Source organism: Nuphar pumila, chromosome 12, assembly GCF_984573655.1.
Source record: "Nuphar pumila chromosome 12, dmNupPumi1.hap1.1, whole genome shotgun sequence".
NCBI classification, from domain to species: domain Eukaryota; kingdom Viridiplantae; phylum Streptophyta; class Magnoliopsida; order Nymphaeales; family Nymphaeaceae; genus Nuphar; species Nuphar pumila.
Window position 1 is genome coordinate 94,779,588 of NC_143260.1, and position 72,089 is coordinate 94,851,676.

The 72,089-nt window shown below is 35.5% G+C and overlaps 2 protein-coding genes and 1 pseudogene across 2 annotated transcripts in view; all 3 read right to left on the reverse strand.

Moving 5' to 3' along the window:
* Nucleotides 1-21,720: 21,720 nt before the first annotated feature.
* GA2 (Terpenoid cyclases/Protein prenyltransferases superfamily protein) lies at nucleotides 21,721-36,236 on the reverse strand. Its single transcript, XM_089981916.1, has 15 exons — nucleotides 36,219-36,236; nucleotides 35,827-35,910; nucleotides 34,792-34,914; nucleotides 31,626-31,932; nucleotides 31,365-31,548; nucleotides 28,701-28,918; nucleotides 28,480-28,600; nucleotides 28,172-28,269; nucleotides 27,863-28,083; nucleotides 27,615-27,727; nucleotides 27,379-27,477; nucleotides 27,088-27,303; nucleotides 26,825-26,993; nucleotides 26,497-26,742; nucleotides 21,721-22,041 (listed from the first exon to the last, which is right to left on the reverse strand). The coding sequence occupies exons 1-15, from the start codon at nucleotides 36,234-36,236 to the stop codon at nucleotides 21,721-21,723; spliced, it is 2,538 nt and encodes an 845-aa protein (XP_089838042.1).
* Nucleotides 36,237-53,539: 17,303 nt separating this feature from the next.
* LOC149821219 (pentatricopeptide repeat-containing protein At1g79490, mitochondrial pseudogene) lies at nucleotides 53,540-59,521 on the reverse strand (annotated as a pseudogene).
* Nucleotides 59,522-64,526: 5,005 nt separating this feature from the next.
* Nucleotides 64,527-72,089, reverse strand: part of LOC149821220 (protein NEOXANTHIN-DEFICIENT 1) — a 19,767-nt gene continuing 12,204 nt past the window's right edge. Inside the window, exon 10 of the mRNA XM_089982378.1 lies at nucleotides 64,527-65,047. Coding sequence (XP_089838504.1) covers nucleotides 64,783-65,047 — 265 coding nt within the window. The 3' untranslated portion in view covers nucleotides 64,527-64,782. The remainder of the gene's footprint in view (nucleotides 65,048-72,089) is intronic.

Consider the following 72,089-nt stretch of genomic DNA (forward strand, 5'->3'; position numbering starts at 1 on the left):
ATATTACTGATGATGATGGAATAATACAAAAGTTGAATTCGGCAGGATTAGTTACTTTTAAGTTGGTTAATTTCTTCCTTGTCCAAACCTGTCCATGCTCAAGTTGTTGGTTTGAAAACTTCATTTGAGGTCTGGACCACATTGAAAATATTTATGGTGCTCATTCTAGATAAAAAATTATACAACTGAATGAACAACTTCAAAGTTTAAAGAAGGAAAATTCGTCGATGAATGATTATTTTCAAAGGGCTCGTATGCTTTCTCATCAGTTGTCTATGGCTGGAAAACCCTTGAAAGATGATGATCTTGTCATGCACATTTTTAGAGGATTGCCAAGTGCATATAGGGCCTTCAAAGCCTCAATATCTACTAGAGTTGAATCTATATCTCTAGCCAAACTTCATGGATTACTTCTCATTCAAGAATCTCAATTGAAAGACCAAGAAGATAATGCTGAACATATTTTACTGGCTGCTAACTTCTTTCAAACTCAGTCGCATGAAAACAAAGATAAAATTTCAATAATCAGTTCTCTAATCAAGGAAGGGGAAGAGGTGGAAATCGTGGATAAGGATATGGAAGAGGAGACAATCAGGTTATATGTCAGTATTGTAACAAACCAGGTCATGTGGCTAAGAACTATTTCAGATTATAAAAAGAAACAACAATTCTAATGTAGGAGGATCTAATCAACTGCAAGCCTATCATGCTTCGCCACATCTTATGGAAGATGTCAACTGGTTCTCGAACTCAGGGGCAACACATCATGTGATAAATAACCTAAGCACCTTGAGTATCCACTCGACGTATGATGGGAACAATTATGTCAGGATCAGCAATGGGACATGTTTGCATATAAATAGTATTGGTTCTTCTTTCTATAGTACTTCTGGTAGAAATCATGTTCTTGATAAAGCCTTATATGTGCCACAAATGATCCATAAACTTTTTCTTTGAATAAGTTTTGTCAAGACAATGAGGTGTATTTTGAGTTTCACTCGAATCGTTGTTTGGTTAAGGACAAACACACATGGACAAGGGATAAGTAAGGATGAGTTGTATCAGATGACTCTTCCTCAAAATAAACAATAGGAAAATAGCAATAAAGTGGCCATGATCAGCAAAAGAGTGATGGAGGAGCAATGACATCAACGATTAGGACACGCAGCCATAAGCATAGTTAAAAAAGTTGTTAGACGTTTTGGTTTGACAGTTACTCATATTAACTCTAGTTTAATTTTTTGTGATGCTTGTCAATATGGAAATAATCATTCCTTGCCTTTTACTAATTCCATGAATATTTCATCTAAACTACTTGAAATTATCTGCACGGACTTTTGGGGACCAACCCCAATAATTAGTGATGATAAATATAGATACTATGTTCATTTCATGGATCATTTTTTCAAGTACATTTGAATTTATCTTCTCGCATATAAATCTAATATTTTACAAGCTTTCAAATTATTCAAGTTGAATGTTGAAAATCTTTTTCAAAGAAAAATCAAAGTTTTACAATCAGACGGTGGAGGAGAATATCGGGCCTTAAAGGACTTTCTTGCTCAAAATGGGATTTCACATCACATGTCATGTCTACATGTTCATGAACAAAATGGATCTGTAGAGCGACGACATAAAAGTATTATTGAGATGAGCTTATCACTTATGAAACAAGCATGGATGCCCACACAATACTTGCCATATGTGATTTGTACAGTTGTACATCTTTTAAACTATATTCCCTCTCAAGTATTAAATTACTCTTCGCCATATGAATTCTTGTTCAAACAAGAGCATGATTATAACAAGCTTAGGGTGTTTGGATATACCGCCTATCCTAATTTTAAAAATTATCGAGTGCACAAGTTGGACTATAAATCTAATGAACACATTTTCCTGGGTTATAGTAACAAATATAAAGGCTACAAACGCCTGGATATTGAGGGCAAAAAGATCATCATAACTCCTCATGTTGTTTTCAATGAACAATATTTTTCTTTTCTTGATAAAATGAGGGTGGATCTAACCAAACAAAAAGAATCAAGGCCGGTTGTTGTCAAAGTCCCTACTGGGAAGATATCTCAGTCTATGCTTGAGTCATCTCAAAATTCTGAGACCACAGCAATGACCAATGAAGTTATGCCTGAGTTATCAAGAGATCCTATGACTTCATCTAGGATCAATGAAGGTACTGTTGAACCTGATCCAAGTATGACTAAAACCCGTGAGGATGTAAATTAGTCTTAGTCAAACTCTTTGCCACCTCTTCGTAGTCATCATATGATGACTAGATCATAAAATGAGACCAAAAGACCCAAAATTCTTATGTCTTCAAAACATCCTATTCATTCTGCTCTTGTTGCTGAAACCCACCAAGAAGATGAACCACAAGCCTTTGGTCAAGCGATTAAGCTTCCTTGTTGGCAAGAAGACATGAAAAATAAAATAGAAGCTCTTTATAAAAACAAGACATGGACCCTTGTTCCTTCCAACGAGGCTTCCCATGTCGTTGGATGCAGGTGGGTTTTCAAAATCAAGAGAAAATTCGATGGGACAGTTGAAAGGTATAAAACTCGCCTGATTGCAAAAGGTTATACTCAAATAGAAGATGTGGACTACTTTGATACTTTCAGTCCAGTTGTCAAACCAATCACAATTCAGACAATTCTTGCTATTGTTGTTTCAAATAAGTGGATGGTTCGTCAACTTGATGTTAATAATGCTTTCCTGAATAGAACCTTAGAAGAGTAGGTCTATATGGAGCAACCACCCGGTTTTCAAGATCCCACCAAGCCAGATCATGTTTGTCACCTTAACAAAGCTCTGTACAGACTCAAACAAGTTTATAGAGCATGGTATCAAAAATTGAGCAGAGCTTTGCTCCAAATGGGTTTTGTGACTTTTACTACTAATACTTCACTTTTTGTTCTGAAGAAAAAACTAACTCATTTATATATGATGGTTTATGTAGATGATATACTAGTGACAAAAACTTCACAGAGTCAAGTTTCAAGCCTTATTCAAAGACTTCAGGGTGATTTCTCCTTAAAAGATTTGGGTGACTTGAGTTTCTTTCTTGAAATCAATGTTATTCCCACTCCTCATGGGATCATTTTTTTGCAACAATAGTATGCTTATGATATCTTGCGAAGGATCAATATGCTTGGGATCAAGCCCATGCCAACCCCTCTTTCTGCCTCTATTGTGTTTGTTAAAGAAGGAGACCCCTTTCATGATGTTACTCTATATAGGCAAACAGTTGGAGCTCTTCAGTATTTGACCATCACTCATCCAAATCTATCGTTTGTTGTGAATAAAGCCTGTCAATATATGCAAACACCTACCATCACATATTGGAGTGTTGTTAAACACATACTTTAGTATGTTAAGAATACTATTCATTATGGGTTGTTATTCAGGAAGTTAGAAATTTTTAACTTAATGCTTACCGCGATGCTGATTGGGGTGGCTGCCCTGACGATCGTAAATCCACCGATGGATATACTGTCTTTTTTTACCCAAATCTCATCTCATGGAGCTTAAAGAAACAGATGATTGTTACTCGGTCTTCTACTGAAGCCGAATACCGATCTATGGCAAACACTGCTGCTGAATTGTCATGGATCCAATACTTACTTATCGATCTTGGAATCACTCCGCTAAGTACTCCTATACTTTGGTGTGATAATGTTAGTGCCATATAGATGTCAGCTCATCCTGTTCTCTATCAAAAGAGCAAACATGTTGAGATAGATATTCATTTTGTTAGAGATCATATTGCCTTGAGGCAACTCCTTGTGAAACATCTTCCTAGTTCTCACCAGCTTGCAGATCCGTTCTTCAAGGCTTTACTAGTCCAAAAGTTTCTTCAGTCACGTGGCAAACTCAATGTTCTTCCCAGACCTTTGAGTTTGAGGAGGGATGTTAGAGAGTTACCTGAATTAGTGCATAATAAATATAAAGGAGATTGTGATAAAGATAAGGAAGATCAGTTCCCAAATGAGGAGATTGTTGCTATCAATAAGGAAAGTTGGCATAATAAGGGAAAACAAATTGATAAAAATATATTTTATTGTAATCTCCATGTATCAAGGAGGCATAATTATCTCTCCTTGATATCAGCTATAACTTGATTATATATGTTGATTGGAACCTCCCCATGTAAGTATTGAATGGGTGGTGATCGTGGGCGTAGGAGTTTTTCTTTAAACCACGTTAAAGTATTTTCTTCCTAGTTAATCTTTTCTTTATCAGTAATTGGAATTCATAAGCCATGAAAGTATAAGAGAAATTGTGAGCTCTTCAGAGGGGCATTTCACTTTTTGGGACTATCTTTGTCTATAAATAGGCCATATATAGCCATTTGGTAATTATGCAAATTAAATGAGATTTTTTTCCTTTGACCTCTCTAATTCTAGAGTAGATTGCCCCTAGCCTTTGGCTGGTGATTGGCTCAATTAAGGATTCCCTCCCTTATTCATTCTTCCCTCTCTCACTCACACCACTCCCTCTCTTAGCTGACCCCCTAGCTAGCTCAGTTTCCTATCTTCCTTCCAATTCTCCCTTTCATTTATTTTATTTATGTGCTCCTTATTGTGACAAGGTTCATAGTATTTTATTATAATTGGTCATATTATGCAACACTTGCAGAACTAAAATTTTGGCATGGAATCAGAGATATGTTTGCATCAAGAACACATCTATAAACTTAAATGTTACCTTATGCATGATATATTCCATTCTTTGCATAAAAATTATAGTGTTGAAGGTTTACCATTAAATTTATTGGTTGTTATTAAAATATCCTCACAAAAAAAGCATTGATACCTATTCAAACTTCTTTTCTTGCTTATAATGATCTTTAATTCATGCATATTTTAAGAACTTCCTTAGTTTAACATTGAAAAAGATTTATTTATTCAACATGTGCTTTAATGTGCAATTTAATGTAAGGTCTTATTTATGACAGTGCCTTAATCCGACTAAGCTCTAAGGAGTTAGTTTGTGCGTAAACACTAGCATTTAATAACCCCTTAGAGTAATGTTTGAGAAAAGAATGACCAAGGATAAGTTCGTAAGGCATTGCTCTACTAAACTAAGTTTTAAGGAGTCAGCTTGTGTACAAGCGCTAGCATTTAATAGATTTATGGAATTTAGTTTCAAAAAGAGACTACTTGAGTTAAGACATCAAAACACATCGAAATATTTTTTTGGCATTTGGTTACAAATCTTAGGGGTTCACAAATATTTTAACGTGCTGTGGGTCTGGATCCTAGTCCCTTGGATTTAAGTCCACATTCACTTTCATAATTCAGTTCTACTAAAAAAATATAAATTTGGATAATATCATACGATTCATTGACCGTAATTTCAAACCATCCATTTAAGCAAATACACTATCTAATTTCAAATTAAAATGCAATAGTCTTAATACATCAAAATTAAAATAAACTATTTTATGACTTAAGTAAAAATCTAAGTCAAGTTTTTTCTAAACCCTAAACAAAGTGTGGTTCTTGGCACCGCCATCACTCACAAGCAACTACTCATCGCATGAATGATTTATACAGATTCATTAAATTTGGTAGGTATAATAACATTGTATGTTGCACATAACTAAGCATATATAAACCCTTATTTATTCAGGATGCATGTATTTCATTGAGATAAGCACGATACACCAAAGTGTATAATCAAGATATATGGCTATCAATTTCATGCTTCTAAGTTCAAACATAAGCACAATACAATAATTTTAACTAAAACTAATCAACAATCTTACCAATGACATTCTTACCATTTCATATTGTTATTTCATATCATGCAGCCTTATACAAATATGCAATATATACAAATATGCAATATTGAATGTTTGCATACTTAGGTCATGTTTTTAGTTTAAAATATGATCAAATATAAGGTCTTTGTTTTTCTTTCTTAAGAGCTCTATCAAGTACACATGGAATACCCTAAGACAAAAGAAACCACAACGAACATTTATTATGCTGTCATTTTATTTCTTGTGTGTCTAAACTACTCGGTGAACCAAGTGGGCATCCACGATTAGGATAAATTCCACCCGGCATTGAACAATTAGGATGCACCTTGAACTTCTATAGAATGTACGGATCTACCACCTAAAACACATTGGTAGTCCGGTCTCCTATACCCCAAAAGATTGAAGATCAGGTGAGATGTCACACTCTCACAAAAATATCAAAAAGATGTCATAAAGAGGGTTGTACCACCTACCCTCTCTAATGTAAGCTTGAAAATCAATGGGTCCTTGAGTCTTATTCATTACTAGGGGTTAAATTTGTTTCATTACATGTGCCTTATTATGTGACTGAAGGATACATAGCCCAAGTACCCCTCCAGTACATATTGTTCAGTTTAACCTAACTGACGTCAACTCATTCATGATTTTTTTGGCATCTTCAGCCCAAGTGAGCATTTACCTATGAAGGTGATAACCATTTTATGTGTGAATATATTTTTTATCATAACTTGGTGTACTTATTGCACCTTATGGGTTCACATCAACTCCTTGCTTGTTCTAGAGTGAAACAACGCACATGCATGCATTTTCATGTCTTACAATATAATATAATCACATGCCACACGCATATATGTAAATCTGCACCACATTGGTTCCTTTGAACTCAAGCGCATTCATAAACATTGTACATGCATATTTTTCCATGCTTTACAGTACAATAAAATTATATATCATACGCACATATGTGCAATATTGAACTTTATTAGTTCTTTTGTACCCAAACTCATTTATAAGCATTGTACATGTATGTTTTTCGTGCCTTACAACCATATAATTATACATATATGCAATACTGCATCACATTAGTTTCTTTGAACCCAAATTCATTTATTAGCATCACATATGCATGCATGCATTTCATGCCTCTTTACATGACATCATGTTGCATTTCAACATATCATGTGGCATGTAAATATCATGCTTAACATCATCGTCATGATAACATATAACAACATGCTTGACATATATTTAGCACAAACATGTTATTTGAACGCATCCACTATGTACATAAACATATCAATATAAGCATCAAATCTGATTTTCTGAAAACCTCAATATGGCATAAATCACATAGCATTAAAATTGTTTTTCAGTGCATATAAGCAAGACACTGTTCATATATATCAAATCAGATTTTCGGTGCACATAATCATTGCATAACATACATAAAAATCTAATTTTTTATGCCCATAAACATGACACAATTCTCACATATCAAATCTGATTTTCTATACATATAAGCATTGTACAATCACATACAACAAATCAGATTTTTTGCATACTTCAGCATTGCACAACCACATGCATAAAACCTGCTTTTCGGTGCATATAGACATAACACCATTCATATATATCAAATCTTATTTTTTATGCATATAAGCATTGCACAATCATATATAACAACTCAGATTTTTTATTCACATAAGTATTGTGCAATCATATACATGAAAATTTAATTTTTGGTGCACATAAGCATTACATAATCAAATATAACAAATCAGATTTTTTATGCACATAAGCATTGCACAACCACGTACATAAAAATCTGATTTTTGATGCACACAAACATTTCACAATCACATACATAACATTTAAATTTTTGTGCTCATAACCATAGTACTAATATACTCACCAAATTTGGAATTTTTGTGTATATATACACAATACAAATATAAAAAATTTTGTGCATATGAGCACCATATAAATTCAAATTTTTTGTGCATACAAACAACATTTTAAATATGAAATTTATGTGCACATGAATATCAATTCAAATATAAATTTTTTGTGCATATGAGCACCCACTTAAATCTGAAATTTATGTGCACATGGGTATCAATTCAAATCTGAAAATTTTGTGCATATGAGCACAAACTCAAATATAGAATTTATGTGCACATGATCGCCAATTTAAATATAAAAATTTTGTGCATATGAATACTAACTAAAATATGAAATTTATATGCACATAAGCACCAATTCAAATCTAAAATTTAATCACTCACATACATTCTATCAAATCTAAAATTTTTATGCATATACTTAAATATGAAATTTAATCACACACCTTCACTCTATCAAATCTGAAATTTCTATGCATATGAGAACATACTTAAATATAAAATTTGATTATTCACATGTGGTCTATCAAATCTAAATTTTTGTGTAAACATGTATGTTATCAAATCTAAAAAATTTGTGTATACAAGAACACTCTTAAATATAATTTTTTTGTGTATAAATGCACATCATCAAATATGAAATTAAATACCATGTTAATTTCAGATTTGCATGAATTATAATTCTAAACACAGTTAATTTAATATTTGCATGGGATACTTTTTTAATGCTCAAATAATTTAAAATTTGCATAACAATATGGTTCTAGCACATGTATAGATTCAATTATACATATAAAAACATCTCTAATGCATGTATTAATTCAGATTTGTATATAAACACATTTCTAATGCATTATAAATTCAAATTTGCATAAAAATATATTTGTAATGCATATATAAATTCAAATTTGCATAGAAATATATTTATAATGCATGTATAAATTCAATTATGCATATAAACACATCTCTAATGCGTGTATAAATTTAGGTTTTCATAGAAATATATTTCTAATGCATGTATAAATTTAGATTTGCATAGAAATATATTTCTAAGGCATGTACTGTTACAACAATGAAGCCATACATGATACTTCAAGTACAAGGTTTTGATGATGAGCAAGTAGAATCAACTGCATTTCAGCTAAGGCTATGAAGAAATTGAAGAATTCGGTGAAGAATCCTTGAAGACTAGTGTGCAAATGTTTAATTCATTAAAAGTCTTAGATTCTTGTAAGAGCCTTACTTAGAGTGCATATTTAGGTTGCATTTCACCTTAAAAGTCTTTAGAAAAACTTTTCTAAAAGAAACTCTTTTGAAAATCTTTTTAGAAAACTCTTTTCTTAAATTTTCATGTTTATTAGTCGACCAATCGACTTATCAGTCGACTAATCCTTTCGCGCCATATTTTCTAAAAAGTCATTTTTGTCAAATTAGTCGACCGAAGGTTTTATCAGTCGACTGGACAGAATGTCTGTTTTCTGAAAAAATAGCAGCAGTCGACTAATGGTTTTATCAGTCGACTGAACATAACATGTGTTTTCTGAAAATTTAGCAGCAGTCGACTAATGCTTTTTATCAGTCGACCGAACAGAATGTTTGTTTTTCAGAAGATTTTAGCAGCAGTCGACTAAAAGGTTTTTCAGTCTACTGATGATATTATCAGTCGACTAACTTTTCTTAAGTCGACTAAGTTTCAAAAGTTCAGATTTTCAAACGGCTCGATTAATAGATCAGTCGACCGACGATAACGGTCAGTCTACTAATAACTAACTATTAGTCGACTAACTGATGTTTCAGTCGACTAATTTTGTCGTTTTCCTGAAACTTCAAAAAAGGCGTGTCTTTTCATTTTTCAAACGTTTTGATTGTTCAAAATGAACAGTTTTGACACCCTTTCATACTCTCAACGTATGGAATCCTTTAACTATAAATATGAGTCCATTCTACACTCAAAAACAATGAAATTCAATAGAATTATATTGAATTACTCCTTGCTTTTCACTCCTATTCATTCAAGTATTTGTTTTCTCACTCACGTGATATTTTCACTTCAGTTTTTCACTCAAATCACTTTGAGAGATAGTAAATTCGTTAGTAGAGTGTTTCAACAACCTCAAAAGCCAATTGCATCTCATTTGCATTCAAAAGGAAGGCTCATAGGTTGTATTGTAAGTTGTTATTTCTTTTGTATAAAAAGAAGGACTCCTTGGTGTAAAGGAGTTGTTTGCTTCCAGTAGGATTGTTACTGAAAGTGAGACCGGTTATGGTCTATGTGATCTTGTAGTTTATAAGGTTGACAGTGGAAAATCTCAAGCGGGTTTTGCTTGGGGACTGGATGTAGGTTGGGTTTGACCGAACCAGGATAAAATCTTGTGTTCTTTGTGTGTTTGCTTTGAGATTTGCAAAATCATTCAATATTCCGCAGAAATTTTTAAAAGCACTATTCACCCCCCTCTAGTGCTCGTTGCCTCGATCCTAGTGCACTTTCATTTGGTATCAAAGCACAGGTTTGCTATTACTTTGATTTGACCATCAAATAGCATGACAACTACAACATCTCAGCACAAAGAAGGAAGCTCCTCCGTTCGTCCTCCTCTCTTCGACGGAACAAACTATGGATACTAGAAAGTAAGAATGACAATATTCCTGCAATCCATGGATCTCGATATCTGGAGAGTTGTTTCAGAAAAGTACCAAACTCCATCAACTGATTTCAGCCGATGGACCGATGATGAAAAGAAGACTGCTTCACTTAATGCCAAGGCAATGAATACATTATATTGTGGTGTTGACAAGGTAGAATTCAATCGCATCTCTCAATGCTCTACAACAAATGAAATCTGGCATACTTTCTCGTGACACACGAAGGTACGTCAAAGGTAGAAGAATCTAATGAAGAAGTCACCAACATGTGTTTTGTAGCACAAGAGAATTCGGTAAGTCAATTTGACTATGATAAATTATTTGAAGCATTTAATGATTTATATGCTAAATTTAAGAGTCTTAGTTCTAAAAATAAAGAGTTAAAAACTGAAAATTTAACTCTTGACTCTCAAAATAAAGTGTTACTTCAAGAAATAGAATATCTCAAGAAGGAAAATTCTTGCCAAGCACTTGAGATAAAAGAAATTGGAGTTAGAACCAATCTCTTACAAAAAGAAATATCTAGTCTTAAAGAAAAGTCAAATGATCTTATTTCTATAGTGACCAAATTCACAAATGGTCAAGAGAATCTAGAAAAACTTCTTGGTTCTCAAAGATGCTCGGTTAATAAAACCGGATTGGGATATAGCTTCTTTGATACTCAAAATAGACCAAACTATGTGGTGAAAAATCAAAGACATTATTCTCAACCTTTTGTTCATAAAACTAAACTTTCTAGTTATAATAGAAATGCATCTAGAAATGTTTATAGAAAGAATATTTATTATCAAAGGAAACCAAAATCCAAATGAATATGGGTTCCTAAGACTAACTCTCATGGACCCAAAAATAGAAAGGGGTCAAATGCTCTATTTTCTGATTTTGTTGTAGGTACACAACATAAGGAGCAAATGGATATTGGACAGCGGCTGTTCCAAACATATGACTGGAAGGCCGGAGTTATTTTCCACCCTCCAAAATAAGGATGGAGGAACCGTCACCTTTGGTGACAATAACAAGGGAAAAGTGATAGGTATTGGTAATATTGGTAATCCAAAATTTCCCTTGATAGAAAATGTTCTTTTAGTGGATGGTTTAAAGCATAATTTAATATCTATTAGTCAATTATGTGATAAAGGTTTTCATGTTTCTTTTGAAAAGGATTTATGCTTAATTTCTGATTTTCAATCTAAAAAGATCATTTTTAAAGGTAAAAGAAGAAACAATGTGTATGAACCATATCTAGATGAATTACCCTCTTTTAATGAAAAATGTCTTATTGTTTCAAATGAAATTCAATGGTTATGGCATAAGAGACTTGGACATGCTAACTTTAAAATTATTTCAAAATTATCCAAGAATGATCTTGTAAGAGGCCTACCTAGAATACCATATAAAAAGGATCACTTATGTGATGCTTGTCAAAGGGGTAAACAAATCAAGAGTTCTTTTAAAGCAAAAGATATAGTTTCAACAAAACGTCCTCTTGAACTTTTACATTTAGATCTATTTGGATCATCTAGAATTCAAAGTTTGAATGGTAGCAAGTATGCTTTTGTTATAGTAGATGATTATTCTCGGTTTACATGGGTGATTTTTCTAAAAACAAAAATGATGCTTTTTCAGAATTTTCTAAACTTTGTAGAAGAATTACAAATGAAAAATCTATATCTATTATTAAAATTCGTAGTGATCATGGTGGTGAATTTGAAAATGAATATTTTCTAAAGTTTTGTGATTTACATGGTATCTCTCACAACTTTGCTTTTCCTAGAGCAGCTCCACAAAATGGAGTTGTTGAAAGAAAGAATAGAACTTTGCAAGAATGTGCTAGAACCATGCTTCAAGATAAAAATTTACCAAAATATTTTTGGGCTGAAGCAATTAATACAGCATGTTATGTCTTAAATCGTGTTCTTATTCGACCAATTTTACATAAAACATGTTTTGAATTGTATTATGATCGTATACCAAAGATCTCATATTTCAAAATTTTTGGTAGTAAATGTTTCTTGTTAAATACCAAAGATAATCTTGATAAGTTTGATTCAAAATCAGATGAATCAATATTTCTTGGATATTCTTCTAGAAGTAAAGCATATCGTATTTTCAATAAAAGAACATCTTGTATTGAAGAATCTCTACATGTTGCATTTGATGAGAATTGTGAGCAGGTTATTCCTCTAAGCGAAGAAGAAGAAGCAATACTTCAAGAAGAACCCTTGATAGAGAGTACTTCTCAAGAAAATATTCCTCTTCAACCGGTTTGGAAAGAAGTTCCTAATCATCCACATGAACAAGTTATTGGTGAAATAAAGAGTGGTGTCCAAACTAGAAGGCAGTTAGAAAAATATATTGCAAATGTTGCTTTCATATCTAAATTAGAACCAAAGAATATCAATGAGGCATGTGATGATGAATTTTGGCTTTTAGCCATGTCTGAAGAACTTAACCAATTTACTAGGAATGATGTTTGGGATCTAGTTGATAGACCAAAGGATCATCCAGTAATTGGAACAAGATGGGTCTTCCGAAATAAGCTGGATGAAAATGGTGAAGTCATTCGTAACAAAGCAAGGCTAGTGGCACAAGGCTATAATCAAGAAGAAGGCATAGATTTTGATGAAACCTATGCACCAGTGGCTCGATTAGAGTCAATTCGTATGATGCTTGCTTTTGCTAGTTACATGAACTTCAAGTTATATCAAATTGATGTTAAGAGTGCATTCTTAAATGGACACATCAATGAAGAAGTTTATGTAGAGCAACCTCCAGGCTTTGAAAATGAGAAATATCCAGAAAAGGTCTACAAATTGAAAAGAGCTCTGTATGGACTCAAACAAGCACCAAGAGCGTGGTATGAAAGACTACGAAATTTTCTAGAACAATCTGGTTTTTCCATTGGTCGGGTAGACTCCACTTTATTTATTAAACATTTTAATTCAGATATTCTTATTGTGCAAATTTATGTTGATGACATAATATTTGGTTCTACTAATGATTCTCTTTGTAAAGAATTTGCTAAGGCTATGCAGGAAGAGTTTGAAATGAGCTTGATGGGCGAATTAAACTACTTCCTTGGACTTCAAATAAAGCAAACTGAAGAAGGAATCTTCATCAATCAGGCTAAGTATACAAAAGAACTTCTCAAGAGATTTGGGATGGAATCATCGAAATCAAGAAGGAATCCTATGAGTACAACTACTTCTCTTGATAAAGATGAAAATGGTAAAAGTGTAGATACTAAGCTCTACAGAGGTATGATCGGATCTCTATTATACTTAACTACTAGTCGATCTGATATTATGTTTAGTGTTTGTATGTGTGCAAGATTTCAAGCTAATCCAAAGGAATCTCATTTAACTGCAGTAAAACAAATTCTTCGTTATTTGAAAGATACTTCAGATTTCGGTTTGTTTTACCCAAAATCATCTTCCTTTGATTTAGTCTCATATAGTGATGCCGATTTTGCAGGAAGTAAATCTGATCGCAAGAGTACTAGTGGAACTTGTCATTTCTTGGGAAATTCCTTAGTCTCTTGGTTTAGTAAAAAGCAAAATTCAGTATCACTCTTAACAACTGAAGCTGAATATATAGCGGCTAGTTTAGCATGTTCACAAGTACTTTGGATGAAACAGACCTTAAAAGATTTTGGTTTGAATTACTCCACAACAACTATTTATTGTGATAACACTAGTGCTATAAATCTTTCGAAAAATCCTATTCAGCACTCAAGAACTAAGCATATTGAAGTTAGACATCATTTTTTAAGAGATCATGTGTTAAAAGGAGATATTTCGTTAAATTTTATTTCCACTAAAGAACAACATGCTGATATCTTCACTAAACCTCTTAAAAATGAAGATTTTATGAGAATTAGGAGAGAACTAGGTATTTGCTCATTTTTAGATTTATAAAAATGTTGATTTTTGAACAAAATCTCAAAATCGCACTATATTAGTCGACCGATAAAATTTTAGTCGACTGGTGTTTTATATTTTGGAATGTATCGCACCATATTAGTCGACCGATATATTTCTAGTCGACTGATGATATTTTTAGAATAAGTCACACTTTTTAGTCGACCGATAAAGTTTTAGTCGACTAAATTTAAAAAAAAAAAAAAATTTAAGTGAAGGGACCCGACACCCCTTGGATTTGTTTTAAAACCTGTTTTTTTTTTTTAAAAAGAGGCATCGTTTCACTTCGTACCTTTTCATTTTTTTTTTAAAAACGAAACCCTTAAACCCCTCTTTTTCTCTTGCCTCTCTCTCTTCCGAAAAACCCTCGGAGTGTCGTTCGACTCCATCTTCACCGGGATTTTCTTACCGTAACAGGGAGACGCCGGAATCTTCTGGCCGTGATCTTGAAACGCCGGAATCCTCTTGCAGTGACTGGCGCATCTTCAAAACACGTCGGAACTCTCTTGCTGTGTTTTAAAATAGAGATACGAGTTAAAAGTCTATTTTGCTTATGCTATTTTTGCCCTTACTCTTTTTGATTATGACAAAAGGGGGAGAAAAAGATAATAGCATTACTTTGAAATTGCAGGGAGATCTTGAGAAAAAGATGATAGCAATTACATTACAGGAGATCTTGCATGAGAAATGTAAAATTAAGAGAAAAAGAAAGCTTTGAATGAATGTATTTCTAAATGCATGAAGAAATGATGAATGGAAATGCAAACCAATCAATATGTGATATATGTGCTTTAAATGTGCTAACTTTTAATGTTTTGCAGCATATTGATAGGGGGAGTAAAATCTCCATCTATGCATCTAAATGCTTCATCTTTGATTAAGTTTGTCATCATAAAAAAGGGGGAGATTGTTACAACAATGAAGCCATACATGATACTTCAAGTACAAGGTTTTGATGATGAGCAAGTAGAATCAACTGCATTTCAGCTAAGGCTATGAAGAAATTGAAGAATTCGGTGAAGAATCCTTGAAGACTAGTGTGCAAATGTTTAATTCATTAAAAGTCTTAGATTCTTGTAAGAGCCTTACTTAGAGTGCATATTTAGGTTGCATTTCACCTTAAAAGTCTTTAGAAAAACTTTTCTAAAAGAAACTCTTTTGAAAATCTTTTTAAAAAACTCTTTTCTTAAATTTTCATGTTTATTAGTCGACCAATCAACTTATCAGTCGACTAATCCTTGGATAAAATCTTGTGTTCTTTGTGTGTTTGCTTTGAGATTTGCAAAATCATTCAATATTCCGCAGAAATTTTTAAAAGCACTATTCACCCCCCTTCTAGTGCTCGTTGCCTCGATCCTAGTGCACTTTCATGTACAAATTTAAATTTGAATAGAAATATATTTTTAATGCATATATAAATTTAAATTTATATAATAATACATTTTCAATGCATGTATACATTCAGATTTACATAAAAAATTGCTCTAACATGCATATACAATTCAAATTTAGAAAAAATGTCAAATCTAACACATAAGTAATTTCAATCTTATGAAACATCAAAGTCTAAGTCCCAAAAATGCCAACCATGGTTCTCTACCACACTAATTGGAGTTTATCTTGTCCATTGTTTATCAAGATGTATCAAATTTATCCATATCCAAAACATGAGCATATTTGTTGGTTTTCCATAATCAACTTGGCTCTAGTTGCCAAGGTAAGAAGCAAATGTGTCACATAAGGAAGTTAACAGGTGCATAAATATGACATGTATGAGGGAAGTGAATCATAAGAGTATAAGGCGTCAAGCATAAAATTAAGAATGCCAACTTTATTGCTTTCATCATATAGACTTTTTTTTCTTAATTGGTTGTCCTATAAATAAAACAAGTATAGAGCTTTTCATGGTTTTGTCATAGTATAGTGTGTTTTTGTTTTAGCTAGAGAGAAGACCATCAATTTTTTATTTGTTAGAAGGTAAATTTGGTTCACCTATGTTCTGTCCTTAGTTTCCATCAAATCTTAAGATCTATAAATTATAGTGGGGCTGCCTAGATATGGTGAGGGATGTTAAAAATACTTTAATATGTAGGTCAGACAACTGAGCGTAAACCAGGTGCATTGGAAGGCACGTGTAACATGTACTATCTTTCAAGTGATACTTGCCCCACTTAGGATTAAGTCATATTTGTATGCGCTACTACACCATTATGCTCAGGAGTATATGGATTGATATTTTGTTTATGTATCCCACAAATTTTATAAAATTTGATGAACTCATTTGAAAGACATTTACCACCTCTATCATGTCTAAAAGACTATTTTTTAATTAAAAAAAATCAACCTCTGCTTTGAAAATACTATTTTTTTTTAAAGATTCATCTTTTTTTTAAAGGCAAGTTGAGGTTAGGTAGACCCCCACCAATTATTATTCAATGTACCACTAGATTTTGAACCTACAACGTCCCACCACAAGGAGACATGCACTGACAGCTCTTACCAACCACACGGATTATGGGATGGATATAAGTATATTTTAAAAAATCATCAAGAAAAGTTATAAAATACTTGTTTCTCCCTAGTTGGAGTACTTTTCAATTTATGTATCACTGTGTACTAAATAGAGTAATTTCAAAAAAATGTCAACATTAGGCTAAGTTTTTTTTGCAAACTTTGTTTGATACAAACATTACATTTTTTAACATGCTTAGTTTTACATTTAGGAATAAGTCCTAAGTTATTCATGCTTCTTAAAGACTTATAATTAATATGTTCTAATTTAGCATGCCATAAATCATATGAGCCAAGCAAATAAGCAAAAGTTGAATTAATTTTTTTGATCAAACTGAATTTCATTATAACTTTGAAACTATGAATTATAAGTAGGTAGGTAGATATAAAATACTTCGTAACAGTAGGTACATATTATAAATTTGGAGGGTTAAGCACTTTTTGGAGGTGAAACAAAGCTTCTTCATGTGAATCTCTCGTATAGATTTTATAGTCTTCCCTCACACTTTTGTATGTTTGAACTTACTTCTATCATTGAATGAATGAATCATTGATCTAAAAACTACATATCACCCTTTATTTGAATTGATCATGAATATCTTACTTAAACTCAACGACTCGGGTGAGTCATAGTGTTTTATTTAAAATTTTAATAATAAATAAAATTAACATAGAGTTATTGTTTCTTGTAAGGCTGCAAGTAATTCACATTTTCTCAAAGCGACTAATTCTCTAATTAAGCCCATCGTTTTGAAAAAGTTTAGGCATTGTCTTTCAAACCCAATTAATTATATTATCTTTAATGTCTTGTTTAATGATACACTTAAAATTGGTATATATAAATTTATTGACTTAATTCTTTAGCTGCATGTAGTTCACCTTTTTTCAAAAACTTCATTCTCGAATTTAAGTCTAACATAGCCAATTTCTTATTGAAAGTATAAGCACCATCTCTCATGTCCAATCAAATATATCTTCTTCAATTTGGTATTTAGTGTTCCACCTCTCCATCTCACAATTATCTATTACTCTTTAAAATTCAGATCCTGACCCCCAACCCAATTCTCTCTCTCTCTCTCTCATTTAGTTCTTTTTCCAAAGTCAATTGCTATACAGACAATGAAGGAGGATCAAGTGCAACACCTTGCCCTCTTGAAATACAAAATAGACTCTATAGGTGAAGTAGGTTCCACCAGCAGTTGCCATCAAAAGGGCTTAATTACATCTATGGCCAGCATTCAAAAGACCCCTGAGGATTGATGGAGAATCACAGGTGCAATGTCATTGCACACTTTTAGTGTGCTGATGCACTTGATCACCCTCCATCTTTGGGATACAGCGTGTCAGTTGTAGGGCCCAAGCAATGATGGAAGGTGATCAATTACGTTGCACCTGATCCTCCCTCAACCCCCTGAGGGTTCATGGAATGCTGACCATAGATGCAATTAAACCCTTTGAAAGGCCACTGTTGGTGGAACCTACTTCACCGATAGAGTGGATATTGTATTTCAAGACTGCAAGTTACGTTGGCCCTCTCTCTCTCTCTCTCTCTCTCTCTCTCTCTCTCTCTGTGTGTGTGTATGTGTGTGTGTGCGCGCGTGTGTGTGCTTGTGCTGATAGTGAATTCTCTTTGGATTTGAAGGTATGCCCATTTTAACAGCGGAAAATTATTGTATTGCCCTTGCAAAATGACATGTTTTTCGAAATACCTAGCAATTTAACAAAATTCCCACATGTTCAAAATTTTAATTCTTGATTCTTTTAAAACATTTTTACCCCTCCGCAAATACAACATGACCTTCACAACTCTTACTTGTGAATGTCCCCTAAATGTACGAACCTTCATTAAAAAAAATGGCACAGGCAGAAAGACATTTGCAAATATAGTACTACATTCGCAACCATGGAGCTGCAAAGGTCATACTGTATTTATGAATGTGGCCTATGCTATTTTTTTTAACGGAGGACGTTTGCAAATGTGTGAGGACATTCGTGTCCAAATGTTAGGATATTTGCCCTTTAACTGCTAAAGATCTCATTAGGACCTTTAGCGGCACTTCATAACACCGCTAAAATCAATTGAAAAAATGATGGGCATATCCTCGAATGGGCTTTTAGCGTTTGAAGCACCGGTAAAGGTCTCGGCAGAATTGAGACCTTTAGTGACATTTCAAAAGCACTGCTAAAGCATCCTTCTTACGTTTTAAAGTGCTTTTGCACATTTTTTTGTGTATTTTTGTGCTCCGACTGCCATTGGTCAGCCGGCGTGCATTTTGTTTAGGTAGTTATGGTTTAAGCAACTACCGCTATTTCTCAAATATGAGAGTATTTAGTTAAAGGAGGTTCACACATTTTGAGGACCTTCGCAAACATGAGTTGTGAAGGTTCCCAACATGTGCCAACCTCTTTTAACTAAATACTCTCACATTTGTAAATGTCCACGTGAATGTCCTCAAAAAATAAATGACACACAAGAACATTTAATAACTTGCGAAAGTGGTACTGTATTTGCAAATGTCTCCCTACCTGTGCCATTTTTTTTAATGGAGGTTTACACATTTTGGAGACATTCACAAGTAAGAGCTGTGAAGGCCATACTATATTGAAAAGCTAAGCAAAGTGTGACCTTTGCAAAAGGCAACTTTAACTTCAGGAATACATTTTTCTTTTGTGGCTTATAATCAAGATGGACATGATTTTGTGGATAGTTGTCCTGTTACAGTGCAAGGACCAGGACGATCAGGATGGGGCCATTTTATGAGACGGTGTGTATAAGCCATTTATAGGCTGAAAGAGTTTAAACTCTGACATGCTCACATATAATACATATATGAGCTGGCATTCCCATATATACAGCAATATAAAGCCAACAAGCTATAGTTATTCCTGATGGTGGTTCCAAATCAGAGGAAAAGGATCTCTTAAACTGCCTTTTCAAAAGCACAGAGATAGAAACCAGTATCCTTGTTCAATCTGGGATTCTCAGTTGAAATTTCCCTTCTATATAAATTTCAATAAGATCAGCATTTTATGACCTTAGCTAATGGAAGATGGGAAAGATGTTTGTGTAGATTCTAGAGTTAGGGCTGGACAATGGGCGGGTCAGGATAGCCCGGACTGTTTAGTGTACGGGCTTGACCAGGCTCATGGACCTAACAGGTGGGCCGTCAGTTTTGTATTAGACTAGGGCCTGACCGGCACTGAGACTAAGCCTGACCCGGTTGGTTACTTCTTGAAGAAAGTAACACTGCTACTGCTGTAAATGCACGTCTGATAATTGAAGATAAAAAATGGTAGACTACTTTTCATATTTTGAATCTTTTGATATAAGTTTTGATTATAAAGGTGCAAGAAATTTTTGTTTAAGTAATGCAATGAATTTTCACAGTAAAACACCCTGTTGTAATTGGGAAGTGGCTCTAGTGTTTAATCAGAGTTGGTGGGGCCTATGGAAATGACAATGTTTCCACCTACTCTTCTAACAGGGCACTGCACCCACGTCGCACTTGCACCCAGGCAGGTGCGACACTTGGACACAGCTTCCATTGTGTTAGGTAAAGTCAACCACACCGAGATTCATTTCTATCTAAAAGTAGATGTTAACCCTAATCAAGTTCATTTTTATTTATATTATATATACATATACATAAACTCATACAAATAGACGTAGTGTTTACTTAAAACTGTTAAAAATTATATATATATATAATTCCCGCACCCAAGTATTTTTAAAGTGCCGCACCGCCGCATCCACATCCGCACCTATTTGACATAGGTTTCCACATTTAGTAAACGCCCATATGGTCTGTTTGAGTAAAAACACTTTCTATGGCCTCTTAAACCGCGAAAGAAGTGAGAGCATTTCTCATCCTGAAAATGGGTGGGCTTTATGAGTAAATGACATGTCTTAGCATAGATGGGCAAAACCATTAACCAACCTTGCGTTCACAATTGCCCCTTTGAGAAGGATAACCATGCTTATTCAGGTTAACAATTTTTTCTTCATATTGATGCATAACAATACTTTTCATAGCCTCAAAGGAGTTTGGCTTAGTGGGATGGGACCTAGGCCGCTAGGCAGGTGGTCTAGGTTCAAGGCATTACCCCTTGTACATACCAAAGTGTGGTGACTCCCTGGGGGCAATGGGATAAGCCCAGGGAATTTTACGCTGCCAGGACAACAACTGTAAGTATGGCAGGCAGGGCCAGAGTGACTAGGTCTCTGATCCAGGGGGTGGTTTTTCTGTGTAAATATTAAAAAAAAAATGCTTTCCAAGATTCCAAAAGTCATCCTAAATGCATAATCAGAAATGAACTTGGAGTTTTCCCCACTTCTCAACCATAAAAAAGGGGGACAGTGTGGGACTGTTAAGCGTGCAAGTATGGTCACAGGCATGTCCCTGCCTCGTGCAGAATGATTATGCGCTCCAAGATGTCATTGGAATATGTAGCCACATTTTTCTAACCTAATTGGTGATACTCATCACCCATTGATGGGATGTGTTCATCATACAACTGGAGTTGCTATGAATGTCTAAGGACTAAGGCTCTGTTTGGGAGCCAGTGTCGGAGTGGAGATGAGATAGGGGATGGGGGTGGAGAAGAAAATGGGTGATGAGGGTGTGCTTGGCAACAGCATCCTTGTGGGACAGTGGAAATGGAGAGATGAGAGGTCATCGCCACTCCTATCTCCCAAATCGGGACTGCCAAACAGCAGGGGCATAGGGGATTCAGTGAATCCCCATCTCCCACTCAAATCGGTTCCCAAACAAAGCCTAAAATTCACCTGAAATAGAGAAGCATGGTCTGAAGAGGAACCTTTCCCCGCCTCCCTAGGTGAATTAGATACAGGATTGCACCAATCAAACAATGAATGCTTCAGAGGAATATAAGCAAAATCTTTTATGTCGTTACTCGTATTATTATTGATGAAAAGAACATAATGAGTAAAATACCTTAGAATAAACTAAGCAGATATTTCTTTTGCAAAAGTGAGTGCAAGAGGAGCATGGATGACCGCATGAATGGCACTCATCATCTCTTTTGGTGATGTGAATCCGTCGGTTTTGGCATAAAAGAGGTGCACGATTTTGCACATCTTCCAAAACAGATCCTTACATGCTCGAGGGACCTTGCTACCTTGCGTCTGCACCACTTGACCCATTAGTTCCTGCCTGCATTCATCTATGATGCTTCTCATGTGTCCAATTGCCTCTTCTTTTGAATCACATCCCTTGTGTCTCATGTACAATGATATGCTGTTCAACTTTCCTTCACTGTCTTCTCTCTGTACATGGATTTCAGTTATGATATTTGTATTCCATTGTTTGTCTTAATTCATTTTCCATTCAAATATATCCACGTGAAAGAAAGTATAAAACAAGCAACCCATACCAATTCTGAAAAAATAAATGCTTGTTTAGGGCTTCAGTTTTTGTTCTGTTGAGAAGGTGTTTGGACCGTATGAAAGCACAATGATGCCTTTTACTCTGATTATAGAAGATCAGATGGTGTGGTTCATCTTTCCTTAAGTATGCCTATTGTAGAGAATGGATGATTTCATGATAGCAATAAATATCCACAAGGTTTTTTAAATACCTGGTAATTTTGTCATATTATGCCTGGTAATTTTGTCATAAATATCCGCCTGTGTAGTTATACACTGCCGGTCCCAAGCCCGGATAAAGGAGGAGGGTTGCGGTAGGCCTGTGACAGCCAGCATAAAAACTTTGTCATATCCTATGAAAATGAACCAATATGAGAATTTCGTTGGGGCGTTCCCTACTGAGCGACGCGCTGTACTCTCTAGGCCCGGAGGCAGTGATAAATGTGCAAGGGTTGCTAGGTCGTCGCCCAGAAGCGACGCGTCACACCGGCGCCCGGGTGTGGTGTCAAATAGGCAAGGGTTCCCTCACTTTGTTGGACGGGTGGGGGTAAAGAAGTTAGTCCAAGACCATAAAATTAGGTTAGCCACTTGGAACATAGGGTCTTTAACTGGTAAGTTGGTAGAGTTAGTAGATGTTATGTGTAGGAGAAAGATTGATATTTTATGTCTTCAAGAGACCAAATGGGTAGGTGAGAAAGCTAAAGTGATAGAACCTTGGGGATATAAGATTTGGTATACAGGAATAAATAGGAATAGGAATGGAGTAGGGATTGTTATGAGTCGTCAGTTTATAGATAATGTAGTTGAGGTCCGTAGGAAGGGTGATAGAATTTTACTTATTAAATTAGTATTAGGTACGGATATTATTAATATTATTAGTGTTTATGCACCTCAAGTAGGTTTAGATGATTCCATTAAGCATCAATTTTGGGAAGATTTAGATGGAGTAGTACAAGAGACATCTTATGGAGAAAAGCTTTTCATCGGCGGTGACCTTAATGGACATGTAGGCATTAGTAGGGATGGATTTGAGAATATCCATGGAGGCTATGGTATAGGAGAAAGAAATGAAAGTGGAGAAAGGATTTTAGATTTTTGTTTGTCCTATGATATGATCTTAGCAAACACTTGGTTTAGGAAGAGGGAGTCTCACCTAGTAACATTTAAAAGTGGGGTTAATACGAGTCAGATAGATTTTTTCCTACTTAGAAAGAGAGATAGGGGTTGTTGCATCGATTGTAAGGTTATACCAGGAGAAAGTGTAGCTACACAACATAGAGTCTTAATTTTAGATCTTAGAATTAGACAATGCCGCAAAAGGGATAGACATAGGATAGATCCTAGAATTAAGTGGTGGGCACTGAAAGAAGCTAAACAAGGAATGTTTGTAGAGCAGGTAGTTAAAGAAGTTGATTGGTGTCTCGAGGAGGATTCAGAATCAATGTGGAATAAGATAGCGGGTGGTATGAGAAAAGTAGCTAAGGAGGTATTGGGTGAGTCTAAAGGCGGTGCACCACTAGGTAAGGATACATCATGGTGGAACGAGGATGTCAAATTAGCTATTAAGGTTAAAAGAGAGTGTTATAGAAATCTAAGAGTCGTGATAATGAGAATTTGGAGAAGTATATGATAGCAAAGAAGGAAGCTAAAAAAGTTGTTCGAAACGCGAGGGCTAAGGTATATAAGGAGGTTTATGACAAGTTGGATACCAAAGAAGGCGAGAAGGATATTTATAGGCTTGCAAAGATGAGAGATAGGAAATCGAAGGATTTGGGTATGGTTAGATGTATCAAAGATGAAACGCAAAGGGTTTTAGTCAAAGATGAGGAGATTAAGGAGAGATGGAAAGATTATTTTGATAAGCTATTTAATGATAGTCATGCTCAAGATCTTGGAGACTTCTCCATTCCTTTTCATGAGATAAATCGTGACTTCATGCGCAAGATTCAAAAGAAAGAAATTGCAGAGGCTTTGAAGAAAATGAAATCAAGAAGGGCAGTTGGCCCAGATGGTATACCTATCGAGGCTTGGAAATGCTTGGGAGAGAAAGGTTTAGAATGGTTGACAAATCTTTTTAACTTGATTTGGCGAACAAATAAGATGCCTAATGAGTGGAGGAAGAGTACTTTGGTGCCTTTATATAAGAATAAGGGTGATATACAAGATTGCACAAACTATCGTGGTATAAAACTCATGAGTCATACTATGAAACTTTGGGAGAGGGTGATTGAGTCTAGGTTGAGGAAGGTTGTCATGATATCGGAGAATCAATTTGGTTTTATGCCTGGAAGATCAACTATGGAAGCTATACATCTTCTTAGACAACTTATTGAAAGATATAGAGAGAGGAACAAAGATTTGCATATGGTTTTTATTGATTTAGAGAAGGCATACGATAGAGTACCTAGGGACGTTCTCTGGTGGACAATGATGAAGAAAGGTGTTTCTCTCAAGTACATTAGTATAATTAAAGATATGTATGAAGGAGTAGTAACCAATGTCCGCACTTGTGGAGGGGTGACAACCAATTTTCCGATAACGGTTGGGTTACATCAAGGATCTGCTTTAAGCCCTTTCCTATTTGCGATAGTGATGGATGAGCTTACGAGATCAATTCAAGAAAATGTACCGTGGTGTATGTTGTTTGCTGATGATATTGTTTTGATTGATGAGTCTAGAGTTGGGGTTAATGCTAAGTTAGAATTATGGAGACAGACATTGGAAGCTAGAGGTTTTAAGTTGAGTAAGAGTAAGACTGAATATATGGAATGTCGGTTTAGTAAGCAACGAAGTAGTGATGGGAGTGTAGTGAAGCTTGGTGAGCAAGATATACCGGTGAATGATTATTTCAAATATTTGGGATCCATCATTCAAAAGTATGGAAAAATTGATGGAGATGTAAATCATAGGATAAAGGTTGGGTGGATGAAATGAAAAAGTGCTACTGGAGTGCTGTGCGATCGTAGAATGCCATTGCGGTTGAAGGGAAAGTTTTATAGGACGACTATTAGACCCGCTTTACTATATGGTACAGAATGTTGGGCTGCCAAGAGACATCATATTCAAAAAATGAGTGTAGCTGAGATGCGGATGCTTAGATGGATGTGTGGAAATACAATAAAAGATAAGATTCGGAACGAAGAGATACGTAAGAAGGTAGGTGTTGCACCCATTGAAAATAAGATGCGAGAGAATCGTTTACGGTGGTTTGGACATATTCGGCGAAGGCCTAATGATGCTCCAGTTAGAAGGTTGGAGAAATGGGAAAATATATTAGTTAAAAGAGGTTGGGGTAGGCCTAGGAAGACTTGGATGGAGATGATAGGAAATGATATGAATGCTTTGAACCTCACCGAGGACATGGCGTTGGATAGAAATGATTGGAGGAAAAGGATTCATGTGGAAGACCCAAAATGAATTTCTTTTTTGGTTCATATCGCTGACCCCAATTGTTTTGGGATGAAGGCGTAGTTGTTGTTGTTGTTGTTGTTGTATGCTAAAATAATATTTTCTAATGTTTTTCAAAAGTTTTAGTTTGTAGCAAGATTTCCAAGCCTCACTATAAGAGAATACTAGAGGACTTGATATATTTATTTTTGGAGTCTACAATTTTTTTGGAGGATATTTCAAGGTTTTCTTGATTTTCCTTTAGTTATGCATAGAGACCACATCTCAAAATGTTCAAGAAATTCACTGGCAGAGAATGCCCCAAGTGGGGATCATAATGACGTTTGTAGGGTTTGACCGTTTGAGGTGTCATTTGAAACAGAGTATGTACTTGTGCATGTCTATCTAAAGATATAACCAGCGGTCAGGCAGGTCATGCTATCTGAAACTTTTCACAAACATGAAGAACTTGAACACCTCTAAAAAGTGAAAGGTTAAGAGACTTAAAAGACAAGCTGTCATTGAAGAGTGTAGATATGGATCATGACCACCGTGGACATGGATTCATGGCCACCAGTTGTAAGATGGGAGACATGATCAGAGTTGTTATGAAGATGTATCACAGTTTATGCCTGCATAACTTGGAGAGGCTGATCGCAAGATAATGTTGGATATATTGGGTCTAAGGCTTAGTTTATTTAATCTAAGGCAAATGCAGGAAACAAGGAAAAGTTGGTCGCTACTCCACCTGAAAATCCAGCAGTAATGTGGCTTCCTTGTAAAGGTTACCTGTCTTAGATGTATACATCTTTCCAAAAATGCATATTCTTGTTTCACATATACAGTCATGAGCTTTCTTTTATTTATTTATTTTCTTAAGCATGTCAAAGGAGGGTGGCAGGCGTTCGAACCTTTCTCAGAGATATCATGAAAAACATATTGGGATACAAGAAAGCAGGTAGAACTAACCTGAAAACCTTGAATATCATTGAGGAGACGCCCACATGTGCTGGTAAGGTAGAAGAGATGTTCATATTCAGGAAGTCTTACTACCTCATCTGAAACTTCTGGCCCAATGAAGTAGAGTGCTGGCAGAATAATGGGTCCCAAGGCAAATGATACCCATGAATTGTCCATATACTCGTCCAACGAGGGAACTTTTTTATCCATGGTCCACTCAGTTTCTTTCATCATTGACCTTAGCAGACGAAGCCACTACCACAATATCAAGATAAGTGATTCTCTTGGGAAGGAAATATAAAAAACTGTGCAGGAGAAAAATTAAATATAATCTTACAATATGTTTCAGATGGCTTCTGACATTCCGTCCCTGCCAAGACATGGCTGCAGTACCTAGGTCATTAATTGTACTACGGAGTGTGGAGAATATGATCTCCACTTGTGTAGAACAATCAGCAGTAAGACAATTGTGGGACCAACAATCAGCAGCTGAACTTACATCCAACCTGCAGAAAACACATAACAGACATGAAAACAACTCCTTGTAACCAGAACTTTTGGAATAATTATAGGAGCAATGAGATATAAAAGCTAGCGTACTTTTGAACTAATTCAATAAGATATGATAGCTCTTCTCTAGAGCCACCAATATCAAAAAAGTCATCAACTACAGTAGTAAGGACACCATTCTTGGCCCATGACATGCGAGCAGTAGTCATCTCAGGAGCAAAAAGTGTTGCTGCTGCAGAGAAGTAGCAATAAGACAATTTTTGTCTGGCAAATGTGAGCTGATCCAACCTGTTTTCTTCAACCCATCTGTCAACAGAAGGCAACAATAAGCTTTCATCTTTCAAATAGGCTATTTTCCCACCATGGCATGGTTTAACATACCTATCCAGTTGTTGCAGTTCTTCACGGTGTGTGGATTGACACATGATGAAATCTTTAATGGCCAAGCCTATGAAATCATTATGGATAATATTGTTGATCCTGGAGACATGAGGCAATAACAGATAATTTTTGGATTAGAAAGATGTGTTTGTGTGATGCAAGGTATTGACAGGAACTCCCCCGTGCATGCTTGTGCATGTTTGTGGATGTACATGCATGTGTAAATATGAACTCACCTGTATGATGTTTTCCGGGTCTGGATACAATCGGCATTGCAATTCTCTATGTTTCTTCTGTTTGCAAGACGTTCCAGAGTCACGTGGTAAGGAAACTTGAGGGCATAATCCACCTGAAAATTGCCCATACAATAATTTGTGAGCTTCACATGAAGCATATCTTTGAAAATGCCTGCATAACTCGAACCTGTCATATTAATGCCTACTTATAAATGTTCAAATTTTCAAACCATAATTCTAGCAGTTACCTCTTGCATAATTTCTGATGTGAATTTATCGGTTTGTGTAATCTCTGAGAGTTTTTGTTTCAGAAAATTACTAGACCAGGATTTTAGTTTCTCAAGGGCTGGTTCGTTTTTTATTACCAAAATTTGTGAAGCCCTGTATACTTCCAACATAGCAGTTATATCACTGGGGTGATCTTCCATCCAGGTTGAGAACATTGTTTCCTTACACCTGTCAAAGACATCTGCACCATACTTCAAAAGACTTGGCCATCATCTAGCAACAACATTTTACACGACTTTACATAGAATTCTTTTCTTTTCAGAAATTACCAGAACAAATATCATATCCATTCATACGAAGGTGTCGAAATGCCAGGGCACATGTGGCCATGTCCGAAAATAAATCTTCATCATTTTCCAACCAGCATCTGTTCCTCGTCAAAGAAAAGAATTTCAAGTATTGAAGAACTCTGAAAGAAGATCAGGAATCACTTGCACTACAAAGGAATCATGATTCCCCAGAATTGGTTAGGAATCACAATTCCCAGTCATGGGACTCATGACTCCTATGGCATGATAATCCTGATCCCTAGTCATGGGAATCCCAATTCCTTCAAACACAGTGCTGAATCAATTACCTGTAGGTATCATCCAAGATGCTACCAATTTCATTTCTAAAATACCGATCAATTCCTAACTTCTCAATACTGTCAATCAACAACAGACGGGCATATATATCCAGAGGGTAAATGGTTGGAACTGCAAAGAAGTTAAAATAAAAAAAGGAAAGAAAATAAGGTGCAGAAGTAGTTAAAAGCATGCAAAATGGATTTTTATAGGCATGTCATGTTAAAGATACCTGCATTTTCAAATCTATGTAAAAGAGACGTTAAGTACTCGAGACATCTTTCATCTTGAAGGTTAATAAGAGCAGCTGCAGTGGTTGATGGCGAATTGAAAAGAGATCCATTCTTCCTCTGATATTGCATAACCTCTTCCCACTCTAGAAACTTGCCCAGTCCTTCTGCAAGATATGCCAAATAGGCCCTTTTCCCTTTTGAGTTACTCTTTGAGATTCTGCATAAACGAATGTCATCAAACATTGTAAGTAACAAGACACAAGGAAATCAGATAAGAGCAGGATCTAAACTATCAAGTCAAAATTTATAATAGAAAATGACAACTTAGTAGACAAATCCAGTATTGATGACAAAACCACAAATTCCACATAATGTAGCATGACGCCCAAGATATAGACAATATAATTTGCTGCAATATGTGTCATATATCAGCTACATCACCAGCCAGAATTCAGCGAATTTCAAGAGAAATGAAGAAACCAACCATTTTACTCAGGCAAATAGGGTTCGATTTGGAAACTAATGAACCAGAAAACCATAAGTTATCATCAAAAGAAAATGTTTAGTGCTTTTGCAAGTCCTAAAGTTTCATAGGAAAATTGAATATTCGTATAAGAAACCTTCCTGAAAATACCAACCTGAATTCCGCTTCATATTATCACCAAAAGAAAAGTTAGAAACCATAAACAGCACCCATGATCAAGGGTATATGGTCAGTAATACTCTATCAGCAGAAAAGCCTAATGGAGCAGAGATGATGTTAATCTTTACTCAGTAAATATTAGTAACCGATGGTTACTCCAGTTGTCCAATTGCATCCTACATCCATGTTTCATGACAAATGGATTTGGAATTGACTTTGCAGCTATAAAAGAAGGGGGGGGGGGGGGGGGGAAAGACCACGGATTGATGCTCATTTGACCATCATCATGGCTTTAACATTTTGCTTGGTTCATTTTGCACTAAAGAACCACCAGCCATCTGCTTTAATGGAGACCTTCCTGTCAAAGTGTAACATGGGGTACTAGAATTGTCACAAACAGAATGTTGATTGTAACCTAAGACGAGATGATAAAATTGAAAATTTTAACAAGAAAGAAGACTCTAGATCAGGGTTCTCTCAGTCATGTGCCACCATAAGTCAGTCTGCTGCACATGGGACCTCAATTCAGTGGTCAGAGAGTACTTCGGTTTACTTCACCTTCTAGGAGGCTGGAAAGTGCTTTCTTTCAGACACGGAGTGATTCTCACTATAGATGGTGTTAGAGGTTTCTAACACTGCCAGAATTACAGTTACCTGCCTCTAAACGGGTTGTCTGACTCTCAACAGAACTCAGGTTGTTGTCATTTTTGGTTTTGGTTCAGCTTTTCTCGGATGGCATTGACCATTTCCAGAGATTCTCATGGTTTCTTCACAAAGCATCCGAGCTTCGGATCTGTGATTTTACTGATGTAGCCTTGGGTTTTTGGGGGCAAACTAATACATTGAGGACAGAAGACTAGATCGTCTATTGCAGAGGCTTTCAGATTCTGTGGAATTAACATAAGTTGCAAATAGGTACCAGAAAGAATAGGGAGTAGATAGCAGCAAGAACAGGAGAGTGAACAGGGGAAGACCTATTTCTCCACACTTGGCTTAAAATCTTCCCTGCTGTACAGTTTCTATATAGATTGCGATGGGAGCAACCTTTTACTTGTGGTAATCTAGACTTAGTGCTGAAGGCTTTTTGAGTTTCAGCTGGTCACAGGGACTGCTCTCTATTAAGTGCTGAACTCATTCGTTATCTGACAATTAGGATTTCAGCTTCGCTAACAAATAGCATGCTGCAACAAATGACATTCTTTTGGCCTTGGTTCAGTCAAGTACAGACTTGATTACAGATGTTTCTGTATGGGGGAGGCTTAGTTTGACCTTCTCGAGAGTGGAACAAGTTTTCTTTTCTTATTTTATTGCCGTCTTTTTTGTTTCCTGATTTTTTGTTCTTCAAAGTCTCGCCTGGTGACCTCTTCACCAGCTATTCTGTTATGTGCTAATTCTTCCTATTAATCAGTGGCGGAGCCAGAAGTTTTTTGTTGGGTGGGCAGACTTCGGGTGGTGATCATCGACCTCTGTCGGTGGCGCAGTGGCACGAAGCTTCCATGGTGGTGAAGATCATACATCGAGATCGAAAGCCTGTTTCGGTAGTTGAGCCACCTCCTTCTCGGTGGTGATCCAGCAGCAAGCCGAAGGTCTTCCAACTGAGGTGCCTCCTCAGCTCTCTCTCGGAGGGGACGGTCCTCGCCACAGCATCTAGGCAGAGCAACTCTGTATCGCAGGGAGGCGTGATCTCCACTCATGCACGACCCTGCTCTGATCTTCTTCGACAAGCATTCGCAAGGAAAGAATGCAACCTCCAAATCGTGGGGAACGAAGAAGAAGACCCGAGTCATATCATATTTCGACTCGGTTTCTAATTCTGGGGTGGGCGACCGCCCACCCCTGGCTCCGCCACTGCTATTAATCTATTATCTTTATTTCCTTCAAAAACAAGAAGAAAGAAAGAAGAGAGGACTTTCCAAATGATAATAGCATTGTAGATCACGACATGCAAATTTTGATATTACGAACCGAGGACAACAAAAAAAAACATTTCAAAATAAATCACATGCATGAAAATCCATACCTCCTAAATTCTGAGTTTCTCTTATTAAGCATGCGGCTAACATGGTTTGAATCTAAAGGCAAATTCAAGTCCAGGTCTCTTGCATATTCAAGCAGTCCAGGGAATAAGATGTCAAAACCAATTGGAGAGTGCTGCTCCTCACCCTTGATTGCATCCTCAAAGTTGGAACGAATGAAATACAACCCTATACCCAAAACGAAAAAAAAAAGATACGGTAAAAGAGAGAGAGAGAGAGAGAGAGAGAGAGAGAGAGAGGGGTACCCTTTTCAATGTGTTGATCACCAGCATTCCACTTCTTCAAAGCAAGGACACAAGCCAATGTAGAGGCCAAAGAACTTCTGAGAAGAGAGTGGCTTTGATGGTGGAATTCATCAAAGGAACCATCTCGACGCTGGTTTTCAAGTATCCAATTCAGGCACTGAGGGAAAAGAGGAGTGTGAGATAAACCCACCATAGAAGATGGGATCATGGCAACCCAGGCAGTGTCATATGCAGAGACAGACACCTCCAAAGTATGAAACATCTCCTTCATTCTGTCTATCCTCAAATGAACATCCTCCTGATTTCCCTGCAATTGATCCTCAAGAGATCAACAAATGCAGTTGACATATGCATCAAAATGAAGAATAAGAAGACGACGTGATCAAACCAACTATAAGAAAAAGCTCATGAAACGTTTTTCTTGAAAAAAAAAGAACAAAGAAGATGATGATGATACCAATGTGGTATTCAGGTTTGCTGGATGATTTGGTGTCCCTGCATGCATGGAGAACAGAGGATAATAAGAGACTGGATATCACAACTTGCTGCATCTAATGATTGCTGTTACTCATTACCTGATGCAAACAGCCTCCTTGAGGTTGGTCTGGTATAATTGTGGACATTGGTTTTAGTGGGATGTAGACTTGGGTACCTGGAAACTGACATGGGTGCAGAGAGAGAGAGAGAGAGAGACGAAAGTGAGAGAGAGAGAGAGAGAGATGCAAATCCCCACTAATAACGTGGAGTGAGGGTGAGACCAAAGCAAATCCCGCTATGAAGCTGCGAGCCTTAATCCATAGCTAAAATACCTGGGACGCCAAGTTTTCTTTGTGCCCAATCAATGATTTTCTGTGAGGCATTTCAGGCAGTAATCAAAACAAGGCAATATATACTACAATCCCAAGTCGCAAATTTCAACGAAAATGAAAATGTGCTACATGGACCACATCACCACAGAAACTTATAACAGAAACTAAAATCACCAACTGATAGCGTAACAATGGCAAGTTTCTTAATCCGAACAAGCGCCCTAAAGGCTCGTTTGCATGTCACGGAAGGGGAAAGGGGAGGGGGGTTGCCAAACCCCCGCTTTTCACGAAAAAAAACGTGTGTCAAAATCAACGTCAAAAAATACTCCCTCCCCGGGTGGCCGTGGTAAGGTTTCTCGTTCGAAGGAATCAGATTTGTCAAATAATTAAAAGAAATATAAATTACAAATAAAAACTTGGTTAGGCAATCAAGCCCACATTGACGATGAGTTTTCCCTAATATTTTCTTATATCTTATATACTCTTTTGAAGATCCTTACATATTTTTCAATGAACACAGTAACACATCTTTACATCTTTCATTTGAGAGTCTTCAACTTCATTAAGATAATGATAAAACAAAGAATGAGGAGCAGTTGCATCAGTTTCTATCGAGAGCAGTTATAATAACTTGATAACTTCAGCTCTTATCCAATCATATCAGATAACACTCCCCTTCAAGCTGGGAAGGTCAAGTCTATCATTCCCAGCTTAATGATGATACTTTGGAACCGATCTAGAACAAGAGCTTTAGTGAAAACATCTGCTAGTTGTTCCTCACATCTTACAAATGGTGTTAAAATAATGTTAGCTTGAACTTTTTTACGAATAAAATGACAGTCAACCTCTATGTGTTTAGTCCTTTCGTGAAAAACATGAATTGCAACATGATTATCACATTTGAGTTGCATTGGCTTGTCATGACAAAATCTGATGTTTTTGAAGATATTCATTACCTATATAAGATCACAAGTTGTCATTGCCATTGCTCGGTATTTTGCTTCTGCACTTGAGTATGCCACGACACTTTGCTTCTTACTTCGCCAGGTAACTAGTTTTTTTCCAAAGAAAGTACAATATCTAGAGGTTGATCTTCTGTCAATTGGATCTCCTACTTAATCTGTATCTCGATATCCACTTATATCAAGAGAACTATTTTTTTTCAAAAGAATACATTTTCCGGGTGAGCTTTTCAAATATCTCAAAATATAATGAGCCATCTCAAGATGAATAGTTCGCGATTTATGCATATGTTGACTCAAGCAATTAACTCCAAACGTAATATCTGGCCTTGTGACAGTAAGATATATGAGACGACCAATGAGTCTCTGAAAGCTCTTGACGTCTTCTACTTATTCGCCTTCTAGATTCCCCTCCTTTTTGTTAACTTCAACTTCAGTGTCCATAGGCTTTGCACCAAGCATTTCTGTAAAAAAGAAGATCCAAAACATATTTTCATTGACACAAAAACATACATTTATCTGAATGAGCCACTTCTATGCCTAAGAAGTATCTCAAACGTCCAAGATCTTTAATTTTAAATTTTGCATGTAACTTTGACTTGACTTTTTCAACCAGACTGACATTATTTCTTGTTATTATGATGTCGTTCACGTACACAATTAGAACCACAATTTTTTCATTATTGTGCATGACAAATAGAAAGTGATTTGAACTACTCTTAAAACCAATTTCTATCAAGGTTTCACTCAGTTTTGCAAACCAGGCTCGTGGAGACTGTTTCAGCCCATACAGGGACTTTTTTAGTTTGCACACAACGTTTTGTTTTCCTTTAACTTCATATTCGGGAGGAAGATCCATGAAAACTTCCTCTTCTAATTCCTCATGCAAGAAAGCGTTTTTACCATCCAATTGAATTGTAGGCCAACTTTTGTTACTGGCTATGGCAAGTAAAATTCGAATGGAATTCATCTTTGCAATTGAAGCAAAGGTTTCAGTAAAATCTACCCCTTCTTCTTGAGTATATCCTTTGGTAACAAGACGGGCTTTGTACATGTCTATCTTTTCATTACTATGATACTTTATTTTATATATCCAACAAATTTCTTTTCAGAGGAAAATTCAACAAGTTCCCATCTCTGATTCTTTTAAAGAGCATTCAACATTTTTTTCATAGCCTCTTTCCAAATTTGGCTAGAATTGGATTCTTCAAAAGTATTTGGTTCTTTACAAGTATAGACAGATAGAAGGTAGTTTACATACTGAGGACGCAAATTTGAAGAAACCACATTTTGTTCAATAGGATATTGAGTGGATTGTGAAGCACAATAAGGGTAGAAATTTCTGAGATGAGCAGGACGTCTACTTTTCCTTTGAAATTGTCTGAGAGTAGTTACCTCATTGGTGTTGTTACCCTCTTCTTGACTAGTCTCCATGTGTATCTCAGCTTGTTTATAAGCTTGATCATCTTGATTAGCATCTAGGGCTGACAAAACATACTTCAAACTATCAGACTCTCCCTGACGACCAACATCAAATATATGAGAAACATGATTCAAATAATATGGCTTCTTTTCAAAAAAGGCTATATCACGTGAGAAATAAATTTGTTGACCAATTGGATCATAGCATTTATATCCTTTTTTAACATTGGATTAGCCCATAAAAACACATTTTAAGGCTCTTTTCTGAAACTTGTTTCTCATATGCCCTTGAACATGAATAAAGCACTTGCAACCAAAAACACGAAGATGATTAAGAGAGTGTTTTCGATTCTTAAGAACTTCAAGAGGTATTTTATTGTTCAAAGAAGAACTTGGTATTCATTTTATAATATAGCATGCGGTGGCAATGACATCTATCCAAAAAACATGAGAAACATTCATATGAAACATCAAAGCTCTAGTTATATTCAACATATGGCGATTCTTTCTCTTAGATATGCCATTTTGCTAAGGAGTTTCTGAACAAGTGGTTTGTGGCAAAATCCCATTTTTACTCATAAATTCTTTTATTTCTAAATTATCAAACTCTCCTTCATTATCAGATTTAAGAGTTTTAATTTTTGCATTGAACTGAGTTTGGACCATACAATAGAACTCCTTAAACATTTTGACTACATCACTCTTTTGTTTGAGAAAGTAAATCCATGAAGTTCGAGAGTAATCATCTATGAAAAGCAGGAAATATTTATATCCCAAATATGAAGTAGTTGGGGCAGGTCCCCACACATCAGTATGAACTAAATAAAAAACATTGCTAGATCGTTTATCACTTATTTGAAACGACAATCTAGACTGTTTTGCATATTAACATGCGTCACAAGAGTCAACACAAACTGGTAATTCAGGAAATAAAGATTTCAAAAAAAAATTAGCAGGGTGCCCCAATCTTTCATGCTATAGCCAGTTAGCATCAATGCCTTTGCACACTATGTAGGATGAGTCTTCAACATCTAGCCAATACAAATTGTTCCATTGTATAGCTCTACCAATCACAGTCTTCAAACTCTTTTCCTGAAACACCATGTAATTAGAATGGAAAACAACCACACAATCAAGTTCTTGAGTTATCCTTTTAATAAATAAGAGGCTTGCCGGCAAATCAGAGATATACAGAACTTGAGAGGTTCCATTTTTGAAAAAAATAACTTCACCTATTGATTCAACAGTAACCAGTCCTCCATTGGCGACTCGAACAGGTCCTTTATTGGTAGGTTTTAAATTAGATAATCAAGGCTTACAACCCATCATGTGGTCAGACACCATGTTGTCCACTATCTATCTATGAGAACCTTCAAACAAGAAAAGGGCAAAAACCTTACCTTGTTTGCCATCGACATCATGCTTATCCTGTTTAGTCATTACAACGTTGGTCTTCCCAAATTTTTGAAGAAGATGTTCTAGGTCGTCTATGGTGATGTTCCAGTTGCCCTTAGCTGCATCGCCCTGTGAATTCCTCACCGGTCGGCCTACTATTTCCCATCACTTTTCTTTAATGTGACCCAGTTTTTTACAGTGGCTACACCAAACACGCCCGCGACCAGTACCTTCCTGTTGCTTTCCTGCATCTTTGGTGGTCATTTGAAAGGTTTTCTTTATAGTTTCTGATGTGGAACCAGTAGTTGCATATGCCATTTTTCATTTAATTTGCTTGAAACCTTCGGCTCACAACTCATCACACATCTTCAGGTTTGTTCTCGATGAATAATGGAGCAGACTGAATTAATACTAGGTAAGGTTTATGCCATGAGAATCTGTCCACGCAATCCTTCATAGTCTGATCCAAGCCCTGCAAGGATTTTAAAAAGTTTTTTTTCTTCTATCCTTTTCTTTATGATCTAAGGATACGCTACTATGAGGCGATGCATGGACAATTCGTCCCACATCCCATGTAATATGCTGAGATATAAGCTAAATGATTTATCACATTTCTCAAGTTTTGAAATGTCTTGATACAGCTGGTAAATTCGGGCAATATCATTTTTTTCACCATATACTTCCTTTAATGAATCCCATATTTCGTTTGCAGTATCAAGGAACATAAAGCCTTCGACCAATGATGGTTCAATAGAATTTAAAATCCAAGACATAACAAGATGGTTTGATGACACCCACTCGTTGTACTTGGGATCACCGAAAAGTGGTTGAGAACATTTACCGTCTACGTAGCTCAATTTCAACTTGCCGCTAAGGAATAACATCATTGCTTTAGACTAGGTCAGATAATTTGATCCATTGAAAAGAACAGTAGTGATTCTTAACTTTGAATTTGGTTCATGTCCCATAGCAGTAACTCCTTGTGGCATGTTGTTAATAGTTCTAGAATTATCGCCTCCAGATGATTCTCTTTCTTATGCCGTGATTTTAGATGCAAGAACACAAAGCCTCAAGTTGCCCACTCTGATACCATGTCAAATAATCAAAAGAAATATAAATCACACAGAACACTCTCGAATATATGTGGTTCGACAATCAAACCTACATCAACGATAAGGTTTCCCTCATATTTTCTTATATCTTGAACATCCTTATATATCTCTCAATGGACACAACAACGCATCTTCCATTTGAGAGTCTCCATCAACATTAGGATAATGATAAAACAAAGAATTAGGAGCAGTTATAACAACTTGATAACATCAGTTCCTATCGGATCATATCAGATAACATGATTAATTTAGCACAGAATGACAACACGATACCCCCACACCTTTTATGTACGACCCACAGGCATGCAAACAAGGCACCCACTTTTCTCATGAGAGCATGGTTATAATCAATGCTGACCCCACGAGGAAGAAGCAAATTACATTAGGTAGATAAAGGCAAAGTTGTTTTCTTTGATAAAAACAAACACATAACTACGAAATTCAGACCCTCGTAAAACCAACCTTTCTTGTGTAACACATTTTTAATAGTAAAACTGAAAAAGAAAAAGGGAAAAAAGCAGTATTTTCAAACAATGGCTGCCAAGTTATGGTCATATTAGCAAAAGCTACATATGACATAAACCAGACTGAAATTTCAAAAATGGGAAAGATAAAAGTAGTGAAAACAAAATCTGTAATACAAGGAACAAATAACTGGAACTACAAAATCAGAGAAACATGCTATTAGCTCACAGTATGATGGCCGACAAAGATATTTAGAAATATCTGAGCAACAAAATTGAAAAAAAATGATTCAAGGATTTGAAATTTTATGATAATTGTAGAAAAAATAATATTTCAACGAGATTGAGAAATTAAGAGAAAGAATGATGAACAAAATATAGAATAATCTAAAATTAATTTCAAAACTCTCAACTTGTATCAATCCAGTAAGAAAAAATAAAAAAGGTTAGAAAAAAAATGCCATGTAATGTGTGAGATAGAATTAACAGTTAATTAAAAAGAAATGCAACTATGGATAAGCATTACACAATACTGAAGAACAAATGCAGGTCAAAATCTGACAAAAAGGAGAAAATTGGAAAATTCACAAAACATGTTCCAAATCTGAAGAAAGAAAAAAAAAATTGAAATTCTGTAGAGAAGGAAAATTAAGATGTTATAGTAAACCAAGCAAATATTACAACGAAGATAATGCACTTTATAATTAAAAATACTAGAATTATGAAAAACTCAAATTTCGTAATTGAAACACATAACAAAAAAAAGAAAATACATAAAAACTGTGACGGAAAAGAGAAGGAAACATCAAAAGAAAAAAACTAAAAGGACATAGACAAATATTTCTTGGCCAATAAAAATGTGTTTTGATCCAAAATTTGAGAATGCAAATAAGAAACTATAGGAAAAAAAACAAAATTACACAAAAAATGAGAAAAATCTAGATGATCCAAGAAGCCAGGAGATCTAAAACATAAAAATGGTAAAAGCCAAATTTTTTACAAAATTGTCATTTAGCATACGAAAAAAAAGATACGTTCTCAAAATCCAAAAGAAGAATCGAACAAATATACAGCAAAAATCAAAATCACTATATATATAAAAAAACAAAAAGAATTTGTACATCAGACAAGAACTTCAAAGATTCGTAATGAAAAAAAAAAGCGGTATCAAGACTCCTATAGCAAATAAAAAAATTAATAATGAAAAACATGAAGAGAACTTTGAAGTCTTTTTTGAATCATATCTTTCAGAATGAACACAACATTCCAGAAAAACATGAAAGTAAAAAATCCTCGAAAGTTTTGTCTCGCTAATTGCAAAGTTCTGTAAAAATATCAAAAAGAAAAGAAAAGAAAGCTCCGGAAAGGATTCAACAAACCTGAATTAGGGGATAATATTGGGAAAAAAACTTTTGGAGAGAGGATTCTGTGCGATTCGAAACTTCGAAGCTCAAAACAAAGTTCGGCTGATAGATTTGGGGAGGAATTCCCGAGTAAATGTGAGTTAAAGAAGAAGAATGGTTCTCATCATTTATGGGCCTTTTTGAATTATAGAAAATCTGAGGTGCCACTTATAAATTTTGGGAAAGACATACTGCTGAAGTGACATCACAGCATCCTCGAAGTATCAGACGGCTTTGAAGTTTGCACCGTAATAAGAAGGCAGTGGCACCTGGAACCTTGGGTGGCAACATATCGGACCTTCATGATGCATCTGGTCGCAGATCCGACTTTGAGGTGCTAGTATCAGGCCATGTATAGATCTGATCCGACCTACTATTTGCAAAACCATGCCTAGAAGATGATTTTTTTAAAAGTTGTTTACATTAAAAATTCTGCAGATCTTAGCAATCTAAACTGTAAGTGACTCTAGGCATGGGCAATGGGTCGGGCTGCCCAGTGGAACAAGCCGACCCTACCGTGTTTGGGTCAAGGTTTTATGCTTTGACTTGTTAGCTACCATGGCAAAATTTGACCCATTATTTACATGGGTCGGGCCCAGGTTAATGCACTTACTACTGGACTGATCCATTGGGCTTAAGCTACCTAATTTATTTTTTATTAGTAAGTTACATAATAATTTGATAACTATTACTATTTACCTAATTAGTTGCATTGATTATATGAGAAATAGAAAGATAATTAGTTGGGTGCATAAATCTTTTGTCTAATTCATTATTTTTGATATTATAAGAATTAATTTATGAACTTCATTAAAAAATAAACTATAAATGGGTTAGGTCGGGCAGGACCAACCCGCTGAACGTTGGCCCAATGGGCCAGGTCATGAGTTGTTCTTTAAATCTGGTTCATTAAGAATCAGGTCAAAACCTGACCCATTAATAAATGGGCCAGGCCATACTTAAAACCCGATGGGTGAAGCTCTAAACGGGCATGGGCAAGGCCAGACCGGCCTGATGCCCACCCATACGTGATTTTATTCATGCTAATCAGATCCTATGTGTCCAACCTTGATAGTTAATTAGACCTCTTTCTTTATTATCATAACTAATCTTATTGGATCTAGTATAAGCCGATAATGGGTGATACAGACTCGTAGGGTTCGTGTGTTTTATTCTCATATAAAAGAAAAGTTTTTTATGAGAATGAGCTGATTTTTAAAAAATTTTACCAGCTCAACCTTTCCATGAGTAAGCTTTCATGGGAAGAGGTATAAAAAGAATTTACACATAAAAAGTGGTAGGTAGTAGAAAAAATTGAGGCATGCTTTTCCTCATGATGATTTAATGTTTATTTCATTGAATATGAAAAAAGATTACATCAAGAATTTGGATTAAGCACTTTTCCATGAAAGTTGCATGAAACAAACAAGGCCTTATGAAAACATTCACTAAACTATTATAATGAAGAATGATACAATGTGAGAGCTCGATGCGCGGTAGGGCCCTAAGCCAAACCTCTCTAACTACATTCTTGATCTTGGAACCATCTATCAAGTATCTCATTTTGATGAGATATTTTATTAAACCTTTAAAGATATATAAACTTTGATTTGTTTACAATGCATGGAATAGTCTTTACTTTTTATGGGTATGCAATAAAACTCTATTTCAAATATATTTCTCATTTTTGTAACCCATTGAAATTGTCTGACTTTTCAAAACCCAAACTATTTTCGTTGTGCTATTTTAAAAAAAAAAAATTAAGGTTAAAATTATATGTTTTCAAGTTGAAAATTTTGGGACGTTTCAGCATTGGTATCAGAGCAAAGTTAGGGAAAATGATTCAAGGTTTGTCGACATCAGCAATCGCATTGCAAGTATACCCTAACTAAATTATTTGAATTAAAATATTTTTTTCCTATATGCTATGAATACATGTGTGAAATCGAGAACTTAGAAATAATGTTAGGAACATCACTTAGCATATATGATTGTGTACTTTAGTTAATTTACTTTTGGTCTGATTAGATGACGTGGGCAACTAGAGTCAACAAGGTGATGGATGCCCTGAGCGACCTAACGAATTTTATGGTCCAACAAGTCGAGACCATGAAAATGATGGGGGATAACCTTTATCAAATTGCTCGAATCGAGCAATCATAGTTGGAGGAGGGATCTCATACAAGAGATTCATGGATATGAACCCTCCAGCCTTTACCGAAAAGATGGACCCTGAGATGGCTCAGAACTGGGTCCGAGAAATAGAAAGGATTTTTCGAGTTTTAGAGGTCCTTGATGATAAAAAGGTCAACTTCGGGACCTATAGGCTGAAAGAGAATGCATAATGTTGGTGGGAAACGACCTTTGAGGTCAAGTTCCTGAGTGGACCAGTCACATGGGAGCAATTTGTGGAGGTCTTTTATGTAGCGTATTTTCTGAGAAACTGAAAAATGTAAGAGTTTCTTGACCTACAACAAGGGGAGCCAACTTTGGCTAATTATATCACAAAATTTTGGAGTTTAGAGCATTATTGCCCAAATGTCTATACTATCGAGGAAGAGCGTGTATAAACTTTGATTTATTTACAATGTATGGAACGGTCTTTACTTCTTACGGGTATATATTGAAACTTTGTTTCAAATATATTTCTCATTTCTGTAACCCACCAAAATGGTCAGACTTTTCAAAACCCAAAGTAATTCTGTTGTGCTATTTCAAAAAAAAATTAAGGTTAAAATTCTCTGTTTTCAAGTTGAAAATTTTGGGGCGTTACATGTATGGTATATATGTGCAAAGGTTGTGATGTCAACAAATATATGACCTGAACCTATCGAGCTCAAATAAAAAAACATGCAAAGGTAAGAATATTCACAACAGACATTTGTGGATGTACGTCTTGACTTTAAACAAGATTTTAGTTAAAAAAGTTTGCATGATGTATGCATGAATGTCAGGATTATCAAATCAAGGTTGTTACAGAACAACAATGTTTGTCTGGTACTGAATAGTTGCACCCCTAGGGGTGTGATTGGTGACATGTTTTAATGCATTATGTAGGAAACTGTCAAGTATCAAATGTTGGATGGCACCAGGGCAGGGACCAGTCGGTCCTTGTGCAAGTGTGACTTGCATATCAAACACACCATTAGAGAATGACCTACATGTATCATATGAGGTTAATGGTTATGCAATACTTAGAAGATTACCTACGTGTACCATGCATATACATAACATGACATAGATGTAGCATCATATGCATGTACCATCTAGTGTTTTCATCTATGTTGCATCCAAGGGTCAATAGCTAATTCATTTGACATGACATAAATCAAGCCATGCATGTAAATAGCATAACATATATGTACCATGTACTATATATATCGCTACATCTATGTAGCATCCAAAGGTTGAACATATCATGCACATAGCATGGCATACATGAATCCATGTGCATACATAGCATCACATGCATATACCATGTAGCATCAAAGTAGAATGCACCATGGTCATCATCTTCATGTATTGGACATCTACATGCATCCTTTGTATCTACATGGAACAGATCTACATGCATATTGTAGCATCATCGAGATGCACTATCAATGTTCTGCATGTATATTGCATCCAAAGGACCATGCATTATCTATTGGAATGATGAATCTATATGCATGTAGACACCATGCCCTATATGTATCATGCAAGAATCCCAACATGATCTCTCTCTCTCTCATTGCCTCTAGGTGAAACACCAATGCATAACCACTATTTCCAACAACCTTAACCATTGCTAACTTTCACCACAACAACAACAACTAGTGACTAGCCAAAACACACCACTCCCACTCAATTGACACCTAACCATAATGTCCACAACCTAGACAGTGCCAATGGATCTTTGTATTAGATCTAGTGTGACCATTGGGTTTCACAAAAGAAATCCTATGACACACTAACATGGTCGGCCCAATTAATGCAGATAAAGAGTTATGGGTGGTTACAATCTTCATATTCAATGGTAGCATGTGTAACATAATTTTGTCATTGTGGTGGTTACAAAATATGGTGGGCTCATAACTTAGTGGATGGGAAGAAAAATAGCTACCTAAGGGTGGTGCATATAACCTCTTACCTTACGTTAAGTAGCATCAATCCAGTTAAAGGATATCTCCCTTAAAATAGGTTGTTTTTTCTAATATTCTTTTTCTTCTCTCTATTCTCTCCTCCCTCACTTAATGCACACCCTGATCCTAAAAACTCAACAGTGGTATTAGAGCTTTATTACTGTTGTACATGACGACTTGATGATTGAATCTAAGGAGAGGTGGCCTAGCGTCTAGAATGATCGTTGAAATCATCATCAAATGCAACTGCAGGAAAGAGGGCTCAACCGACAGTGTTGCTGGAGAGAGGCAGCCCTAGAGGGTTGATTGAGCCCAACAAAGTAGTCAGAGTGTCGACTACACAAAGAAAAAAAATAGAGGAGTCCATCGTTAAAAACTAGCAAGTTTGGAAAAGATCGTTAAACCCCCTTGAAGAAGAAAAAAAATACAGGAGCCCAGTGGTGTTGTCCGAGGCAAACAGTTGTAGAGATGAGCTAGTTAATCTAGACAGATCTATTGGAGTTATGTGACTGTAAAAAAGAAAAAAAAAAGTTAGAAAAAGGAGTTTCTCGAAAAAATAGAACCCTTCACCAGGAGGCCCTTGTTCTCAGGGATCTCCCATTGAAAAATACTAAAACTGCAACCGTGACTGGTGGTGATATATAAGGCAAGCAGTTGTAGAGAGAAGCTTGATGATCCCAGCGAAGCTGCAGGAGTGAAACAAATGTAGAGGACAACGAAATAAAGAAAAAAAAGGGTAAAACCTGGCCATCCCTGTCGGACAGTCAAGTCGATGGTGTTGTCAGAGAGAGGCATTTGTAAGATGGAAGGTCGAGCTGACAGTGTCACTGGAGAGGAGCCATCTGTCGGACGGCCATGCAAGGCAATGGTGGTGGCACTCAGAAGAGGAACAAAAATTAAGAAGAGGAGAGAGGTACCTTGATCGAGCTACCTTAAGCAGCATCAAAGAGAGGTAGATATAGGCGGAGACCGCTATGTCGTCAAACAGATGCTTTCAACGTCTTTTGATCGTCGTCGTGAGGAGGCTAGGTGGAGAAAAGCCCCTCTCTCTCTGCAACTGATCGCCCAAGCCAGCCCATTGCTAGCATCCTCTTATCGATGATGCACGACGCCCTATCGGAGCTGCTGTCGGAACAGACACAATGATGGAAGAAGAGGGAGAAAAAAATTGAAAGAGAAGAAGACGAGGATCTAAGAAGGATCGAGAAACTTTCAGTTCCCTTTTATATTTTATATTTTTTTATTATATGTGATACATATATGCCCCTCCTTTTTTTGTTAATTCATGTTTGTATCCCTTTTAAGTGGATTACTAGACTGCCCTCATTCTTTCTTGATATTTCCTCTCTATATCGTTTGTTAAGAGTTTTTATCTTTTTACCCCTAAACTTTACTATAAATTTCATCTTTGCCCTCTATTTTCATAAAATAGGCGCTTTTTCTGGAAAATTCTAAAAACATGCATGTTATCTGGAAATTACCAGAGGCAGGGTTCTTGTGTCTATTTTTTCAGAACAACTCCTAAACTTACTAAAATTGCCAAATAGCTCCTATAATTTTCTATTCAACTCAACAAGTTTTGAATATTCTGTTTTGGGTTCTAGTTTGCTATTTTTGCCAAGAACTACCTTTTGCCTTTTCTGATTTTGCAGAAAAGTGTTTCTAGTTTGTTGAATACCTCTCAGTGCTTTATCCAAACATGTTTGGATCTATTATTTGGATCATAAATTATTTCATGAGTTTAATATTTAGATAAGGTAATCTCCAACGGATTAGAATTTTTAATATTCAATTTTTTGACATAAAACTCATGGTTTGTGTTTTTATCAAATTATAATATGGATTAGATATTTACCTTGACATGGGAGAGTTTGAATTTTTAGCTTGTATCTATATTGATCAAATGCTTTGTGTATTTACATATAGTTTGATATGCTTCATACTTGTTCATGTTTGGATCCTATAAATATACAGATTCAGTATGGCTTAGTATTGGTATAATTTTTTACGATGGATCAAGTTGGTATATGTAATATTCTAATAGACCTGATTGGATTTGATAAAATATATTAGATCTTATTGAACTTGAATGGATTTAAATAGATCCATTTGAATGCGTTTAGATATAAGTGATACCATTGGATTCAGTTGAACCTATTAGGCCTACATGATACAGGTGAGTTGGATCCATATTAGTACCATTAGATCCAAAAATATTTTTCTGGATATAGTTTATGGATAACTCTTGTTTTATTATATATAGATATATTGTGGTTCCAAATTAGTATAATGGTGTTCAAGTTTATTTAACTTAGTTATATGGAACTATGCATGGTTTTGATGCATAGTTCCTTATTGGGTCATCTTATTGGACAGATCTAGCGATAGATTCAGAAAATATCATTCTGGTTATGGATCCATTTGTATTTAGAACTTAAGGATATTGATTTGAATTATATTCAAATCGAGTCATCCATGACTTTGCTTAAACTTGCATATATATCAATTTGTCTCTCTAGATCATGTTGGACTTGATAATAACATCTCAAGTCATTTTTTGGATATTAACTCATATAAATCAAATGGATTTGGATATAACTTTTTTGTTTCGACCAGTTAATAGATTTGAACTTATATGTTGACATGCTTATTGTTTAATTGTTTATTATCATATTTGATAAGATTAAAGCCTTAGAATGAGTTTATCAAAATTAACATATCCAAATGGTAATGGGATAAAAAATGATAACTCTCATTGAATATAGATCTGATGTATATCCAATTCAAATCTGGATATGATGACTTAAGTTTTATTCTTAAATGCATATTGTTTCTAGTTTGTGATGGCTTGATGCACATATTGTTTAATTATAATGAGTTAGAAAAGTGAGTTAAATTATAATTTTACACGTGTATGTGATTTGCATATGAAAATAAATAATCATCATAAACCATGCTCCTTGTGGGTTTTTGTATGCATGCATGAAGGGATATTTTTCATGCCTTAAAAGCTTTATGCATGGTATGCAACATGCTGATATTTATATTTTTAAAAATTATATTTATGAATGCTTGGATCTAGACATCGATCTAAAAATGATCAAGTAGTGATTAACCTGATAAAAGTGAAAGCATGTTGCATGCGATTATGATGCGTCGGATAGTGGAAGTATTATCTATAATAAAATTTTGGAAAGAAGTTGTATTTGCTATATCATGATTTTACATAAATCCATAATACTCCACTATTATGCATGTAAACATTATACAAGGTTATTAGTACATGATGATGCCTTATGGGATAGGCATGGAAGAGCAATATAAAACCCCATGACTAACTAAAAAAGTGAGACCCGCAATATGATGTATTTGTTTGAATATGATATTACACATTAAGGGTTATGATTTAAATTATGACATGATGAGAAACTCATATAATTACGTGGTGTAAGTTTTACGAAATAAAATTTTAAAAGATATTTTTGATAAAAATGATTTTGTGAAAGTCAGACACCAAATAATAAAAATCGGCTCACACTAGGGTGAGATCTGGGTCGAACTCAGAGAACGTGAGAAAACTTTGTATTCCACAGAATGATAAAGTTTATTGCCTTTAAAATAAAAATAACTAACTATTACAATGTGTTACCCTATTGCAGATTGCTCAAAAAGAATAATATATAGTTTTATTACAAACTCAAATTAATGAATTAAATAAACCTAATCTAAAAGAAAAGAAAAAGGGGTCTTCAATTGCTTTAGCTTTAGTCCTTTGTAATCTTCATTGCTTTCCTTTGACCTCAGGATACTACAAAAGACTTTTAGTGTTTCACTCTTAAAAGGTTTTGGCTCCTCTGAGGGCTTGAAGGGTCTTTTGAAGAGACCTTTTAGGGACTTCAGAAGGCTCTTCAGGGACACTTTTGAGGGCCTATCGCATGTCCAACCGCTTTCCTGTAAAACAAAATAATGAAACACCAAAACAAACGAAGAAAACTATACCAAAATCTAAGGTTAGTTTTATCAAAAATCACAAAAGAAAGATTCTAACAAACTAATCTAACAAACTCAAAACAACTAACCAACATGTAACAATTTTAAAACAAACTTGAAACTAACATGTAACAATTAACTAACTAAATAACAAACTATGAACTAACTATCAAACAAATTAACCAGCATGAAACAATAAAGAAACTAACTTAATCATAAACCAATAAAGAAACTAACTAAGTTACACTCAGATCTAACCAAATTTAGACTTAATCAATTAACATTGATAAATAAAATGATAACTAGCAATTAAATTAAAACTAATTAACTACAAAAAAAATGATAATGGAATAAAATGATTGTTCTTAATCTAATTACTTAAATTAAATTTCTGAAATTAAACCAAACTAAAATTTAACTAATCAAACAAGAATTCAATCCTACTCTATTCAATAACTAATTAACATTAAATAACTATCTTATTTTATCGATTTCAAGAAAACAAATTAATTAGATAGCAACTAATTAAAAGAGAAACAAAACATTGACTAATCTAATAGAATAACACAAAGTCGTGTTTTAAATATTATATATTCTAACCTATTAACAGAAATAAATAATTGAAATATAATTTATACAATGGTATTTAAAATGATTAAAAAGAAAGATAACACTCTACACTAATCGGCTACTTAAACTACTCTATTTTAACTCTAATCAAGAACTAAATATGAAAAACTATTTTAAACTAAACCTGAATTAAACATGTCCTAAACTGAATGAAATATAACATGATTAAGGGAAAACATCTAACTACATGCATCAATCCAATTAAAATAATATGATTAAGCATGAAAATCGAGAAAAATGGCTAAAACTAAATTAATCTATTTTATTATTTTATTATTTTATTTTTATTTTGTAGTTTATAAAAACAAAACTGATCTAAACCATATGCAGTGATTAAACTATACTATATGCAACGATAAAATACTATTCATGTATTCTACGAAAAAAAAAACTAATCTAAATAATAAACTATGGAGAGGCGAGAGAGAAGAAGCAAACCTCATGATTCGCTTCCGATGGAAGGATTGAGAAGAAGAAATAGTCTTTCCTTCGTGTTGCACATACCTCCAACGATGGGAACAAGAAGAACCAGCACCAGAAGAGATTAGAAGCAAGACGAGAATAGAGGAGAAAGAGAAAGAGAATAGGGAGAACCAGTTGGGAATGAGAAGGAGGAGGAAGAGAAGAGAGAGAGGGAGAAAGAGACCACAATTTTTTCTTTAGGAAAAGATGCCCTCTATGGCTAGAAAAGATGTTTTTATACTAAAAAAATTAGGTCACACATTTTTTTCAGAAAACTCCAATTAGTTTTTAAAATTTTCAAAAGAGTCCACTTAAAAAAATGTTTTTTCAGAAAAGAGCACTTCTAAACAAAATGAAATAATTATTAAAACTCTTAAACTAATTAAATTACAAATTAAAAAGTTCTAAACTAAGCAAAACACTAAAAAAATGCATGAAAGAGCTTGAAATATGTGATTTTACCTTTATTTTTAAATTTAAAGTAGTTTATCGAAAATGTTGACACAAATGAATTTTTTATGTAATTTTTTGATGAATCATGCATAAAAATGTGTGAATAAAATGCAAAATATATGCATGATCAATACGTTAAATGAGTGCCTAAAAGGATAATGTCATGGCTAAACTCATACAATATGTCAAAAGAATCATGAAAAGACCGCATGATGATGTGAGAAATAACTCATAATATGTGAAAAATATCATACTTGAAAATGAGGGAAAGTGCACATAGCTATATGAGAAATAATCATAGCATATCTGAAAACCTCATACTTGAAGATTGAATGATAACAAAATTCACATGATTATATAAAAAAATAACTCATAACATGTAAGAAAAACATTATACTTAGATATTGATAAAATCTTTATTTATTTAGTGCACGTTCTGTCATGAAGTGTGATATATGATACATGATGTATCATTTATAATATAATATGATTGTTCACCTCAAATGACCAAGTGAAAGATGGACTTTGGTATTGGTTCCAGTGTAGTCATTGGGTCTCACATAAGAAATCATATGACCTACTAACACAGGGTAGACCCAATTAATGAAGATAAAGAGTTATAAGTGGTTGCAATCTCCATGTTCAATGGTAACATGTAAAACCATAATTTGATTATTGAGGTAGTTACAAAATATGGTGAACCCATAACTCATTGGATGGGCAGGGAAACGGCAACCCAAGTGAGGTGCATATAACCTCCTAAGCTCAGTGGAATCAATCCAGTTAATGGACATCCCCCTCAAAGCATACCGTTTTTTCCAATCTCCCTATTCTTCTCTCTATTCTCTCCCCCACTCAACGCACACCCCGAACCTAATAGCCCATCAGTTACACAGGAAATTCGTTCCGTTCGATTAAATTTGGATACATAATGATGTTGCATAAAAATGATAGACAACAAAGAAATCTTTGCATTAGGATCTCACCATTCACAAAAGATGAATAAGTAGTAAGATCTACCATGTATAACCGCGATTACTTCTTTGTTTACAAAAAGAACTGCATGCACATCAAGTGGGAGTTGGCTAACCTCAACTTTAATAGCAAAAGAAGAGAAACATATAAACAAAACAACAAAATACTCCCTTAAGGACAAGTGCATGCATATGATTCGCATCAACCTGCCTAACCATAGTTTTACTTTTGGGGAGCATGGTAATCAATGTTTTTTTATTTGACAGAAAGCTGAGGTCAGGCAGACAGCAGACTCCTACCAGTTATACAACCATACCATTTGAACTTGCAACGTCCCAACAAAAGGTGAGGAGCACTAACTGCTCTTGCCAAACAAGCGGAGCCCCCGTTGGTCAGGGTAATCAATGTTTTGGAGAAGGGAGGGGAGCGTTTACTTGCAGTCCTCAAAAAGAAATAACTGTGATAACATGTATCTCCACTAAGAAACAAGAAAGTGAACGAAGTTATTTCCTTCCTTTTCATAAAGCAAAAATCTTCGTTGATCATGGGGGCGTTTGAATGCCTCAGTTCTTAGAACCAAGGGTCTGATTTGACATGGCCCCCATGTCAGCTCAGAGGCTTTGCAAACAAGGAGTCTGGCTAGAGATTTGTATATCTGAGATCCTACAATATTATCAGATTGTCAGCTGGCTCTGATCTCTATCCAAGGTATACAGCTTTAAGTTCAATTTCTAAATTTTATTTCATGAATTGTAAGATAGAGATTGGATCACGAAAAGTTTGCTCTATCATTTGTCCATTGCCCACCAGTGGATATACATTGAATGCACAGACATGCACAAACAGAAGTAATATTTTTTTTACTAGGAGAAACCGTGCCCTAGGCGTAGAGACCTAGCTGCGCTGGCTCAGCCTGCTGTACTTACGGTCACTGTCCTGTCAGTGTTAAACTCCGAGTGCTTACCCCTCGACCCCAGAGAGTCACCGAGCTTCGGCTTACACAGAGGGTGACACCCATGGGGTTTGAACCTAGGCTGCTCGTCAAACAGCCTAGGCCCCATCCCACTACGCCAAACCCCTTGGGTCACAAACAGAAGTAATACTGAACTATGCATCACAGTTCACTTCTCTTTCTTTGTTAGTGCCTCCTAGTTGGTAAATTTAAACCAGGGTTATTTGGACTCGTACATTTGGATACTAGAAAAAGGATGAAAAATGAAAGTAAAATGATATTGTAATACAACTATTGGACTAAATTTGAGGTTACCTTATTAGTAATTACATACCATAACTACCAACGGGTAGGGATGCACACAAGCCGAGCCTGGGCTGTTCGGCTTGGTTCAAAATGCCTCTGTCCAAGCTCCGCTCAAGCTCGGAGCTGAGCTTGAATGGCTGTCATCAACCAAGAAAAAGTATAAACAAGGTTGCAATTTTTAAATTTTCATCACTTTATCCCACTGAACTTTTTTGCCATCACGATGACTACCAATTCTTTAACACACCTTGGTAATCCGATCAGCAAAAACTTATAGAGAAACCTTTCATAACACAAACACGAAGAAGGCTACATAGATTGATGTGCAGAGCAATACACCTGGAGTTGCAGTTGGTACATCAAATGGTGAGGAGGTCTGTCATCTGTGTATTGGCTGCACTCAATAATCATAAGATGCCATGAGGTCTGATCCAGGCAATGAACTAGAAATAGGTGAAATGAATAGAAGAGAGTGCAACAACAATGGTGGCTATCACATGCCTTGCTAAAGAGCTAAGAGTGTGTCAAAGTCATGTCTGATCACATGCTGGACTTTTCATGAAAATAATGGTCATGAGTGGAAGAATAGTTCCACATACTGTTCCCAAGTTACAGCTGAAACAATGGAACGCCAAGACAGTGAGGCTATAACCAAGCAATTATGGGAAGCAACATTTTCTTTCAAAATAGCACACAAGAACATTGCAATTCACAATGTAAAACGTGGTGTGTTCAAATGATAACATGAAAAATATGTTTCTTCTCTGTTTTGGGGTTGCCAACTCTGATAGCCATAATTATCATGTTACATAACAGACTTGTAGCCAGTTCAGCCTTCAAGGAACATCCATCTCATAAACTTCTACAAAAGATGTAAAATACCAACAGGATGATTCTTTGATCCAATATATCAATTTTCTTTGATGGCCAAACTGGGCATTTGCCCCAATGGGAATTGAACACAAGACATTCAATCATGATAGTGTCTCTACATCGATGCTGCTGATTGCAAGGAATTGTTTGCCTATATAAATTCCTCATAGTATGTTCTCTTGCTATGCTTCAAGTCTCAATGATAGAGTGTGCCTTTTGGATTACAGGAAACACTACAGTTACAAGCATTTGATACAATGAGTCCAAAAATCCGCAAACCCAAACCTGCGAAGGGTATCCTCAAGAAACTACCAATCAACTCAATCATACGCTTTGGCAAGGTCTGTTTGGAACATGGAGGGGGCCTTGTAAGACATTGAATCAACCAGTTCATGGGCTAAAAGAATATTCTCTTGAATATTACAACCCTTCAAAAAGCCCTTTGGTTTTGATGGGTTGCTTTTTAATTGTATTTTCTAATTAAGAGTTTATGACTTTTTTTTTCTATTGATGTCATGTACCATATTATTATTTTATTGTAGCATATAATTATTGCCAGTCACTGATCTAGACGATATTTTGAAAATATCACTACACTATCGGTATTTTCAGGTATACCAATAATATCGGCAAAATATCGCGATATTTTCAAAATATCATCAAAAAATACATATATCTTTTTATGTTCTTGAGATTTTTATTTTCAAAATTTGTCAAAGAAAACTCTTTCCTAATGTCATCATGAAAGTGATACTTATGAGTGTGCATGTGTGAGTGCATGTTCATGCAGAGGAAAACAATTTTATTTTTAAATACTATCAAAGAAAACTCTTACTGAAATAAATATAAGAGTTTGGAGGACAATAGGTTCCAAACATTTTAAAATTTGTAATAGATGCACATTTCCTCTTAACTGTTGACCAATGCTTGCACAGGAAATGCAAGTAATTGACAAGAGAAACAAGAATAGGAGAAAGTATCACAACTAAGAACCCAAAATAGAGAGCTAAGAACCCAAGGCAAGAACCAGGTTGCAATGTTAAGTGGGCTAGACACGATAAGACACCTATAGAAGCATGTTCAATTATGCCATGCAATGCCTTCACAAGCTTGGTGTTTGACAGGAGGCCAATACAAGCCCCTGTTCACAAAGATTCAAGTTTTTCTATTTCGCAAAATCAAGCTAGAATACACATCCAGATAAAAGTAACATACAGAGTCTTGCTTTTTTACCTAAATTTTATGTTCCAGAAGTGCTTGAACAAGTTCAACAATATAAAGAACTGCATGAGGAAAATATAGTGTCCAAAGCAAGAAACATTGTGTATCATATATATAATGAAAATATTTTCACAGCAAATTAGAAACTAAGCCTGAATTATGCATCCTTGTCACCATGTTAAGAAATCTGTACAGATGCATCCAGAGAAAAAATATATAAAGCATGACATGAAAAGCTTTTGCCCAGGAGAAACAAAAACCAGTGTAAAGACAAATTTGGAGATACAAAAACCAGTGTAAAGGAAAAAATTCTATAGTACCAAAAATGTACACAGGTTGAGTTCACTTTACCATAAACATACATTCATCTTGTCAAAGCCAGTGGCGTAGGAGGTGAACTAGATCTGATTTCAGGTGCTGAACTCGGAAACAATGTGTTGAGTTTATGCATGAGAATGTCAGCCCTTGACGGAATCTCATTTAGAAGAAACTGCTGCACAATTGGTTTCTTGAACCACTCCATCAAAGAATCTCCTGGGGCCCTGAGAACAACCTGAAAAGAAGTGTTTTCTCTGGTTACGGGTCATGGATCTGAAGATCCAGACCCGTGACACCCACTTCTTTTCATTAATGGCATTATGTAATATTGATCATTATAAAAAAGGGTATTCTAGTACCCTAATTTTGTTTGTAATCTCATGTTAGCATAAAGGTATACACAACAGCCGACCCATACACAGCTGGGTATCGGTTTTTTCCCAAACCTCTCTCTCACTTTCTCTATCTCTCTCTGTTTTGCAGCTCTCCAACGTGGAACGAACTGCAGGTTGCAAAACTAACATGGTATCAGAGCCACGCTTCAGCTGAAACTGGGATCGATTCAAAAGGCATGTCTGAAGATCCTTTTCTCCTATATTTCCTCTTCCAAAGTCTGAAAATCAAAAAAAAAAGGTACGTCTGTTCTTGTTTTCCTTTTTTTTTGGATTCACGACTGACCCAGTCAGTCTCATTCCTTTCATCCTACATCTGTTTCCTGTTTCTTTCTGGAATCACGGCTGACCCAGTCAGTTTTTTTTTGGTTCACGACTGACCCAGACAACTCAGATTTTTTTCTGGTTTCTGGGACTCACGACTGACCCAACTAACTCAGTTTTTTTTCTTGGATTCACGTCTCATTCATCCCCTTCTTTCCTCACCCAGCCAACTTATTTTTTTTTTTGTTCACGTTTTGTTCATTCATTACTTTTCTCCCTACAGTTCCCTTTTCTCCTACTTCGGTGGTGGCCGAACCTTGGTTTAGCCACTGTTTATTTTTGTCTCTTGAGTGACTCAGCCCAGATTCCTCATTCAGCCATTAACAAGCCGATACATTAGGAATACGTATTCTCATTGATTTTTTTTTGAATTTTCATATCCGATATTCCATTTCATATACAAATCAGAAATCTGATTGACATTCAATTTCTGTTTCATATCAGCAATCTGAATTAGTTCCTGCAAAAAAAAAAAAGGGACTGCAGGTGTAAGCAGATTATGCTGAATACATACTTCATTCTGTGAAACATGAATTCCCTTCCTAGCCAGTCAGTTCTTTCTTCAAGTTTCCTCAGCCAACTTGTGTCTGAAAAATTAAATAATGGTAACTTCTTGACTTGGAAGAGGCAAATCATACCTTTCATTAGGAGTCAGGATCTTTCTGGACATCTGGATGGATCTATTCCTGTTCCTCCTGAGTTCATATCACAAGAAGAAAGGGACAGCAAAGGGGAATCTACTACCGTATATGTTAGAAATCCTGAATTTGTGGCTTGGATGAAAAGAGACCAAACGCTTGTTGCTTATATTACATCAACACTCTCACAAGAGGTTCTTGTAGCCATTCCAGATGACTGCACTGCCATGCAACTTTGGAGCAGACTTGTTCAAACATACTCACAGGTTTCTCAGGCCAGGATTATGTTTCTTAAAAGAGAATTTCAAATGTTAAGAAAGGATTTCATGACCATCATGGAATATTTGAACAAAATGAAGGTTATCACGAATCAGTTAGCAGTTGTTGGAAGTACAGTTTCTGATAAAGATTTGGTACAACAAACCCTCAGTGGATTGGGACACGACTATCATATGATTGTCACTTCTCTATTATGTTTACCTGAGCTGCCCAATTTTGAAGATCTGCGCGCAAAGTTGTTACAATATGAGATGAATCTAAAGGGATTTTCTGAAGAATCATCTATGCATGCTGGGGCACAAGAAGTTCTAGATACAAGGGTTACTTATGCACGAGGATGAGGAAACTATGATATCAAGGGAAAAGGAGCACAAGGTAGAAGTGGTCATGGAGGTCATGGATTATTGCCTACACCCAACTCATATACCAACCCACAAAGACAGAGGCCAATTCCTACTTGCTTTCTGTGTAATAAAAGGGGGCATATCAAAGCTAACTGCTGGTTCAATCCCCTAAATAAAGGAAAATCAGCACAAACTGAAGCAAAAAGAGGCACAGACAATACAAGGACCAACGGAGAAGTAAAAGAGTTGTTATTGTCAGCCTTAGCAGAATTGAATCTAAAACAAAATGAGCAAGGCACTTGGTATGTGGATTCTGGCGCAGCGACTCATGTTATTGGTGATGCAGGTAAGCCCCTAAAACTTGTTCCTTACATTGGTAGAAGTAGTATAGTTACTGGAGATGGATCACACCACTCTGTCTCACATATTGGAAACTCCATCATACCCTTGCCCGAATCTTCCATCAATCTTTCAAATGTTCTTTATGCCCCTAATATCAAGAAAAACATTGTTTCAGTTTCTAAACTTGTTGATGATATCAAAGCCTCAGTTGAATTTACTCCCTCTTCTGTTCTTGTTAAGGATCTCTGCATGAAGGAGACGTTCGCTAGAGGAAAACGGCAAGACAATATGTATGTTTTTCAAGAAGATCCTTCAGCACATATTCGCTCTGCAGACCCAAACTTGAAGCTCCAATCATCGTTGTCTTCTGAAAATCCTACCTGCGTTTTTAGTGTCTCTGAAATCAATAAGCCAAACCTTTGGCATGGTCGTCTAGGTCACTGCAGTAATAATTTCATTGAAAAGCTTGTTTCAAGTAACCTCATTCACAAGTCAAGTTTAGGAATAAATGTAAATGACAACAAATGTTCTAGTTGTCTCTTATGTAAGAGTCATGTTTTACCATTTCATTCTATCAATAAAAGAGCTTCAAGACCTTTTGAGACTATTTGTTCTGATGTTTGGGGGCCTGCTCCAGTTGCTTCTATGTCTGGAACTAGATACTATCTTTTATTTGTTGACAGTTATTCTCGCTATTCCTGGATATTTTTCATGAAACATAAATCTGAGACTTTCAAGTTGTTCCGTAACCAGAGAAAACACTTCTTTTCAAGATCATGCACAACTTGAGGGAGGGTGAAAAGAAGTGTTTTGTTTGGTTACGGGTCATGGATCTGAAGATCCAGACCCGTGACACCCACTTCTTTTCATTAATGGCATTATGTAATATTGATCATTGTAAAAAGGGTATTCTAGTACCCTAATTTTGTTTGTAATCTCATGTTAGCATAAAGGTATACACAGCAGCCGACCCATACACAGTTGGGTATCGGTTTTTTCCCAAACCTCTCTCTCCCTTTCTCTATCTCTCTCTGTTTTGCAGCTCTCCAACGTGGAACGAACTGCAGGTTGCAAAACTAACACAACCTTGCTGACCTCAAAAGGTGATTCTACTGTACTTAAAATCTGCGCTATCACAATCTTTAAAGTTGGCCCAGTAACAAGTTTTATCCTTCTTGGAACAACTCCATAATACAACATCCTCTTCCTAAACCTATGTAGGGTATGCACAACAGCAATGAGTGCAGCACCAACGGACAAGTTCCTAATGTCAAGTGACCAGGCAATATGCTCATCAAACACTATTGCCTTAGGGAAAAGCTTATTCTCATAAGCTATGTCACATGGGTGCGGGTGCGGGTATGGGTGCGACACGGGTGCGGAGCAATTTCAAAAATTTTGGACACGGGGACACGGCTATATATATATATATATATATATATATATATATATATATATATATATATATATATATATATATATATATATATATATATATATATATATATATATAACAATAATAAAACTCGGTCAAAGTTGTGCCCATTAAGGGACACAGCTATATATATATTTTAAAAATATATAAAACGATCAATTTTTTTATAGTTTTTTTACATTTTTTGCCTTAAAAATAGACAAAAATAGACTTGGTCAAAGTTGCCCGAGTCCAAAATATAGACGGACTCGGCCCCGATGCGTTGACAGAGTCCGACACATGGTTGACCGTGTTCGCCCGGTGTCCGAAGCCGCACCCATGTCGGGTACGGGCGACACTGGTGCATCGACCTTTTAGCCGAGTCCGTGTGACTTAGCTCATAAGCAACTTTCCAAACACACCGAGCACAATTTATTTGACCCATAAGAACCAAATAGTTAAGGAGCACATTAACAAAGTATCTAGCTGCTCCTTCGTCCACCCCATAATCAATTCCTTGGAAAAACTCCCTTACAAATGACAGTACCGGTTTCTTCCTCTGCTCTGGTCCAGTAAAAAGGCCACACATGAATGAATGTGCCCTATGTCTGGTACTGCTCAAGATTGACATAAGATGCCTCTCGTGCTGCTCATCTTGGCACTGTACTAGGTAGGCTAGGATCAATGTGTAGAGAATAAGATCAGCTTTTGCACCACAAGATACATATGTTTCAAGGAGTGGTTTGGCTGATTCATACAGTGCATTCTTCATACATGATTCAAACAACTGTCGAATTATGAAGTTATTTGTTTTTATTCCAGATGCACCCATAAAGAGGAGCCATCTCAATGCAAGGTCCACAGAACCATCCTTGATGTAAATCATCAGAACGTCACTAGCATTCACATCAACGGAGAATCCTACAGACTTCATCTCCAACAAAATCTTTGCTGCTACATCAACCAGTTTCTTGTTTGCCAACACAGTTAAGAGTGATGTATACGTGCTCAGATTTGGTCTCAATCCAGCGCTTGTCATCGAGTTGTAGAGATTCATGGCCTGATCAACTTGCCCGCGTGCAGCATGGATTTCTACAAGACATGAATACGTGATTGGGGTTGGAAGAAACCCCGCCTTCTCCATATCAGAAAAGATTGACATGGCAGTCTCCAGTTTCCCTGATTTTGCATGTGACTCAACCATCATGGTATGCAATCCATAGTTGGGCCTAAATCCTGAACGCTTCATCTCATCCCAAAGCCTCATTGCCATCTCAAGTTTGCCAGCCTTTGCAAATGGTTCAACCAATGAAACAAACATTGTTGCAGATGGCTTAATGCCAGCAGCCTGCATCTCCATATACATTTTCATTGTGCCATCAAGCCTCCCAGCTTTCCCCATTGAATCAACAAGTGAAGTAAAGATCACAACACTTGGGCGCAATAATTTCTCCTTCATCTCTTCAAAAAGCTTGCAAGCAGCATCGAGCCGCCCGGATTTGGTATCATGAGCTCATATGTCGGACCGTCAAGTGAACAGCCCACTCCTTTCACGATCTCATAAATCTCAAAAGCTTTATAGGGAAGACCCTTATTCAAAAACAGCGATATGAGGGAATTATACGTCTGTGCATCCGTTTGGCACCCAGCCTCCCGCATTTTCTTGAAGCAACAGAATGATAACTCCAACTTTCCTGCTCTCGAAAGATGCTGAATTGCCCTGCTATGTGCAGTAAATGATTTGCTACCGCACTGCTCAATCATCTCATTGAACAATGTCTGAATTCCTTCGAAATCTCCATTCTGATTCAATCTATCAAACAATATCACATAGCATTCTTCATTGGGGACGTACCCAGATTGTCTCTTGGCCCATCCAAACAGGCTCAACGATTCATCAACCTCCGTAATCCCTCTCAACGCCTGATTCACGTGCATCATCTTCGGCGCAACGTGAATCCTGTCCAATTGGGCTTCCATTTCCGGCCCCCATTTCCATCTCTTCACAATCTCGATGATTTTTGCAACGATGGCAGCGTCGGAAAACGCTTTTCTAACACCACCCACAAGGACGTGATCATCGATTCCAGGCTCGACCGATCGGATTCCCCTATCGGAGCCGATGACTTCGCCGGACTCGTCCAAATACACAACCTCATCAGTCCATTTCGGGCTTCCGGGAGGGTCTTGAGAGGTAGAGAGACCTCTAAACTTAGCACTAGGTGGGGAACTCTTCACCACCATGAACAAAACTACAATTCCTTGTTCTACCATAAAACTTCCGAATGGAATCATTGTAACTAGAAAGCCTCGTTATATGAGAAACAGAAGAGTGGACCCTTGATGTGTTTCTACACAAATAATGAGCTCTAAATAAGGAACCTGTTTACAATTACAATCTATATATAATCTACAATTACAATTTCATAAAAAGCTTAACATATACACAATTCACCTGTTACATTCAAATTTATAGTACTTGTAATTCAGGTATTTATATTAAAACTTACAACACTTATAATTTAAATTTTACAGTAGATACACAATTCAATGATTCATGGCTTTTCAATAAATCACTGTTATGATTTACAATTCAAATTTAGAATTACATACACAATTTAATCAAAGACAATTTCATGATTTAATGATTTACAATTACATTGATTTACAATGAATCTCAGTTACACTAAAATTTATAAAACAATTGAAGACATATGTCATTGTTGTAAATGCTTTAAGAATGCTCATAGCTCATCGATAACCTTATTTGTGTTATCGAGAAGTCCAACTTGAGTATGTATAATATCCGTCAGCATACAGATTTTGTCTAGTGCAAGAGTAACTCTGTTTTTTGCTCTACTTGTAATCTTTCTATACTTCACCCCAACTTTCTCATCCTCCTCAATGGCTCTCTTTGTGGAGGGACTGCTTGCAACCTGTTAAGATACATCAACTATATCTTCACTATTATACCATAGATGACAATCTTCAAGTTCAAAAAGGAATATCATGGGGTAATCCTTCATCTAATATTTTATTTGCAGCGATACAGATTTGCTAACTACGCGAGGGTGACATGATTGCTAAACAAAACCAAATTATTGAACAACTTGGTTGGTCATGTGGCACTCAATTTCATTCATATTGTGCAAACAAATGTTCATTCTCGCGATGTCCTTCATAGAGGTAACACTTTACCTACAAAATAAAGTTTCATTCATGGTTAGTCCTATATCGTATTATTTATAAAAATATAAAAAATATCATCAATAATACTTACAGCAGCCCTGCTTAGCCTACACAATGATGCAATGCATTATGCGCATCCCATGTGAGGACCCACCACTCTTCGATCAATCACCTTTTTGTTGTGTGGCCGACTCCATATTGCAACACGTAAAAAATCATGAACATAGTCAGACATTTGGGGTTTTACAATGGATATGTGCTCCTATATCCAAACCGACAAGGATTAACACACAATATAGTACATCAACATTGTTAAATAATATTTGAGTATAAATCAAAAGTTTATGTACAATAAAGGAATAAATATCTTCAATAACACCATGCCAACCATATTTTTTCTTTCACTCCTCGTGCTACTCAAACTTGCATATAGTTGTGCAAGTGAGGCCGCTTCTTATGTATATTGATCGATGCAATCCAGGTCTTGAAATAATTTTATGTGATCGACTTTGCACTAGTCTAGATGATAAGAAGTAGAGTAAGAATGCACTCACTTCTTTCTCCACCATACTACCGCCCTTCCCTCCAACATACAATAGCTTCTCCTTCACCCTTCTCCCCTTGTTGGGGTCATATCAGCCATGATAACTAAAACATTTCTTCTTTGAATATATCATCCTTCGCATCCAAATAAAGATCACACAGGTGCTTGAAATATCCCCACCAATATCCACTTACTAACTCTCCATGACACTTAAATTTAGTTATTCATGACACGTTCTTCAATGCAATGATCATCTCAAGATCTCTGAATTAAAATGTGTTGGTTGCCATATTCCAGAACTATGCAATGACCTCTAAGAGGTGGTGACTAATGTTCCATGGTGTGATCTTTAAGAAATATCAGAAATGCATTGGATGCATCTACTTCTTCACTTCCTCCATTAGTGTTAAGAACTACTAGTGTATTTGGAACCACTAGAACTAGTGTATGCAGGATGTTGGATTTTATAAATCATTTGGTTGTGGATCTTGCAATCATAATTAATTTTGCTAGAATTAGTCAAATTAATCATTGAATTATACGCACATGCGAATATAATGTTTTAACAATTTAGTTATCCTAAAAATATGTTTTACACATACATGACAAACTAATCAATCAATTGTAATATTTAAACTAGTTGAAATGATTAGTGGTAACCTTAACAATATTCAACTAGTCAATTGCATCTATGGATAGTAGTAACCTTAGCAATATTCAACTAATTGAAATGATTAAATAATTCAATTAGTCATATTAGACACTTTTACCTTTTAGCAATCAAATTATTTAAATATCTAATTAACATAAAAGGTTTAATATAAAATTAGAACTATAGAGTAACTTAAGCTAATTTCTCTAACATTTAACATAATGCTTATGAACAAAACCAAATTATTCATGCACTTTTTAAGTATGAAAAAATGTTAGTAGACACTATTATTAATTCAATGAAAAAATAATAGTTCGTGCTTCACACACACACACACACACACACACATATATATATATATATATATGACAATTTAATCAATGATTGAATGTAAATTTGATAATGATTGCAAACATCTTACTCATATATATACAAAATAATAAATGAACAAAGTACCTATCCACGAGCACCAGACCTTGTTCTCCAATGTGACCTCTTCCTCGAAGCTTGCATTTTCTCCTCTAAGACATCATCCTCAAAAAACTGAGGATGATTCCCTTAAGATCATCCCATGCACTCTTCAGTCCAACTTGAGCATCTGATCCAACCACATGACCCTTACTCGCATCCACTTCTTAAGGAGGGTCTACATTAACCTCAACCTTAGGGTTCACATCCTCTCCTTGGTGAGGTACCTCATTTGAGTCACCTCCCCCTCCTTAGATGCTTTAGAGATGGGAGTTAAGATTGTGGCCATAAACTCTTCAATCTTTTCTACATATTTCGCCTTAGATATGGGATACTTTGAAATTGTTAGTTGCTATTTGGCCAACATTGAAGGTGTTTGCTACTAATTGTTTGAGTACAAATTTTTGGGTTTACAGAGAGTGACACCCAGATTCTTAGCATTGAATGTGGCTCCCTCTATATTCACGTGTCAAGCTTACTTTGTGCTTCATAGTACATAGGATGACCCAATTTATAATTTTTCTTCTTTGGCTTTTTTTGTTATGCTCTAACACTAGAAGATGATGTGGGTGTGGACCCCTTTGACACAGTCTTCTCAATGGCCATATTGTATTAAATAAATTCATAATTTTTTACAATAACAAAACAGAAAATATAGATAAATAGGTGGGCAATAAAGATACAAAACATAGGCTATTAAAAAGCATTGCAAAAAATAAGCAGAATAGCCTATTGACAATAGAAAAACTTGAATTATTAAGAAAAAAATCAAATATTGTTCTCAACATACCATGTTTATCATACAAGATACGCAATATATAAACCACCAAACTGGAGTATAAAGGCATCCAAAGTTGAAACAAATGGAATAAGTTATTGAACATGCAAAGATAAGTTAAACGCCATGAAATTCTTTCATAAAATAATTAACTCATGTCAATTGTGCAAAAAAATAACTGATTCAAGCTGTTTTAAAAAAATAATTGGTTCAGTCGGTAAAGATGTGCTTACTAGAAAAAATCATCATTGAAGATTCTAGAATACTTGAGGATGAAGTGCCATCGATGAAAGAAACTTATCTCAAGAAACTTGAGGAATTCAGGTGTTTCCCGCTTTAGAAGTGAGCTTCCTATCTAGAAAGAAACTTCTGGTGACTATTTATTAAACATTCACTAAAGATGCATGTAGGCAAAAAATGTACTTGATTAAATTAAAAATATTATTTATTATTATTATTATTTACCATAAGAGTTATATGTGAGGCAATTTTTGGACGAAAACCTAAAGGTGCATATAAGTAAAAACACTGGTTTTATCTATTTCTTTTTCTTTAATGTTACTTTTGTGTTCCTGCTTCCCTCATCGCTTCTTATTGGCTTTTTTTCAATAAGAAAAAAAAAATGATGATGGAAGCATCTTCTTATACTTCCTATATGCTTAACGGATCACTCATTGAATCATTCTGTAAACACTCTTTTCTTGCTTCATGCATCACTTCTCGCATCCATTTCTTACTCTGTTAACTATAGGTATGACATACAATATAATGACACTGATTCATACTGGGAATTGCAGTTCGATCGGCCTTGGAAAGTCAACCAGGTCTCACAATCTCAGCAATGCTTTGGACCTCAGTCAATGTTAACTTGAGCTGAGTTGGGTTCAAGTAAGAATTGATAATAGCATAGGCCTGGGGGCAGGGGTCCTAGCCTCGGAGTTTTACGCTGCCGGCACGGCGACTGTAGGTATGGCAGGCTGAGCCAGCACAACCAGGTCTTTGTTGTGGGTGCGGTTTCTTCGGGTTATAAATCCAAAGAAAAAGTAAGAATTGATAAGCACAGTGAATAAAATTGGACCAGAATGGGAGTCTCTAATTTGATCCGATTCCATGAGTTAGTCCAATGCTATCCATCAAGGGATTTTATTAGAGATTTTTTGGACTAGCAACTTGGACCGTGTTTGGACACCTTAGGTGAGAATTCTAGGTATTGATAAATCTCGTGAGGGATCATGTTTGGGCGAAACATAAAAATGTACCTGAACCCCATCAAATGCAATCCAATACAGTAAGAGATGCTCCACAGCTCCCTCCCCACATGCATAATGCATGAAGCATGAAAGTTAGGTAAAAGATGTTTCAACTCTCACTGGATCTACTAGAAACGAGTTACTCCTGGTCTCCATACCCAGAAACTTCAAGTTTACTGTGCATGTTAAGGGATGTCTGGTTCTTTAGTTTGTTAGCAAACACTAGAGGCCATTTTAGGTAATAGCAATTGAAAGAAGGTGAAGATAATGGATTAAGATCCATACTTAGACAAGGGGACTTAAACAAAATTTTGATGTTCAACTAATAACTTTGAACTAAGATTGTCAAGACATTATCCGAACTAATGTCAAAAAAAAAAAAAAATCAACTCCAGTTTTCAATCTAACGCCAAACAGCATTTGGATCAAGGGAAAATGTTCATTCAGAACATCAGTCATTCAGGATCTTCCATGAACGACATGTAATCACAAAGTTGAGCCTGTCATATGCCACATGTTTGAGCAACTAGTTATGGAAACGAAGCTAAATATTGGAAAGTCTATGATTTCCAAATTCCACGTACGGTAGTTGCCAATCATATGAAGACAAGAAAACCAAACTGAAGAAAATAATATGTCTTCTCACCAAGGTTCCTGAAGCTTCATCTCATCTTATCAGGTTTTTTGAATTACTACATGAGGAGCTTCGACCTGCATGGTCATGCAGTTGAACTCCAATGCTAATATAGGTTTTGACAAAAGAATGGAAATGCTTCTGCATCGTTTCTCGTTCTCTGTTAGGGCTTCCACATTCTTCGAGTTGCTAGAAAATGCGTGAACTCCAGTTGATTTACTTTCTTGATCTATCTGTCTCTCATCATGATTATTTATCCTTGAAGAATCAGCTTCTGTTATTTTGGCAGGTTCAACTGCTCGCATACTGCAAACAAAAAAGATAAACTTCAAAGCTAGTAACTCAAAAAAATATACCTCAGCGCAATAAAGATGAGCAGGTTAGTGATAACAAACAAGAAAATGAAGATAAATAAATCCTCATAAGAGCCGTTGGTTGATTTTGTTGGGATTTTGGCTCAAAACTACCAAAGTGTCCTTTTTCATACATTTTCCTAAGTTTATGAGTTTCTTGTATTTCCTACTAGTTTAGTCTCATATTGAAGGTTGAAGGAATTTCTTATTTCCTTATATAGAGGGGTGTTGCCTTAGAGAGCAAGGCCCTCAAGAGGCATTAGATCTTGGGCTTGTACATCATTTCATCATTGGACCTTGGATCTTGACCCTTGACCTTGGACTTGGATTTGGGCTTGGAATTTGGTTTTAATCTTGGACCTATCTTTCGGTACTTGGGATGGATTTAATCCTAAGTTAAAACCAACCTTTGACCAACTCATTAATGGACTTTGACCCAACCTTAAATTATCTTGAATCTTTTTGGACCGTGACTCGAATCTCAACCTTAAATTATCTTGGATCTTTTTGGGCCTTGACTCGGATCCATTTGGACCTTGCCTAATGTCTTTGCATGGGCATTTATGATCCAAACGATCCATAAGCCGACCAACCCTTTTTAACCTTTGACCTAGTCTTGGACGTTCATGACCCTACAAGGGTCATTTTGGACCCTACCGCTTTTGGTCTTTTATCGACACCCTCCTTGGGCTATGAGTTTGGGTCTCTTAAAGGCCCTTCATGGGCCTTTATGGTGGTTGGATCCTATATACAACCCTCTCTCATTTCTCTAATCCCTTAGTTCTCTTCTCTCCTATCTCTCTCTCTTGAGTTCTCTCTCCTCCTCTCCCACAAGCTTAACTCTCTCTCTCTCTAAGTGCTATTTGGATCCATACCCATCTATAGTTCGGATCCATACCCATTTGCAGTCTGTATCCATATCCACTTATATATAAGATCCATACCCAATTCGAGCATACGTCAAGCCTGAATCATCCTAATCTAGTCAAGAGATTGTTCAAGATGGTTCGTGTCGAGATTATCGGTCTCACTCAATGCAGGGTGTGGACTAATTTTTTACGAGAAGGCAAAAACTTGGTTATGTCTTGATAGCATAGTTGCATGAGTACCCATTGCACCGAGGACTTGATCCTAAGTGGGGCCAACTATCGCTTGAAAGATAATGCGTGTACATGCGTGCCTTCGAACGCACCTGGTTCAAGCTTAGTTGCCCGACCCACTAAGTGAAGCATATTTTTCAACAATTTTCAAGCGATAGTTCTGCAAAGTAGCAACTGTTAAAGTTAAAAACCAGAAGTTGCCTAAGTTGTCCATGACATCAATTTCAAAAGGTGGCAACACAAGGTGCTTATCTTCCTCACTAAGGCAAATGTTGTGTATGTATTTACAGAGGAATGTCCAAAAGAACAGAAAGACAAAACCATTATTGAAAACTAAAAGAGACGAAAGTGGATGCAGGATTTCATGTATCACAAACATATACTGAATGCTCTTTCAGACGCTTTGTTCGACCTCTACTCGAAAAACACCATGGCAAATAAGTTATAGCAAGTACAAAACGGAGGATGCAGGAAATCATAAATAAATATATAGATTTCAAATTCTTCGATGATAAGTCATTGTTACCTCAAATCTATGAGATGCAGATCTTGACTAATTGGATCAAGTCTCAAGGTATAAACCCTGATGAGTTATTTCAGGTGTCTACAACCATTGGCAGATTGCCTCCAACTTGAAAAGATTATAAAAATGAATTAAAATATAAAAATAAAGAGTTTACCTTAGAATAACTTATTTAACATCTTAGAATAGAGGTGGAAGCTCGATCTCGAGGTTAAGAAAGATGAAGTAAAATAAGTTTGTGCTAATGATTGAACACAAACCAAGGTTTAAACTCGAACTCAGGAACAAGAATAAGAAATCTAAGTTCATTACTAAAAAATTATTTTTGGGTCACTATATGAGAGAATGCCGACATAAAAAGAAATTTCAAGGTAATAAAGCTAGTAAACCTTATGACAACCTGCTGATTGTAATTAGTGAGATATTCATTATTAATTCGAATAAAAGATAGTATGTGGATTCCGGATTAATGATTCATTCATTCAACGATAAAAGTACGTTTAAAACGTACAAAATTGTGAGAAAAGACTATAACATCTATATGAGAGATAAACATGAAGTTAAGGTTCATTGAAAAGGGAGTGTGAAACTTAACTTCACATCTGAAAAATGTTTAACCCTCCAAAATGTGTATCACATACCTACCATAATGAATAATTTTGTATTTGCTTATCTGCTTATAACTCATGGTTTCAAAGTTATAATGTAATCTGACAATATTATATTGTCGAAGAACTATAAGTTTGTCAGCAAAGGTTATTACACCAATGGGTTATTTAAGCTTAATTTGATTAATAAAGTTGATTTTGCTTTTGTTTATATGTTTGACTCGTATGATTTATAACATGTTGGATTATGACATATTAGTTATAAGTCTTTGAGAAACATGAATAACTTAGGACTTATTCCTAAATGCAAAGTTGAGCATGTTAGAAAATGTGATGTTCATATTCAAGCAAAGTTTACAAAAGAACATTTTCTAAGTGTTGAAAGAACTTCTAAACTACTAGATTTAATACATAGTGATGTATGTGATTTGAAAAAAACCTTAACTTGTAGGGGTAATAATTATTTTATAACTTTAATTGACGATTTATCAAAATATGTTTATGTCTATCTCATGAAAATACAAGATGAATCATTTGAAATTTTTAAGATTTTCATAGTGGTTGAAAATTTTCATAATTGCAAAATAAAGTTTTTAGATTTGATAGAGGTGGTGAATATCTTTCAAATGAGTTCATTGAATTTTGTAAAATTCATGAAATACATAGACAAAATACAGGTTCATATACTCCTCAACAATGGTGTAACTAAATGTAAGAATATGACTTTAATAAATATGGTTAATTTAAAGTTTATAAGTTCTAGTATAGATTATAATCTATGGGGTGATGCATTGCTTAGTTCATGTTATATCTTGAATATAGTTTCATATTGTAAATCTAACACTATACCTTGTAAACTTTGGAAAGGTAGAAAACAAATTTTAAATTATTTAAAAGTTTGTGGATGCATTGCTTATGTAAAACTTACTAAACCAAAATTAACCAAACTTTGTCAAAAAACCAAAATATGTGTTTTCATTAGATATTCTCAAAATAGTAAGACATAAATTTATAGATATTAAAACAAAAATGATTTTAAAATCTATCCAAACTGAATTTAGAGAATATTTAACTTTAAAATCACTTGAAGCTCCAAAATATATTGAAAATAATCCAAAGGAAAGAATGTGTAAGCCTGAAATTCCTGAAATTCAAAAAAATAAAAAATTTAGAAAACAAAAAGATTTTGGCATTGATTTTCATCTCTACGTGATAGATAGAGACCTAATTTCTTTTTCAAAAGCTATGACATCTCCTGATGTTGCTTTTTGGAAAGAAGCTATAGAAAGTGAATTAGATTCTATCATTTAAAATAAAACTTGGATTTTAATTTATTTACCCTCTGATTTTAAACCCTTAGGATGTAAATAGATTTTCAAGGAAAAACTTCGAACTGATGGCGCTATTGAAAATTTTAAGACTAGATTTGTAGCTAAAGGTTTCAAACAAAAACCTAGACTTAATTATTTTGACACTTATGCTCATGTAAGTAGGATTGCATCTATTAGAACTATGATTATTTTGACATTAATTTAGAACCTTGATATTCATCAAATGAATGTTAAAATTGTTTTTTTGAATGGTGTCTTGGAAAAATAAATTTATATGAAACAACCTGAAGGTCATGTTGAACCAGGATAAGAAAAAAAGGTTTTCAAACTATTAAGATCCTTGCATGGTTTGAAACAATCACCTAAACAATGGCATGAAAAAATTGATAAAGTAATTATTTCATACAGATTTAAAATTTATGACTTTGATAAATGCATATATAGCAAAATAGAAGGTAGTCATGTTATAATTATGTCTTTATGTGGATGATGTCCTAATCATAAGAAATAATGTAGAATGCATAAATAATATAAAAAAAAAAATCATCTAAGTTTGACATGAAAGATATGAGTTTAGTTGATGTTATACTTGGTATTAAATTGATCATGCATAAAATGTTTATGAATTAACTCAATCCCCACTACATTGAGAAAATTTTAAGGAAATGTAATCATTATGATTGTAAGCATGTTGCTACTCTGTTTAATCCTAGTGTTAAGCTATCGATTAACACTAGAATAAGTATATCTCAATTAGAGTACGCAAGCATTATTGATAGCCTTATGTATGCTATGAATGAAACTAGACCAGACATAGCTTTTAACATGAACAAGTTGAGCTAATATACTAATAATCCAAGACAAGAGCATTATGATGCTATCTTTCGAGTCCTGAAGTACATGAGATAAACTCTAGATTATAAGATATTCTATGAGAATGAAACTTTTGTACTTGAAAGGTACAATGATGTGAACTGAAATGTTGATTCCAATGAGTCATTATCCACAAGTAGTTGAATATTTACCATTGGATCTAGAACAGTTGCTTGGAGATCCAAGAAGTTAACTGTGATAACCTATTCTACAGTAGAAACAAAATTTATAGCACTAACATCAGCTAGTATGGAAGCTGAGTGGCTAAAAAATCACTTAATAAAAATACCATTATGAGATGAGTTTGTACCCCCAATAGCTATGCATTGCGATAGTCAAAAACTATATACAAAGCAGGAAGTAATATTTATGGTAAAAAATCTAGATATATCAGTCTAAAGCACAATTATGTGAATAATTTACTTAAGCAAAGAGTAATCTCAATTGAATATGTGAAATCGTCAAAACTTAGCGGATCTTATGACAAGGGAACTCTCGAGAAATTGTTTCTAAGATATAGAGGAGCATGAGGTTAAAGTTTGTAAAAGCAATCATCGTTGATGAAAACCCAACCACATGATAAGGGTCAAACTACATCTAGAGGTTCAATGAAAAGAACAAGTCTCTAAGTAATTGGATTAAGCACTTAATATTTTTCATTCCTTATGTCAAGTGCTCGAAACTTGTATACGGAGGTTGAGTGTAAATTGAATTCTTAATAAGATCCATAAGCCTTATGGTTGTGGTATTTCAAACAGGTTTACACCTTAAATGGACTTACCTATGTGAGTGTAAAGGTGGGGGTCGTCTTTTATGAGATTTGGACTTTGTCTCTAGAGCACTAATGAAACTTGGATACAACATAGGGCCCTTAATGTGTGATTTCTATATACTGATAGATACACTATAACCACCAAAAGTGAAAGTGTGTGTTATGGTGTTTGAAAAGTCAATTAAGATTCTCAATTCAAGGCTAACACTATGTTAAATTGTATCTCTCTTATGTAAATATTTACATATATATATAAAGAGAGATACATATACATATATACATGATGTACATATGTATATGTATCTATCTTTATATATATATATGTAAATATATTAAAACCTGCAAGGGTATTATAGTCATTTCCCTTCTTTTGCGCATATTCATAATTATGAATATGTTGTAATATTTTTTGTACTTTTACTTTTTCTTCTTTTTCTTTTTTCTTTATTTTATTTTTCCTTTTTTTGTTTGACTCAAAGTCAAACTTGGAGGGGGCTCAACACTAGCTGTTGAGCCTCTCCAACGGTTAGAATTCTAACCGTTGGAGGGGCTCCAACAGCTAGTGGAGCCCCTTCAAGCCTCCTTGCTTGTTATAAATAGGGGAGTTCCCCATTTGTAAACTTCACTTCTTGGAGCTTTTGTTCTCCATTCTTCTCAATAAAATTCTTTATATTTTGTATGCCTTTGTGCATTTGAGTTTCTTTATTGTACCTTCGTGTACATTTGTTCTAAGTGTTCTTGTGCATTTGTGCACATTGGTGGTGTTGTGCTTATCGCACACTTTATCTATTTTTGAGATATTTTCACATGGTATCAGAGCTAGGCTCAAAGGAAAAGAAGATCGTGTATTTTTCTCTCTTCGTTGGAGTACCTCGTAAAGCGTGCCATTAAGTTGTGGTGGTTGGAGTAAAGACTCGGTCCTTCATTCTATATTTTAGAAGCTTTCTACATCAAGAAGGAACTCTTTTCGCATTGTGGTATGCATTTATTTCTCTTTGTATCCTCTCTAATGGGTGAAAAGGATTCTCACTTCTCTCTTGGCTTCAAATTAAATGGAACGAATTATCATGTATGGGCCGGGAATATGGAGGCCCATATAAAAGGAAAGGGTCTTTGGGGATATGTTCAAGGAACTATTCCCGAACCCAAACCTAAAATTACTATCCTTGAGAGAGGGGAGATCAAGGTTCTTGAGGGAGAAGAAAGAGAAAAAGCTTTTAAAGATTACAATAAGAAGCATGAAGAGTGGGAAATGAAAAATTACAAAATACTCTCATGGTTCTTCTCTTCGGTTGAGACCAAAATTAATGCCAACATTCTAAAGTTCAAAAAGGCATATCAAGTATGGGAATATCTTGAAAGAATGTATACTTCAAGAGATTTGTCCCATAAATACTATCTCCAAAAGAAGGCTTTAACCCTTCAACAAGGAGAGATGTCCGTTAGAGAATATTTTGTCGAGTTATCCACTATTTGGGATGAGCTTGCTCTCCAAGAACCTAAATGGAGTGGTGAGGCTATTGAATTGAGGGCCACACAATTAGAAGAGGATCATTTCTTTAATTTTTTAAATGGGCTTAGACCCGAGTTTGAACAAACTAGATCATCTCTCTTGTCTTCTTTCTCTTCTCCCCCATTGGAAGATGTGCTTACCAAATTAAGTGGAGAAGAAACTAGATTGGGAATGAATAAAACCAATCTAAGTGTGTTGGTCGTTCCCTCTAAAGATGAGGATGAGGGTGCTTATGCCGTCTCCAGACCGGAGAATAATGTTAAAACCTATAAACC

Bases quoted from the DNA above. Each gene is read 5' to 3' on its own strand.
- GA2 (XM_089981916.1), bottom strand. The intron at 34,915-35,826 runs GTGTGCAAAGGC...GTTGGTCGTCAG, and splicing joins TTGAAGACTCATCCTACATA to GGAGAGTCTGATAGTTTGAA. The intron at 27,728-27,862 runs GTAACTGCTAGA...GGCAATTTTCAG, and splicing joins CATCAGAAATTATGCAAGAG to GTGGATTATGCCCTCAAGTT.